At 32.8% G+C, this 60948-nt stretch overlaps 2 protein-coding genes across 2 annotated transcripts; both read left to right on the top strand.

Moving 5' to 3' along the window:
* The first annotated feature begins 7787 nt into the window (after positions 1-7787).
* On the top strand, positions 7788-8808 carry LOC131076433 (WRKY transcription factor WRKY24-like). The gene is made up of 3 exons (XM_058013608.2): positions 7788-8104; positions 8220-8363; positions 8455-8808. The coding sequence occupies exons 1-3, from the start codon at positions 7791-7793 to the stop codon at positions 8699-8701; spliced, it is 705 nt and encodes a 234-aa protein (XP_057869591.2). The 5' UTR covers positions 7788-7790; the 3' UTR covers positions 8702-8808.
* Positions 8809-29004: 20196 nt separating this feature from the next.
* On the top strand, positions 29005-30056 carry LOC131076450 (probable WRKY transcription factor 24). Its single transcript, XM_058013634.1, has 3 exons — positions 29005-29357; positions 29469-29612; positions 29708-30056. Exons 1-3 carry the CDS (start codon positions 29005-29007, stop codon positions 29907-29909), a joined length of 699 nt encoding a protein of 232 aa, XP_057869617.1. The 3' UTR covers positions 29910-30056.
* The last annotated feature ends 30892 nt before the right edge of the window (positions 30057-60948 follow it).

The following is a 60948-nucleotide window of genomic DNA, read 5'->3' as shown; positions in this document are numbered from 1 at the left end:
ACTTTTTGTAATTTGTGCATTGACCGTGATCAAAATTGTATTTTTTATTTGCTTTATTTCTACATTGTTTAGCCATATGCCGAAATTTATTACAAACAAAAAATCTAACATTGAATTTATAATAATTAGATTGCCTTACCGATTTCCTCTGTTCTGATGTGTTCTGCACGCCAGTTGTCTGATCTGCAGTACCAAAGCTTTCACCTTGTACAAATCCAAGTCCTCTAGAATAATCACAATGCCTTTGTCCTTTTGACAAGTCATCCAATTGTGCAACACTGATCCTAAAATTTTCTTTGTACTCACTTGCAGTAGTCAGATCATCCCTCAAAGTTATTACTTTTCTTTCAAGTTCTTGTTCATTATTCTGGGATTGCACCAAACTAGTTTTCAGCATATCATTCTCATGAGCCAATCTGTCACATTCCTCAGATTTGTTCTTCAGAGATGCAACAATATTTTCTTCCTTCTTTCTGCATTTAGTATCTTTAGACATCCTCATAGTCAAGTCTTGCATTTCATTTTACATGAGCATGTTTGCTTGACTCAATTTCTGGCATTGTTCCTTGAGAGCATTATCATCATCTTGTTTTTATAAAACTTCCTTCCTACTAGCTTGAGCTAGTGATAACCTTTCTTGTAGGACAAGAATGAATTCATTTGCAAAGTTCAATTCATCTTGCAGTTTCAAGTTCTTCATCCTTTCAGCATCATAATCCTCAAGAGCCATCTCAAGTTGCTTTTCCATAGGCATGTTCAAAGATTCCAGTTTCAGGATCATCCTCAAGCTGTTAAACTTATTTCGAGGTACCAAGCTCTGATACCAATTATTGGGATCCAAGAACACTAAGAGGGGGGGTGAATCAATGTTCTGCTTGTAAGATAAGATTTTATCCTTTTATACCATACACATATAAACCGGTAAACAAATAAACATATAACTTAAAAGAAAATAAACCATCGACATGAATGAACACCATAACACATAGAATTTATACGTGGAAAACCTCAAAGAGGAAAAACCATGACAGGATTTGTGACCCACAATATCAGTTCACTGGCCATATGAAAGATATTACATATAATGGGAGCTTGCACATGCGAGAAGACACATTGTCTAGAGAACACTGCTCATCACTAAAGAGTCTCACTGACTACAAGCTTCTACTGAAGTAAAACAATGAAAATGAACTCACAAAATAGATCTGCTATGCCAAATAGAGTTTTGATTCTAGCTCTGATCTGTACCAGTTCATAAACCTTGAACACTACTACTGGTATCACCTTCCCTCCAAGAATATCTTACAAAACATTTACAGATGATTGCATGATACAATATTTGCATACAAATGATCTTCGCATTCACAAAACACATCCACAAGCTCTATCCTCACATAAAATCACGATATATCATAATGACCTAACAAACTAACCTATATACCCATTACAAACAATATGCCTTATGTTAGCTTACAATACATTATGAAAGATATTCAATGTCAGCCTTGACAATAATTATAAAATGATTTTCTAAACAAATCTTTGTTGATGATTTATAGCTTTAGTCAGATAAAATTAAATGTTAAATTGGCCTTAAGGCCTTCAACATTTAATAATATATATCATTCTAATCACCAATACGCACATTGCTTTCATTAATTATTTATGTTTAGTTAGCACATATTATGTCTTGTTTGCCTATCAGTGATTACACATCGCACCCCCTCATTTGGTATGCCACCCCGATTGAGGTCACAACCCCTCACAAAAATTGAATGAGTATTTATCTTCTATTGGGGGCAACTGGTAGGGGTGTGGTTGTGAGAGACCAATACTAATCATACATATACATCATAGGAGAGGCTGATGTAAATTTAGTGTATACGATATAGAGGGTTATGCTATTCTCTTCTAACACATATATATTTATTTGTGGTCTACAGAAAATATACATGTGAAGTCAGGATATTACAATTGCTGTGTAATTTATAAAGATCATTTGCTATGCATCTTCACCCAACAATTTATATATAAGAAAATTGATTATACTAGAAGGATCGAGTGACTAAAGGAGGAATTAATAACCTCAACATGGTATCAGAGCCAGGTTTCCTTCTATAAAGCCTAACCGCCTAAAGGAAGATCCAATTAAGATCAGATTGATATCTCCTTGAAAGTTTGTATTTTAAAATGACGAATGGAATCAGATTCGAAGACAAACTTGAAGGTGCCTCAAACTATGATTCATGGAAACTACGAATGATGTTGGTACTAAGGAAGAATGAGTTAAAAACAATAGTAGAGAATCCTTCTAAACTTGATGGAAAAGACGAACAGAGTCAGTGGGAAAAGAACAATATTAAAGCAATGGAGTTATTAGTAGATGGAGTAAAGAGGCATCTACTACCTATCATTACAAGGTTAGATTTTGCATATGACATGTTCAAAGCCATGAAAGATATGTTTGAGATTAACAACACGAGTAGAATCCTCACACTTAAAAAATCAACTTTCTAATACTAAAATGAGTAAGGAAGAGACTATCACTTCATATTTTATGAGGATAACATAATTAAGGAACCAACTCTCATCAATTGGTCACATTTATGATAATAAGGAGCTAACTATGATAACTCTAAATGGGCTCCCTATCTCATGGGAAAACATTAGACAAGGAGTTAGTGCTCGATCCAAAGTTCTCAAATTTGATAGACTAAAAGTTGTCTGCATTCAAGAAGAGTGTAACCTAATATCAAGAGGAATCATGAAACCCATTGATGAAGATGTTCAAGTTCTAGTATCTAGTTTGAAAAGGAAAAAGGACAAAAAGATGTATGGTAATCGATCATTCAAGAAGCCTAGAAACTTCTCTAAGTTACGATGTTTCATATGTGACGAATATGGCCACATTGCAAGAGCTTGTCCTCTCAAACTTAAACTACAAGATTCCCTTGCTGAAGTCAGAAACTCAGATATATGTTCAAAAAAATATGTTCTCTAGAAGAAACTCAAGATACCTTGTGATTGAGAGGGAGCTTACTAATAAAGATTGAGCAATTCTGAGGTAAAATTATAAATATTGATTATTATTATTAATACTAATAATTATTTTATTGGCCCTGTGTAAATCATAAGGAAGTGACAACTTCCAAATGATTTCCACTTCTATTTTTTGAAGTTATTGGAAGGTGACGATCTTACAATAACTCAAGATTGTGGATAGAATCACTGACTAAGGAAATCCACACACAAGAGCTTATGGATATAATCACCGACTAAGGCAATCCACGTGAGAGCTCATGGATAAAATCGCCGACTGAGGCAATCCACACAAGAGCTCATGGATAGAATTGCCGACTGAGGCAATCCACGTAAGAGCTTATGAATCGAATCGCCGATTGAGGCAATCCACGTGAGAGCTCATGGATAGAATCGCTAACTGAGGAAATCTGCACAAGAGCTCATGGATATAGTCACCGACTGAGGCAATCCATGTAAGAGCTTGTGGATAGAATCGCCGACTGAGGCAATCCATGTGAGAGCTCATGGATAGAATCGCCGACTGAGGCAATCCATACAAGAGCTTGTGGATAGAATCACTGACAGAAGCAATCCACACAAGAGCTTATGGATAGAATCACCGACAGAGGCAATCCACTCAAGAGTTTGTGAATAAAATCGCCGACAGAGGCGATTCACATCTTGAAACTATGATCCCAAGATAAGCATCATATGATTTATGAATATTTCTCCCAATATATTTTATCCTCCCTAGCTAAGAGGGAGTGTTGATGATTTATAGCTTCAGTCGGATAAAATTAAATGTTAAATTGGCCTTAAGGCCTTCAACATTTAATAATATATATCATTCTAATCACCAATATGCACATTGCTTTCATTAATTATTTATGGTTAGTTAGCAAGTATTATGTCTTGTTTGCCTATCGGTGATTAAACATCGCACCCCCTCATTTGGATGCCACCCCGACTATGGTCACAACCCCTCACTGAAATTGAACGAGTATTTATCTTCTATCGGGGGCAATTGCTAGGGGTGTGGTTGTGAGAGAGCAATACTGATCAGACATATACGTCATAGGAGAGGCTAATGTAACTTTAGTGTATATGATATAGAGGGTTATGCTGTTCTCTTCTAACACATATATATCTGTTTGTGGTCTACAGAAAATATACGTGTGAAGTTAGGATATTACAATTGCTGTGTAATTTATAAAGATCATTTGTTGTGCATCTTCACCCATCAACTTATATATAAGAAAATTGATTATACTAGAAGGATTGAGTGACTAAAGGAGGAATTAATAACCTCAACAATCTTCCTTGATGTTGGCTTGCTTGAAGTATTTGATGTCGGTGTCGGTACCGGTGTCGATGCCTGTGTAACCCTGGATACCCCAATGCCGGTGTCTGCCGATAAATGCCTCCTAATACCGGTATATGACTTCCATCTGATCTTGTTGCCATCAATGACAACAAAATGAATCCGATGAGTGTCAATTGCCAACATGAATAATGTCAAAGAAACATAGAAACTAAAATTAAATATCAAAAGATCAAGTGTTCAAGAAATTATTATAGATAAAGAGTAGGATAACTATGACCCCACCTATTATCTCACTGAACTTCTACAAGACCAAAACATCTCTATGAAGGACGTGTTATCCAAAATTTAGATTTCAGAAAATGAAGAATGTGAACAACAAGGTGAATTATGATACATGAATGAAAATATAATAATAAATATAAAAAAATTATCTAGATGCGAACATTATTGCATAGAATATAGACTATACCAAAACCATGCTAGTATTCTTTTATAGTAGACATTAAATTTTGAATTTGAATTGCATCATCATTTTAGTTTCTTGTGCTTGAATAAATTGTTTTGAGGCTTAGAATAATGTTGATGACATGAGAAGTCTATATACAATAGATAGTAGATGGTTTTATTTAAAGCTTTTTTTTAGTTGTGAGAGAATATAAAAATATTATTGAATCTAGCTGTTGATTGTAAGAATGAGATGAATACGAGGGGCATAAATGAAGATTTGTTATATATGTTTTCTAAAGTTAATAAAGTTAGATAGCATAATTAATTTCACATCATAAAATATTATGGACTATAGCTGTTTATTATTAAAAAAGAGATTAGTAGAAATATACGTCATAAATGATGTCCTATTTGTTATACTTATCTTCTAAACTTAATTGACGTATATAACATCATTTTCACACCACAAAATATTGTGTACTTTAATCGTTGATGATAAAATAAAAAATATTAATAAAAGTAGATGGCATAAATGAAGTTTTACTTTTTATAATTATACAATTAATAAAGGTAGATAGCAACACCATTTTCACACCAAAAAACTACTTTTCCATCTAAATTAAAGCTTTTCAAGATAAAAATTTAAGCTTTATAACTTTTTTGCATGATTTAATTCCACTTTAAAAAAATATATTCTCTTTTCTTTAAGTCAACTTCATTTTCTTAAAAAAGTAATTCAATTTTCTTTGCCAATTCTTAAATTTTATGTTAAGAATTTTCATATTCGTATATTATTAAATTAAGACATTTCTATCTAAATAGACACAAATTTGAATAGAAAAACATAAAACTATTTCAATTTTGCATTAAAATTATATATTTACTTGCCATACTACATATATATTTATATCTTATAATATTTTTCAAAATTAAATAATAACATATTAAGAGATTCAAACCCTAATAAATAGTATAATATGGCACACTTATTATTTATTGATATCAAACTTTAATGAAACATATTATCTGCGACGAAGCTGAAGTTTCGGGAGACCTTCGTTAAGCATGCTACGTGGTGGAGTCATTTTTGAAGAACAGACATCATTATTATTTACAAGTCATTGATTGACGAGTACAGACATCATGTGTAAGTTGCATTTTCTAAGATGCTTCGTGAAGAGGAGGCGACCCACCATTTAATAAATAAATAAATAGCTCAGCATTTGCTACGAAGGATCCCCACTGTCGGAACTTTCCGTTTCCTTTAAAACGATGCCCGACATCGCGTGATCTGCAATACTCTCTTTTCTATGTTTGTTTATATTTATCTGAGTTATATTAATTTCTCTTTTAACTTCATTACAACTTGTTTGGAAGATTTTTATAATTATTCCTTAGTTTGTTTTGGAATTAATGTGGCGCTTAGAATATTTGTCAACATTTTGCTTTCTAATGAAATATTGTTGGTTATAAAAAGCAATGATAAAAAAGTAAAAATCTATTGATAATCTATTTATAATGTAATAGTAGGATTTATTTCATGATTAGCACATGATCATTTTTATGACTTAATGTTCTAGAATTCGTCTTTAAATAAAGATGTTTCAGTATTTAATCTAAATATTTTGCAATGTTTGTTCACCAGTAATGGTTGAATTGACAAAATTGGTATTATTCATCCAATAATAACATGTGAGAAAATTACAAGTGAGAAAATGTAACATGAACTGAAAGTTGTTTTAGACAAATTACATTCAAGATAGATGGATGAAAAAGTAGATTGATGCTCATGCCATATTGCATCTAAAATTATGTATTTTATGAATCACATTTTGATAATGGGTAATTGATACTACTTAATACTAGTTTAGATGCACATGTTTTATTAATAACTTATTATTAATATTAAATAATAATATCCACATATGTTTTGTAATTGATCTTTTTAATTTGATAAATAAATTTTTTGATTCATATGAATACGATAACAAAATCAATCTTCACAAGGAATAGTATATTTTTTAAAGACTTCTTAATGATTCAACACATTGTCATAAGCGCTTTCGCATCTTTTGAAGCTACCACTAGATCAAATCGTTGCTTTTATGTCCGTTTTCTTAGATGCAAGAAATATATATAAACTTTTGAAGTCATGATAATTTGGTTTTCTTAGCTTCTTAGATTTTAGAAATCGATATTTTTAGTAATCTTTTTTATTTATTTAGATTTATTTTTAATCATTTTTAATAGTAAACTTTATAAAAAAAAATTAATTTATGAATGTTAAATATTTTATAATTTGATATCTCTCTATGCATTTAAATAGATTTTTCAAAATATAAGTATGCTAGTACTAGTTTAGATATATACCTCTATTAATCGCTCATTATAATATAAATAGTAAATGACATACTTTAATTTATGATACATCTTTTTAATCACATATAGATTAATCTATATGAATGAAATAACAAAATCAATATTAGATAGTATGAGCTTTCCACAGACAAAAAGAAAATCTTATAGATTAAACCATGTATATTTATTTGATTACATTCGAAATTACACTCAATAATCAATCATCAAGAAAAAAAATTAATCTGAATTAATCAAATAAACAATACAAAGTTTAATCCATAAATTTTTTCTCTAAAATCAATTTCACACGAAATGGTATATCTGGAGTCTTACAAAACTGAAGATAATTGTGCAGGTGTGCGTGTATGTTAACCAGTGACAGGAAATGCAGATGAGAGCATAACGTATAGACGGCCGTTAACTTTGATACACCGTAATAGACCGCCACTACTAGAAGATCAAGACATCTGCAGTTGCAAAGAAATGTGAAACACTAACAAACAACGAAGGTTACGAGTAGTCAACTAATGGGCTTCACGATTCACCAAGTCTACTCTGGGTCCCCATCCTTCCCGCTTATTCCAAATAATTTCCAGGTATCGTTTCTCACCTCAGTTCTTCATGCTATATTATTTGCAATATGGAGAATTGTGCAGGGCAGAAGACAATGGACGGAGGGTTGTTTAGTGTCCCCTTTTCCCAGGGGTTTCAATCGCCACAGGCAGCTCTGCTCCACAAAGCCAGATATTTGGAGGACAATTCAGATGCCGTGAATCGATACTGTAATGAGTCCTTCAAACCCTTTTCCGACTTCGTCTTTCCACATGACAAATGGGCAGGCTCTTTTAATGAACTTCAAGGAAGAGCCTCTTCTTCAGTATCTTCGCCACAGGCTGCGCTGCCCAAAATGGACAACTTTACGGGAATCCCTTCTGAGCTGTCGAAAATAATTCCGTAAGCGATCAATGCATTCAAATTACCTTCTTACTTTAGTAGCTTCCAGAAACAGAATTTATTTTGTCGGCTTTTATTTGTCTTTAATTCTATTCAACGTATGTTTGTGAAACAGAAGCGGTTATAATATCCAGAAGAGGAAGGCAGGAAGATCTCAAAGGCATGCCTTTCAGACAAGATCTGAATCAGACATTTTGGAGGACGGTTACAAGTGGCGAAAGTATGGGAAGAAATTCTTAAAGGGAAATCCTAATCCCAGGTGCGTTATAAATTCTAAAATTTGTTATTTTAGGGTTTGAAATTTTTCAAAAGACTGCTATTTTCTTACGGCGTTCTTCGATTGTGTGCAGGAATTATTACAGATGCTCTTACAGCAACTGTGATGTTAAAAAGAGAGTGCAACGGGATGCACGGGATAAAGGAATAGTGGTCACTACATACGAGGGAAAACACAACCATGAGAGCTCCACAGCCGTGTATTACATAACAAATCCTCCAATATTTGTAGCGGAGCAGGCTTCCTGTTTGGACAATTGTCCTCCTCCACTCTCTTACTCTTCTCGCAGCCCCGATTTCATGTTTATCGATACCACTTAGAGAAAGTTCCATGTATCAAAAACATAAATGATTTGTGGGAGCCTGATTCCACTGTAGGTGCTTAAATTCATTGAGTATTTCCATCTTACAATAATTTGTCTTTAGAGTCTCACGTAAGTCGCTTCTCTTTCACATGTTTAGTACTTACTCTCATGTTTAAGTGTTTCTGAAACTGATTACTATTCCTCTATAATAAATATGGAGCTGAGCTTTAATGCAATTGCTTCAATTTTTTTGGGCTATAATATATGATTTTTTGGGGAGAATATCAATCTTAAAGCTATTGCAAATTGAGAGCTTTGAAGAGTTCCTACAAATTTCAGTTGATCTAAGCAAGATAATTGGCTTGTACAATACCAAGCCCATGAATTGTTAAACGGAGGTAAATTATGAACAATTGGTCTTTAAAAGACCAGAGGCGGTTGCAGCAAGAATTGGTCGATATTGGAGCTGAAGAGAATCAAGAACCGCCGGTGATACAAAAGTATTCTAGTTAGCCTTCCATTCTTTAAATACTGGTTTTTTTATACAGTAATAACTACTAACCAAATAAAATTTGAATGCAACAAAACAGGAGATTACAAAAATTGTATGGAATGGGGGTTTCAAAATCTGCACACTGTTTTCCCACAGAACGCTTGTGATGTATGATTTCGTTGATATGAATCAATTTATTTGTTTCTATTATCAGTTCAGATGTACTGACAGGAATTTTCTTGTTTAAAAGAATGAATTGTAAAGTGGCACCCATCGTTTCCATGAATCATTAGTTTTGGTATCAGGTACGATTTCTGGGAAATATGGCTTCCATTAAAAGGATTAGAAAATGACTCGTATAACGATAGGATGATGATATAGCTTGAGTTATTCACTAAATGTGGTTGTAATTCTTTATTTTATTATTATAAAATACTTTTTTCTGCAATTTAGTTTGAGATGATGTCATTTTGTTTCATTTGTGCATGATATTTGTTTTGGAGTTAGTATGACACAGAATGTTTATGAAGATCTATTATTATAGAATATATTGCTGTTATTTTTCCGTTCTAATGATTTTAGAAGATAGATGATAGATGAAGATGGAAATCATTTAGAATTTTAAACATCTATTGTTTATTATGATTGCTGATATATGTACTTGGTAATTTAATACTGGGATTCATTTTATGATTAATAGATGATGCTTTTATTCTATTTTAATGATTATTGATGTCTTGGGCATGTCTTTCAATACATAAGATTAGACACTCAACTCTAATAATTTAACATGCATAGTGACGAGTATTGGTTGTATATGATTAAAGGGTAATATTAGAATAAAAGGGAGATATGATTAAATTTATGAGATCTAATCATGGGTATACTTCTATATAAGGGAGAATTATACAAGTAAGATCAAATGCAACATGCAGAAATGAATGTAGTGAAAGTTGTTTTGGACCGTTTGAGCCAAGATGAGTAGATTAGGTTGACGTTCATGCCATATTGTGTGCAAGTAGTTCAAAATATGTATTTAATGAACTCCATTTTAATAGGTGTAATTATTATTAGCTAGTATTAATTTTGGTGCATATTGTTCTTAGTCACCTATATGTAATGTTAAACAATGATTTGCATGTATATACTTTGTAATGTATCCCATAGTTACATAGAATAAAGAATGTAATCTACATCAATGGAAAAAAAAATGTCACTAATAAGAGTTTATATCTTAAAAACTATCAAAGTAGAAAACATCTTGGATACTTGTAATTGGAGTGTATACTATATTGGGAGGATTCTCCTTCAAGGTGACAACTTGAAGATAATATAAAACCTTATATTGTTGTCCTTTGTTTGTGTGTGTGTGTGTGTGTGTGTGTCTGAATTTTCTTTATTTTTCTTATAAATTCATTACAAGTTGTATGAGAGCTAATTGTAGGTTCATATCCTATAAAAATTTCCCATTGTTTTATCTCAAATCATCTTCTCAACATTTAAATGATTAGAAAATTTAAATAAAATTAATAACACTAATTTTTTTTTCAATATCTATGTGTGTTTCTCTTACAACTAGTTTATTTATTTCAAGGTTACGAACCCTATTCTATTGGTTTTTAAGTAATCCTAGAAAATATATCATTCCTAGCTAAGCTATATCCCTCACAAAGGATCTAGTGAAGCAAAGAGTGCTTTGATTCAAACACCTAGAACTCAATAAGATTTTATTTATTGTTATGAGAATTCACATAACCTTAGTATTATAAAATAACTTGCACTATAGGATAAGATAATATAAAATATTTTAGAAATAAATGATAATAATATGCCATTTATGAGGATAAAACATCTTGATCCACTTCAAGAGGGATATCTGCAATAATAATTAATTAGAATACAATACTCAACTTGATAATTATAACTAATGTCTATGTCATATATATACCATATTTATACTAGATATAACATGTTAGATACAAAATAAATACTTTTTTTTGGAAGATACTTTTTTGAAGGAGCAAATCACAAATCTAGTGGAACTCCTTCAACCTACCTCATCATTCTCAAAAGGGTGTATCTCTTCTAGAATGAATTATTGAGTTCCCTTTTCTTCAAACTCTTCAATATTAAATTTTTGAATTATTGGACCACATTTTATAGAGCTCCATCGAGTTGTCCCATGACCTTCAAAAGGAAATAATTCTCAATCATACTCTCATGAACTTATTGGGAAAAAATCCATATTGAGTTCCACACCAAATTCCTTAACTTCTCAAAAAATTAAACATCAAAATATATGTATAATTAAGATTTACCAACATAGGAAAAAAGAAAGAAAACAGTGAAAGGCAAAAACACTTCTCATACAAAGCACCATCTCAAATTGAGAAATTGACTGGAGAAGGTGAAAATCTTCTAGCCTTAGTACCATCAACCTCTGAATATAAACTACTATAGTTTATCCATTGGATGTCATTGATGAAACTTTGGACGCCTCATTGGGTGTAACAAAGATAACCCAAGAAGTCCAAGAATAACTATTTGAAGATCCATTTGAACATTCAAAAGTTCTATCAAATGTAACATGAATAGATTCATAAGCACACACCATAGAAGAACATTCTCCTTTTAAGATTGTCTCTTCAATTTGTAGGAATATTCATGACTTTTAAACATCCCTTTATTTCCTTTCTAACCACATGTACAAATCTCTTTCATATACATGCCTTATTTCCTTTGCCTAAACATTAGACACTTTATTGCCCCAAAGCATACAATTTAATTTAAAAGATAACTTTGTAAATGATTCTAATACTAGATAAATCCTATAAGTATGACATTTAAAGTACTTCTCACATATTATTGACAAGAACATGAAAACAATGCCTTTGTTATTTTCACAAATTGTAAGGTTGCATAGTTCTAGATCTTTCACCCAATAATTCGGAAAAATAAAATAATAATATATCACATACCAATAAGTTTAAAAGCATTTGAATTACCACTTTTTCCTATTCTCACAATAATAGTCAAGATAAAAGACCTTATTCATCATTATTATATCTCCATGTAATCCTCTTGCTTAATTCTTTCATAAATAAATATGGTGCACCTTATTCACAAAATTCCATTGCAATGGCTTTCTACAAATTTGTTATTGTTTCTATCTTCAACACAATTTCAAACATCAATCACTAGTTGCATTAACCCAAAAATAATCTCCTTCAATTCATAGCAACAAGTAGAATGGTTTTAATTAAAAAAAATGAGTCACAACTATAGTAATTTACTTTGCTGTAAAAAACTGGAAAGACCAACATGATTTTTAAGGAACATTATGAAACAATTACTAGATGAAAGCAATGGAAATTTTCACAAAATCTATCCTTTTCCAATGCTAGTTAGGCCTTTCCTAACCATAAACCTCCATGGAAAAATTCAAAAAAACAATAATATTAAACCCACTGAGAAAAAAATGGTGATACTATATAATAAGTTATAAATATTTATTTTTCATAAGTCATACTTGAAAACTCATAAAATGCTAGTCATGGAGCATGGTCAGCCTTCCACCTCTCATAGGTATATTCTTCACACATGTTCTATGTTGCTACCAATAGGAACCATATCACTATCAAATACCCAAATTGAAGGTCGAATGATATTACTTCATGGATTAGATGTGAATATTCAAAAAAAATATCTTAATTTATTCAGTCTTTAAAATAATTTGGTTGGAAATACTAATTATACAATAGATCACTTATTTGTACTCTATCTTTTATAAATTTTATAATATAGATGTTAGAATGAAACTCTAAAACACCCTTTCAAAATTAGGAAATCATTTACCAAGATCTACAAAATTGTCTCAATCATTTTTTTTGTTTTTTAAACTTAATTTAGTAATAAATGTCTTAATATTGCTCATATTCCTCTTAAATATAGAATGTATATGCCTCAACATGGTATTCCAATAACCTCTAAAAATTAAACAAAAAATTGCAAAAATCTAAGAGATATGTGTTTGTCAAAATGAGCTCCAAAGTTGAAACAATTGCATTGCCTTCACAATGCCAAGAACTTCATACTCTCCTACCACTTGATATTATTTTTCTTGGATAATAAATGTTAAAATTAACAAAATAGAAAACCACTTTGAGGAGATGAACTCCAATAATTAAACAATAATATATGAATTCAATACTTGATGATATAATCCCAATAATCAAGAAGATTATTATAACAATCATCTACCACATGCATATAGCACACTTATGCCAAGGATATCTCCTATGAAAACTTAGATAACATAGGCTGTAAATGGATCTAAATAAGTAATTAACAAGATATTAGTAACAATGCGACTTAATTAAGAGTTATGGTATCCACGAACTAACCACACATAACCCAATACACAATATAGGGTTAGGGGCATAGTAGCTAGGTATGGGTATGTGCATGATCATGCTAGGCCAAACGTGCCCTTAAGTGGCAATGAAAATTAGAAAAATAGAGCTAGGCAACTTGATTTAGAAATTTGAATAAATTTCCAACATTATTTCAAAAATATGTAAGAATAGAATTTGTAGAAAATTGAATTTAGTTTTTTAAGCTACTAGTTGTTTTCCAAAAAAAAAATATAGTCTATTTGATGAAAATTTAAAATTTCAATGTAGTAGTACTAAAATTTCACGAAAAGAGATAAGAAGTTGGTGTGTGTCTAAGTTCCCTAACCACAATCAAATCATAATATTTTTTAATAATATTTTAAATATAATTAGAAGACTCATGTTTGGATGTGACACATTGTTTTGTATGTTTTTTGAAATAGATATAGATAATTAATTATGTTTTTAGAAATCTTCCTAGAGAAAGAAAGAGAAAAAAACATACCTCTTGAAAGCACTTAAATAGACATGCTACCCTTAATTGGTCATGCAGTAGCCACCCATTTACAAATCATAATGATATTTGGGCACCTACCTAGGAACTTGCCAACCAAAGATTTCTCCATTTTAGACAGAGAATGGTTCAAAGTTGGGTTATTAATATGTAAGCATGTGCCCTTATCAATATGCTTAATAGAAACACCATCCGTGGGAATGATCTGACCACTATTAAAAAGGTCCTTTCAACAAACTCAGGAATTATTTTCAGTTGAAGCCATCGAGGAGGAAGAGGACCCACAAATATTACTATTAGAATTAACATTATTTTCTCTAGACATAGGGTGAATCCCAGGGACAAACCCAACTTCACCTTGGAGCCCTCCCTTCACCTGGATTTCAAGGAACAAGAGACAATAGTCCACATTTTGAGTTGACAACAATAAATTTCCATTTGTAGAAAGCTTGATTGAATCCTCATCCCTCGCATCCCTTCCCTGCTTTTGCATTGCACTATTAGAAAATTCTCATCGACCAATTGCAAAGAACTTTTCAAAAATATTTTTTAGACACTCTAACCTACTGTTAATGTTAAATAATAGTTTTCATACATATTCTTTATAATTGATCCATTTAATTAGATAAAATAAATAGCTTAATCCATATGAATAGGATAATAAAATCAATCTTAATATGCAATGGTATATTTTGAGTTCTACAAAATTGAAGATAATTATGTAGTCCTCAAGTGTGGGTTAACCCGTGATGAGAAATGCAGATAAGAGTGTAACATGTAAATGAGAAAATTATATTATTCATTTAGTAAAATAATATGATTATTTTGTAATCAATAGATTCTATAAGGATTAAAATTCTTTACTCCTTTCAAATTTATCTTTAGAAAAAATTCAATTAACTCAAATCAATAATACCACCACTATCATTGATTACTTTGTAATATTTGCCTTCAGAATTATATATAGAACTAAAAACATTCCCTTTTCATTATCTAACCTAGATAATCTCTAGCAAGCTTAAAATAAACCATCAACCATAACTCACTGTTGACTAGTGCATTTACATTTTCATGTGGTGATCTTTCAAAACCAATATGCACTACTTTTGTTGTTCCCATAGATCTTCTATTAAATTGTCATTATGTTTAGATGAACTAATATATTATGTGGCCTCCAAACTGATGTTTGAAACAAGTTCCATTAAAGGAACCCACATAAAATCTTCCATGTCATTTTTTATTTTATTTCATATCATCTTACTATCAACCTTATTATATTTCCCTTCATCACTCTACTAACAATGAGATATATTTGTAATCTTATTTTTATTTTAGAGGAAAGGAGGATGAGTGGGAAAGGAGGATGTTGTCAAGCTAGGGTTTTGGCGCCTGATGATTCATGTGATGGAGATGAGGAAGGCGAGGCATATGGCGAAGGTGGGGGCCTCTTCCCTTTGGCCCAACTTTGTTTCTCTAGTTTCTGCGTAGTCTTCTGTGGGTCGCAGAGTGTGTGGGTTGAATCTCGAGAGGAGGGCGGTGTGATATCATCGCCCTTGTTCGTGTATTTGAGTGGAGAGGTCGTTGTGCTTTTGGTTGTTTATGGTTCTTTGCTCATAGGTGATGAAGCTTGTTGGGTGTCCAAGATCTCGCACGGTGGTGTTTTGGCTTTGGTGGCTCGTGTCATGCCAGGTTATAGGTTCCTCTCAGGGATGGGCGGAGTCTTTTTGCCTCCCCTCTTTGCTTGGTCCTATTTTTTTGGTGATGCGGGTTTGTCCTTGGTTCCTCATAGAGGGTTGTAGACTATTCTACGTGGCTTTTTCTTCCTTGAGCGCGTGTTGGGGGATCCCTTGTCCCTTGCTGTTTCTATGTGTCTCAGGAAGGAGGGCTCTACATGGTCATGGAAGAGTATGGCAATTTTGGAGGAGTTTTATTGTATTATGGGTGAGCAGACCCTCTGGTCTTCTCCTGTTTTATCTTGGGTTAGGGTTTCCTCTGCTCAATCCCCCTATTCTCTTAGTTCTACCTTGGTGAGAGTTTTCTCTCTATTGAAGATGGAGATGATATATTTGGTTGTGAATGGATTGTTTGGGCTCTCTTTCATTTCTTGTGAGGGTGTCTCTATGTTTCTAAGGGGTTTTATTCATGTGCTTTTCTTGTGATATTTTTGTCTTGAGATTGCCTAGTTTATTCTCTGATCTGGGATGTCCTCTTATTGAGGTGGAGAGGCTTGTTATTTTCTAGTCTATGACTGCAATGTTTGGGCTTCTAGGCTGCTCTCCTCCTAGGTTGTTTGAGGTGGCCATTTCTCCTATTGAGGCGGAGATCTAGTTGTTGGGAGCAGTCGGGTTTCTTCTTGCTTTGAGAGAGTATCTGGGGTTGAAGTTTCATCTTCTTTCTTATCCTATTGAGGTGTACCTCTCCCCTATTGAGGTGGGGAAAAGGTGTGAGAAGGCCTTTCGGGTGAGGATGCTGCTCAAGCTGCTGGTTGAGGCTTTCTGCCATTACTTTCTTTTAGGTCTTCATGGAAAGGTTTGGGTTTATTTGTCCCTGCATTCCATAGTTTTTTGGGGTTTGAAGGAGCCTTCCAAATCCCTCCTTGTGTATTTCTTGAAGGTTAGGGGAGCCTTTCAAAACCCCTATGTTTGTGTTCAATTTTTTGTCTTTTTTGTGTGTGTTGGTTGTGGGAGCCCGTTTCTTCCCACAAGCAAGATGGATGCTAGCAATTTTAAAGAGTCCAGTCTGGCCAGTTGTGTTGTTTGTGGGCTGAATATCTTACTACAGGTTAAGGGAGCCTAGGAAAACCCTTGTGTGTTGGTTTTGGGAGCCATTTTAAAACCCCTGATGAAGGTTAGGGGAGCCTTTCAAAACCCCATTAGTCCATATTGTGAGTATATATTGATCTGTGGTAATCTGGTGTTGTTAATGGTGATGGGTGCCTCGATAAACCCATGGAAACATCTGTAGGTTAAGGGAGCCTTGTAAAACCCTTGTTTATGTGTTAGGGATGTTTCTATGTCTAGTTTGTGGTTTGGCTCCTAGTATGTTGATGTTCTTTTCTTTTAGCAGCATTATTATGTGGGTTCTAGATCCTGGTAAAATCTGAGGGTTTTGGGTCCCTTCAAAACTTGTGGGGTATCGGGTCCCCTCAAAACCTGTTTACGCTTAATAAAAAACAATGAGATATATCTATATGGTAACTTTTAACACATTTTTTAGTTTTTATTTCATTATTATAAGCTTCTCTACTGGTGTATTGATCTTGGAATTCTATTGTCTCGTGGACTCACTTTCTCTACTAAATAAAAGGTAGCAATTACATAAAAGCTTAAATATGTTTACAACATATTACGAAAGTACCATTTGATTAAAATAATATTAAATAAGATCTTAAATAGTAAAATACATTTCTAATGTCATATTATTATTTGTTTTGACCTTGTTTAGACATTTTCCCTAATTTTGTTTTCTCACTTCTTAGGCTAAGACTATCGTATTCCCTTATAATGTGCTTTTGTGTGATTTTCACAAATGACATTGGACTCTTCTTTATCTTGGTGAATGTAAAATGGTATGCATCACATGAAAACATAATACACTAACAATAACGATCAATGGTCCCAATACCAAATCATTTTATCATTATTTGGTCTTGGAATCAAATAGATGTCACTCTATAATAGTTATGTTTAATGATATTGTGTTAATTCATGTTCAATGATAAAGCCTTGAGTGAGGAGCCATCAAATTTAAAGCACTTCATACATGAGCCTTTGGTGTAAGATTCAAAAGGTTTTTGTAAATTAAAAGCAAGGTTCTATTAGCATAGTCAAACCCGGTTCCTCAAGATAATAAACGTAAAGGCTATGATAAAATTTTTGTTAAATATAGAAGGAATTTATAGAATGTGTTATATAGCTAATGTTCTACAAACCACCAAAATATTTATAATTGAAAATGATGCAACATGAAATACAAATGACTATGCCCATGGTGATAGATATGAAGGTTTATTAAATATATATGCAAGTATTATGAAATATAAGGTTGTATCAGTTAGTCTAACTCAAATCCTCAAGATAATAGACTTAAATGTTATGCTAAAATCTTTGCTAAATGTAGAAGGAATTTATAGAATGTGTTTTATAGCTTATGTTCTAGAACACATTATTAGATTCATAATTGAGAATGAATAAAACATAAAATTCAAACGACTATGTCTATGGTGAAAGATATGAAGCTTGATTAAACAAATGCAAATATTTGAAAATATGATGTCAAAAACCTACCTCATTTTATTGAAAAACAATAAAATAATATTCAAAATAATTAGAAAACAAAAAAAAATTGACAAATCCGAAATTATTTTAGATCAACGATGCTCTTACATTTGAATCTCCTTATTATACCTTCTTCCTTTCAAGATGTTAAATTACAACTTGTTGAATAAACTTAATACTAAATTGACTTACATATTATTATTAAAGACCTACACGGAAAATCATTCTAAAAAATTTCAAATATAAACGAATCAAACCTCTAAGAATTCAAATTTAATAGATGGCATAACCTTAACCCAATTATTAAAGACGAGTAGATAATATCAGCCGCGTCTTTTAAGAAAGCTGCAATTTCGCAATACTTTCCCAGTGCATATTATTATTAGTCGAGTCAATTATCGTACTGAGCTCTTGCCTTTTCGTAAGTGGCATCGAGTGCGTCGTTTAGTTAATTATAAAAGTGGCATCGAGTGCGTCGTTTAGTTAATTAAAGCTATAATATAATTCAATTCACCGAGCAGTGCAAACATTATACCTCATCTCCCTACCCATGGTTAAGATGCGTCGTGAAGAGGAGGCCACCACTTTCCAAATAACTTGGCATTTGCTGCGAAGGATCATTTTCTATCCAACGATGTCCTACATCGACGTGATGTGCACTGCGCACAGTCAGAGGGCTTCATCAATCTGCACAGAAAATGTTAGATTTATAATTTCACAAAATTCAAGATAATTGTGCAAACGCGTATCTATCTTTTAAACAGGAAGGGGAAACCAGAGAAGCGTGTATGATGGTAACGGCTTAGAACAAAAGTACAGTGATTTTCTATTTTTTTTCTAACAATTTTTTTTTAAAGAAAGTATATCAGCAGTACATTATAGATCTTAAATGGTACATTGAATTTTGAGATTTTTTTGGTTGTCTTCACATGCACCTTAGCTTATAGCTATTGTTTTGGCTTTTCCGTAATAATGATGCATGTTGTGGGAGTCATTATGCACACAAGAGTTAAAAAAAAATACACATTTCAAAGTGATACCTACTTAAAGATGCTCCATAAACTGTGCACTTAAAATTGTCAATACTTATGCATAAATGTCCCATTGGTCGTGCACAAATGAGTCAATTATGGACCAAAAAAGGTAAAAAGTGAGAGGCGATTGCTACATATGAAATTTATTAATGGACTTTTAGTTATCATTTTTTTAATTTCTTTACAATAACTGGGTGAGCAAGGAGAAAACGATAATTGGAAAATGGGTGGTAACTCGTGCTCTTCCCCTAGATGGTCTTTTGTTCTTGTTGGCTTTAAACTTAATTAATTCAGTCAAGGAAGAAAATTTCTGTATGAGATGTAAAATTACTTTTGGTTTTCAATGGGCCCTTGATCTATTGGTGAAGTTGAATGGCTCCAAATGAGCCCACTAGGGATCAAGTCTATTTTCAACATAATTCAGTTCCAAAGCCAAAGTTTAATATGACGAATAAAAATAGGACAATTTTTTTTGTAGGGTCTAGGTTTAAAGTTATTTTGACCGACTTTTCCAAAATAAAATTCAATTCAACAATCAAAGTTAATTTTGACCAATAAAAATAAGATGAATATTTATTATTGACTATTTGACTATTGAAGTCTGTAATGGTTAGGTAGAATAGTTAACTCTAGACAATTTGAATTCTTGAATTTCTATCAAGAAATCTGATTCAAAAATTAAAAAGTATTTTAATCAATAAAAATAAGATAAATATAATATATAAATTTCCCTTATATTAGAAAACAAATTTCTCCAAAAAGCTTTACTGTGTTTGAAATAGAAAAGGAATGAATACTAAAGACGAGGAATATGAGGATCAGTCAACTTGTGTGTTTTACAATTCAGTCTAGTCCAGTCGCAGTTTCCTTAATCTAGATTCCTTTCTCACTTGAATTCTTCATGTTCTATTATGTGTCGTTTGAAGGAGTCCTCGGGGCTCGAGAAAATGGGTGAACGATGGTTTAGTTTCCCTCCTTCGCAGGGATTTCACTTGTCAGAAGCGGCTATGCTACTGAAAGTGAAATGTATGTAGGACAATTTAGCTCCTCAGTCATCCCGGACGTAACAGCACGTTTTAAGTATTTCTCTAAATCTTTTGAACAATATCAACCAAATAGATGTGGAAAGGTCTGTCAGCAGAGACCATCTACGGACCCCTCACATGGTCTTCAACCGCCTAAGCAGTCTGCAGCCGTCCAATGCCATTCACCTTGCATCTACCAAATATTAATGTTCCATCTAACCTTATATTACAGTCTTCATAGTATTTATCATCTATTTGGATATAAATAGAATGCAACGAGCCTGAATTCCTCATAGCTCATTTCTGAGTTTCTCCTCTGCAACCATGTGTTTTTACAGATTTTATGCCACAGTTTCATTTTCTTGGATTTCTCATTTTTATAACAATACTTAATCCAGATATTTCTACGAGATTACGTTTCACCAAAAAACTCTTACTTTTAGTAAACACCCCTATTTTTTCACTGCTATATTATAGGTATACATGGTCAGGTTATAAATTTTGTATAAGGTAAATGCTGTCCTTCGAAATTCGGTTGCAGAAATTTTCCTTGTTTTTGGTCATTATATGAAGGGATCCAGGATGCCCATGGTCATTGTCTTTTAAAGAAGTTGTTCAAGTGTATGGAGTTATGACTTTTAATCATGAAAATATACTTAATTTCCTCATACAAGCTAGATTCAATCAAAGAGTTGATAATTATCATCAATCTAATGAATGTCTACGGAAGTGAGACATCCTATTTTGACCATTAATGTAGAGGTTGTAGTAGATGATGTGTACTTTTTTTCAAAACATACTTTGATATCCAAGTTATGGATTTACTGTTCATTTTATTTTTTAAATAAATTTTTACTTTGATTTCAACTATGACAATTTTTTTTGAATAAAACAATAGTGGGTTTGTATTGACTATTTTAATTCTTTGACTATTTTAATTCTCCTTAGATACTTGTGACCCATTGATGAAGATAAATACGACATGTATTTCTTTGTCTATGAAGAGGTAAGTGTAAATTAGCTAGGCCAACAGTTGAGTTGAATGGATCATTTCATACATTCAATTACCATTAAGTATCAACTAGAACCTGCACCCTAACAAGGTGCAATGGTTATGCTGATAGTAAAATACACATAAAATAATTACATCTTGTTGATACCGTGAAATTTTTTGTAATAAACACTTTATCATGTTTGTACAACAAATGACTATAAATCAATTCCAGTTTTAAGTATAATTGGATATGGTACTTTATAGTGTTTAAAGAGACATCCGTTTTAACCAATCTTCCTCTTTTTTCCTTATAATTGTGTATGGATTGTATTGCATTTTAGAGTATTGCTCCAAGGAGAACACTGGTTCAATACGAAGCTGAATTAATGACTTGACCTTGGATGGAGCTGTAAATGTTAGTCTCTATCTCTTTTTTCTTCCAATATCAATTGTTTCTTTTTGTAGTATGAGCCCTTAGGATTTTTGTATGGCAATAGCCCATGTCATGGTGAGTGGAATATGCCTTTGGCTACCTAATGTTACAAGTATTATTGGTATACGTTTTGGGTCCTCTTGGTTTCATGGTGGCCCATTATAATTATAAGTTCTTACAACAACATATAATGGAACATTTGGTGGATTACAGATTGCGCTATAAACGATGTCAATAACTTCCCTTAGAGCTCCATTTACAGGTCTTTCTTCTATCCATATGTTGGTTGTAAGAATAATGTGTTGGCCTTTGCAAAGTCGTACTTGTTTTTCAAGTTGCTCATCATTAGCTAACTTATCCATTCCACTCTTAGTGCTTGTCATCGTACTTATTCTGATTGGATGGTTCAATAATTTTAACATTCTCCTATTGTGTAGTCTAACTAAATTATTAGTATGGAATAGGTACATGGAGATGTCAAATTGTTCCTTCTCACTTGCTATAAGGTGTTTGTCTATGTGCATCATTAAGAGATACCATTATTCTTGTGTCAATTTTTCCACCTGTATCTTTTGCAATAATTAATGAAATTGTTCTTGCGTTGCGCTTTCACCCTATTTTCAAGACATTGTATGTAAGGTAAAAATTGTTGTAAATTGGTCCCACAATATCGTGGCATTTGAATATGATGTGTAGATTGGTTTGTCCATCATAGGTGGTAGTTGTGGAAGGTCACTGACTAATAATATATATACTCCACCAAAGTGCACATTTTGTCAATGGGTGAAGGCCTCACATAGTCTACTATCTATTTCAAGTAGTAGATTTGGCCCTATGAAGATCATTTCATCATTGTGGATGTATCTTATGTGTTTCAACTCTTCTTGAAATGTTGTTAATGGTTGACCCTATAACAGTTGCATTTCTTTGATAGGTATCCTAAGTATTGAATGTATAGTTGATCCATGTACATTAAATGTAGTGACTTCTGTGGGAGCTAGTATGAGTAATTGGCCTTTTTGTTGAGGTGGCTTAATTTTGAGTGCATCTCTTATGCAAGCAATTAGGTACGATTTCCTGTACCTATTGTTCCTTGAATGATCATATGTAGAATTTTGGTTGAGAGGCATTTAATGTGGTCCGTAATTATTTTGAGCACTAGTTTTTGCTTTGGCAATGATATGAAGCTAGGATGCTCAAAATTAGTTGGCATGCGTTTTATTTGGCTGCACTTTTTCTTATGTTTATAAAGTGTATGACAATTTCATGTAATTCTTGTGGTACTATTATTTGATTTGATATATTGTTATTATCAAATTCCTGCCTTCCAAGCATTTTGAGCTCATTTAGGCCCATTTGCAAAAAATAAATCCCATTCATTCATGTTTGTTGTGTTCCTTTTGTTTATTTCCATATTACTATCTTCTTCTTCAAAGGCTGCTTCTGTTTTGATAGTGCGATTGAGATGCCATGCATTATATTTTTGTACGTTCATTTGCTTCCAATTTGTGACTATCAAATCTTTAGTAAGTCCTATGTTAGTTTCTGTGTGGCAAAAATGTTTGTATAAGAGCAATTTTCTCCAATAGAATATTTCAAAGTGTTATGAATCCTCCTTTGGGATGTTGTAAAACTTTGGGTAAACATTGACAATGGCTTTTACCTTTGTCTCTTTCCATTTGCATCCTTTTTTATTTGCAGCATATTAGAAAGATCTTGTAAATTCAGGTAGTCTTATTATTTCTAGCTCTAGAGGTCGATCGATATAAAAGTGCAAGTAGCTAGGTTGGATTTGGATTTTATCTAATCTTCTTATTATGTAATGGAGTGCCTTTCATCCAAAATTTAAGGATGTGAAAGGTCAATCGCAAACAACAAGGGGAAAATTTTGATAGATATTCTTTTTAGCATATCAACAAATGTCTTAGATCTTCTCTTCACTTTTGATGCATACTTGGCAAATTATTTTAGAACAAGAACCCAAGAGATTACACACTGAAAATCTATGTTGGCTCTCCAAATCAAGATCATCTTTGGGTTGTGTATATTTATCCTATTGTCATTCCTTGTAGGCTCATACTATTTCTTCCCATTATTATCTCATGACAAGACATATATGGTTTCTTCTTTCCATGGAGCTTTGTATCGATATTCTAGTTTTTTCCCCTTCTTGCATAAGCACATTCCCTCACTACATCTTGTGTCCCTCTAGATGTGATTGATTAGATCTTTATAATTATGAGAGGAGGCTACATAGAATACCTCAACCTTATTCAGCAAGCATAGACCATCTAGTGGAGATCGATATACTGTGTTCTTTTTGTGAGATATGCAGTGATTCCAAGCACTGACATACTTGTCAAAGAGATATTTTTCACATGTTTAACTTCTGCATTGTTATGCCAATCAAGATATCCATGTTTGGTGCCTCTTGGAGCCAAAGGAATTGATGTACATGTGTAGTTCCCCAATGTTTCCATTCATATCTAAACCAATAATCATTTGCATTGAGGAGATTCTCAATCATTTCTTCACTAAATATTGTGAATTATTGATGTAGATATAATGATGTAGTGTGGGGCTTATTGATTATGAAATCCAAGTGTTGTTTATTTGTTTGCATTTCCATTTTCATGTCATTTGTAAGTAATCATTGTAGATCTGACCACTTTGTAAGAATATCTCAAGCATAAAAACATAATTAAAATATACTAATAAATTGCATGACAAGTTAACATAAAAGACAAAGAATGGTTTACTCTTTAAAATGGCTTACTTCTTAAGGACTTAAGGTATTAAAATTATTTCTTCCAAGAGGGCACAACCTTTTAATAATAAGGGAGATGTACGCCTCCAAAGTGATGGGTCACTTCAGTAATGAAAATTAATGGCTCAGTGATAAATGCATATATGTTTTCCTAAAATGGAGTAAAAACTATTAATATTTATTATAATTTCTAAAATTTATAACACTTAATTTAAATATAAAATGAGGAAAGAAGGATTTTCTATACTTTTATGCTCACAACACCGTCAAACAGTATTTAGAAAGATTTATAATACATTTTCCTATGAATAAACACATGGTTGATTTCTTATGTGTGGTAGTTTAATTATGCTATAAGATGCGTATTTCAATTTCTTGTAGAAATACTATCATAAGAAAATAACTAACTAATATTTGTTCTAATAATTTAGAGGTGGGACTTTGGGCTTTTCAAATCCAATATTATAGATAGAGACACAAGGCTTGTTGATAAGTTTTTTTGTATGTATTAAATCCTGATATAAATATATTAAATAAAAATACAATCTTTCATCCATCACTAGATCGGGTGAAGAAGAATTTCTCAGTAGGTCTTTGGTGAAGTTCATTATGTGGTAGAGTAGTAATTTTCATAGGAAATGGGATTGATCAATGTATTTAAATATTAGAAATTATTTACAAAAAGTCACGATTTCTTTTATATTTAGTATATTTTATTTCTAATCCTCTAGAAGTAGCTTTTGATAACTATGATGAAAAAATGGAGAATAATATTAATTGAATAAAGCATCAATTTTTTTTAATAAATTAATAGATAATTCAACTTAATATTAAAGAATAATTTTAAATAATATGAAAATTATATAAACATGTACATATAGGAAGGAGCATAACCTTAAATTAGGAGGAAAAAATTAGTTTTCCCTATACAAGGGGAGGCTAGAAGGACGAGTAATGAAAATTAAGATATAATAGCTATAAGACCATCATAATTTTAAAGGTCATATGTGATATTTTTTTTAAAGAATGAAATCCTTCTTTCATAAAGATGAAGTCACTTGTTAATTTTAATCCCTTATATGTTGACGAGTCCTAGATTCTAGATGCATAAGAAGAATAACTACTTCCATGTTTACAATATTTGTGTGGTTTAGAAAGATATATGAGTGATATGGTGTAAAAAAGATAGAGGAAACGAGGAATAATGTCAAAGAAAGATAGAAAGTTAAATTAAGTATCAAAATATCAAGTGAGCAAAGTAAACCAAAACATTTCTATGAAGGGAGTGTTATCCAAACTTTAGATTTGTGAAAATAAAAAATGTGAACAAGAAGGTGAATTATGATACATGCATAAAAATCTAGTAATAAATATGAACAAGATTGCATAGAAGGTAGACTATACCAAAACCATGTTCCGATTAATTAAAGATGGATGGCCCAGACTTTTACATATTCGCTAAACAACAACACCTAGAATGCACAGGAATGTGCACCAAACCAAAAAACATAGGACACCAAAAAACGCAAGAAACCACCATATTACATGACGAAGACCAAAGATAGAACCCCCCCAAAAAAAAAGCCCAACCAACCACTCACCAAAGACATGAAGCAATGGTCTACTAGACAGGAACATATACCAAAACCATGTTAGTATTCTTTGATAGTAGACATAAAATTTTGAATTTTAATTGTATCATCATTTTAGTTTCTTATGCTTAAATAAATTATTTTGAGGCCTAGAATAAAGTTGATGTCATGAGAATTCTATATACAATGGATAGTAGACAATTGCATTAGAGTAGTTTCTAGTTGTGAGAGAATAGGAAAATATTATTGAGTCGGTTTGTTGATTGTATGAATGAGATTAATAGGAGGGGCATAAATGAAGACTTCCTAGTTATATCTATTTTCTAAAGTTAATAAAGGTAGATAGCAACATTAATTTCACACCTTAAAATATTTTGGACTCTAATTGTTGATTGTAAAATATGAGATTTATAGTAAGTCCTATTTGTAATGATCATCTTCTAAACCTAATAGAGGTATATAACAACATCATTTTCACACCACAAAATATTGTATGCTTAATTTGTTGATGATAAAAAAAAAATATTAATGGAAGTAAATGGCATAAATGAAGTTTTACAAGTGTTCCAATTATATTATAAAGTTAATAAAGGTAGATAGCAACTCAATTTTCACAACACAACTAAATTTCTCTCTAAATTAAAGCTTTTCAAGATACAAATTTCAGTTTTGTAATTTTTTGTGCATGATTTAATTCTAGTTTAAATGATAATATTCTCTTTCCTTAAGGCCAACTTCATTTTCTTAATAATGTAGTTTAATTTTCTTTGTTAATACTTAATTTTTATGTTAGGAATTTTTAGATTAATGTATTAGAAAATTAAGACATATCTTTCTAAATAGGCACAAATTTGAATAGCAAATGATAAGACTATTTAAAGTTTGCATTACAATTATATATTCATTTGCCATATTAAATATATATTTATATCTTATAAAAATTAAATAATAACATTATGTATAAAAATTGTTTTTTCTTTTAAATTTGTAAAAGGAAATATAGATTATCCTCACGACATATTCAAATCACTTTAATAATAATATATATAAAAAAATATTGATTTAAAAATGAATTATATATATATGAAAAGAAATTTTAAAATTGAACTGTCAGAAACAAATAAAAAATTGAACAAACTATATTTCAAAGATATAAACCCTAATAAATAGTATAATAGGGCACACTTGTTATAGATGTTAAACCTTAATGAAATATAATATCTGTCATGACTTTCATGAAAGCTGAAGTTTCGGGAGACTTTCGTTAAGCATAATACGCGGTGGAGTCATTGATTGAGGAGTACAGACATGATGGTTAACAGCGACACAAGATGCGTCGTGAAGAGGAGGCGACCAATTTCTAAATAGCGTGTCATTTGCTGTGAAGGATCCCTCACTGTCCACTGTCAGAGCTTTTCCTTTCCTTGAAACGATGCAGACAAGGGAAAAAATCACATGCGAGAAAATTAACATGCATGAATCGATGAAAAATTTGATTGTTGTTCATTGGCATATTGCATTAAAATAGATCAAATTATGTATTTTTATGAATTTCATATTGATAATGTGTAATTGATATTAGTTAATACTAGTTTAGTTGTACATGCTTTATTATTAATCTATTATTAATATTAAATCATAATACTCAAACATATGTTTTTTAATTAATCTTTTTAATTAGATAACATAAATTATTTGATTCATATGAAAATGATAACAAAATCAATATTCACACGAAATAGTGTATTTTTGAAAGTCTTTTTGTTGATGATTCAACACATTCTTGTCAGTTTGTTCACATGTTTTGAAGCTACCACTAGATCAAATAGGGGGTTTGAAGATTTGAGTGTTTTTTTAATATGTCCGATAGAGAATGCACAATTTAATTGTCCATGATCTCTTTTTGTTTTCTTCACACACAAGAAATATATAAAAACTTGTGAAGTCATGATAATTTGGTGTTCTTAGCTTCTTAGATTGTAACACTATATATTTTTAGTAATCTTATTTTCTATTTATTCAGATATATTGTTAATCGATTTTAATAGTAAACCATTTAATTTTTTGAATTTAGGAATGTTAAATATTTTATAATTGATATCTTGGATGTATTTTTACATTGATTATTCAAAATATAGGTATGCTAGTACTAGTTTAGGTACATACATTTTATTAATTGCCCAATGTTAATGTTGAATAGTAATTGGCATACATATAATTTATAATTCATCTTTTTAATTAGATAAAATAAATTATTTAATCTATATTATTGAGATAACAGAATCAATCTTAGATCATATGAGCTTTCCACCGTCGATAGATTATAGAACATAAATGTTTAGATTGAACTATATTTATTTATTTGATCACATTCTGAATCACACTTAGTGATCCATAATCAAGAAACAAAAATTAATCCGAAACACCCATCAAATACAATTTAATCCATAAGTTATTCTCTAAAATCAATTTCACACGAAATGGTTTACAAAATTGAAGATAATTGTGCAGGTGTGCGTGTATGTTAACCAGTGACAGGAAACGCAGACGGGAGTATAACGTGTAGACGGCCGTTAACTTTGGTACAACGTAATAGACCGCCACCACTAGAAGATCAAGACATCTGCAGTTGCAAAGAAATGCGAAACACTAACAAACAACGAAGATTACGTGTAGTCAACTAATGGGCTTCACGATTCAGCAAGTCTACTCTGGGTCTCTATCCTTCGTGCTTATCCCAAATAATTTCCAGGTATCGTTTCTCACCTGAATTCTTGATGCTATATTATTTGCGATATGGAGGATAGTGCAGGGCAGAAGACAATGGACACGGCGTTGTTTAGGGTCCCCTTTTCCCAGGGATTTCAGTCGCCACAGGCAGCTCTGCTTCACAAAGCCAGATATTTGGAAGAGAATTCAGATGCCGTGAATCCGCACTGTAATGACTCCTTCAAACCCTCCTACGACTTTGTCTATCCAAATGATAAATCTGCAGGATATTTTGATGAACTTCCGCCATTTATTGCGAAATCCAAAGCGTGTTTTGAAGTTGAAGGAAGAGCCTCTTCTTCAGCGTTTTCGTCACAGGCACCGCTGCTCAAATTGGACTACTCAACCGGAATCCCTTCTGAACTGTCGAAAATAATCCCGTAAGTGATCAACGCATCCCTTCTTAGTTTAGTAGCTCTCAGAAATAGATTTGATTTTGTTGTCGGCTTTTGTTTGTCTTTCATTCTTGTCAATCTATGTCTGTAAAATAGAAGCGGTTATAATATCCAGAAGAGGAAGCCAGAAAGACCTCAAAGGCATGTCTTTGAGACCAGATCTGAATCAGACATTATGGAGGACGGTTTCAAGTGGCGAAAGTATGGAAAGAAATTCATAAAGGGAAACCCTAATCCCAGGTGCGTTATATACTCTTAAAACTGTTGTTTTGGGGTTTACAATTTTTCAAAAGACTACCATTTATTTTTTTACGGGGTTCTTTGATTGTGTACAGGAATTATTACAGATGCTCTTACAGCAACTGCGATGTTAAGAAGAGAGTGCAACGGGATGCCCAGGATAAAGGAATAGTTATCACTACATATGAGGGAAAACACAACCACGAGAGCTCCACAGCTGTGTATTACATAACAAATCCTCCAATATTTGTAGCAGAGCAAGCTTCCTATTTGGAGAATTGTCCTCCACTCTCTTAATACCACTTAGAGAAAGTTCCATTTATCAAAAACATAAATGATCTGTGGGAGCCTGATTCCACTGTAGGTGCTTTTATTAATTGAGTATTTCTATCTTAGAATAATTTGTCTTTAGACTCATGTAAATCACTTATGTTTCACATGTTTAGCACTAGCTCCCACGTTTAAGTGTTTATGAAACCGATTACTATTCCTCTATTATAAATATGGAACAGAGTTTTAATGCAATTGCTTCAATATTTTTGGGTTTTAATATGTTTTTTTGGAGAATATCAATCTTAAAGCTATGGCAAATTGAAAGCTTTGAAGAGTTCCTACAAATTTCAGTTGATCTATGGAAGACAATTGGCTTGTACGATACCAAGCCAATGGATTATTAAAAGACCAGTGGAGGGTGCAGCAAGAATTGGTCGTTAATGGACCTGAAGAGGATCAAGAACCGCCGGTAATACAAAGGTATTCTAGTTAGCCTTCCATTTTTGAAAAACTAGATTTTTTATGTAGTAAGAACTACTAACCAAATAAAATTTGAATGCAACAGAACAGGAGATTGCAAAATTTGTATAGAGGAGGGTTACAAACTCCGCACACTCTTCTCCCACAGCATGCTTTTGATGTATGATTTCTTTGATATGAATAATTTTATTCGTTCCTATTCTGAGTTCAGATGCACTGACAGGCATCTGATATTTTTCCTTTTTAAAAGAAATATTTCTTGACTCAACAAAATAGGTGATAGAAGAAACATATTAATGAAAATCATTTAGATTTTTGAAAATCTATTTTTTATTATGAATGCTGATATATGTATTTGCTAATTTAATATTAAGATTCATGTCATGATTAATAGATGATGGATTCTTTTATGATCTTTTGATGATTATTGATGTTCTAGGACTTGTCTTTCAATATACAAGATTAGAAACTAAACTCGAAAAGTTTAACATGCATAGTGACAAGTAGTGGTTGTATATGATAAAAGGGTAATATTAAAATAAAAGGGAGATATGATTGAATTTATGAGATCCAATCATGGGTGTACTTTTATAGAAAGGAGAAATCTACAATTGAGATCAAATGTAGCATGCATGAAAGAATGTACTGAAAGTATTCTTGGACCATTTGAGCCAAGATGAGTATATTTGGTTGATGTTCATGTCATGTTGTGTGCAAATTAGTTTAAACTATATATTTAATGGACTCCACTTTGATAGGTGTAATTTTTATTAGCTAGTATTAGGTTTGGTAATGCTCTTTTTTGTCACCTATTTGCAATGTTAAACAATGATTTGCATGCATATGCTTTGTAATATCCCATAGTTACATAGAATAATGAATTTAATATACATAAATGAAAAGAAAGAGTCATTAATAAGAGTTAATAATTTAATAACTATCAAAGTAGAAGACATCTTGGATACTTTTGATTGGAGTGTATACTCTATTGGGAGGATGCCCCTTCAAAAGTGACAACATGAAGATAATATAAAACCTTATATTGTTATCTTTTATATGTGTATTTGTGTCAACTGTCTTCATGTCTCTCATAAGTTCATTACAAGTTGTATGAAAGCTCATTCTACGTATATTTTCTACAACATTAAAAATGTAGGGCTTTCTAAAATTTTCCCTTGATTTCTCTTAAATCATCCTCTCAAGATTTGAATGACTAGAAAGTGGAAACAAACTGAGTGACACTAAATTTTTTTTCCAATATCTATGTGTATTTATCTTACAACTAGTGTATTTATTTTCAAGGTTAGAAAGCATATTCTAGTGGTTTTGAATTAATCCTAAAAGAGCTATCATTCCTAGCTAAGTTATATCCCTCATAAAGGATCTAGTGAATCGAAGTGTGATTTGACTCAAATAGCTAACACGTAGTAAGATTCTATTTATTGTTATGAGCATTCACATACCCTTAGCATAATTAAATAGCTTGCACAAAAGGGGAAGGCAATATGAAATATTTTACAAATAAATGATAATATTTAATATGCAACTTTTGAGGATAAAACCTCTTAAACTATTTTGAGAGGGATACCTCCAATAGCCTTTAACAAGAATAGAATACTCAACCTGATGATAATAACTAATGTATATGTCCTATATATATACCATATTTATACTAGATATATCCCCAAAGAATACTTACATAATAGCACACAGGCCCTAGGCTAATCAAATAAATACATAAGAATTTTAATAATGATAAGGTAGCCACAAGTTTACTATGGAATCCAATACAAACTATAGAGATAAGGACATACCATTTCCCATATTTACAAAGGATTTTTACTCAATACTAACAATTTTCTTTTTCTTCTTGCTAACATCCTTTTTTTACTCCACTCTCTGTTCTTCTATAGATTCTTGTTCTTGTTCTTGTTCTTTTTCATATTATTGGTCTTTTTCTTGCTCTTTTTCTACTTTTTATTCTTGTTTTTTTTGTTTATCTTTTTCTTGTTCTTGGGGGTTAAATACTTTGATATTATTAATTCATTGTTTAATAACAGAAGATAAATTTAAAAATATGAGCATTATAATAATGTAGAGCATATAGTTGTGCATTACCATTGTGTTAACAATTTAACAAGTAAACAATGTGATGAGAAATAAACTTATATTAATATCCACACCCTTGTTATATTTTTCCTCAAACTTCACCTTTCCGAGGGACCTCTCTTGTTGCTTACATATGTAGCATAACTTGCTAGATAGAAAATAAATATATATTTTTTGGAAGGTATTTCTTTGAAGAAGCAAATCCTGAACTTGTTGGAACTCCATAAATCTACCTCACGATTCTTAAAATGGTGTAGCTCTAGGATGAATTGTTGAGTTCCCTTTTCTTCAAACTCTTGAATATCAAATTCTTGAAATATTGGACTACATTTATAGAGATCTATCAAGTTGTGAAATGACCCTTGCAAGGGTATAATTCTCAATCATACTCTCATGAACCTACTAGACAAAAATCCATATTGAGTTCAATACCAAATCCCTTACCTTATCCAATTATTAACCATCACAATACATGTATTCTTAATATTTACCAATAGGAAAGAAAAAGAAAGAAATAAAACAAACAAAGATAGAAACACTTTTCATGCAAAGGACCATCTCAAAGTGAGAAATTGACTAGAGATGATGAAATTTCTCTACCATTTAGTACCACAAATATCTATACATGATCTATTATAGCTTATCCATTTGATGTCACTGATGAGTCCTTTGAGCCTCATCAGATGTAACAATGATAACCCAAAAAATCTAAGAATAACTACTTCAAGATATGTTTTAACCTTCAAAGGTTCTACTTAGCATAGCATGGATGGATCCACAAGCACAAAAAATTTGAAAAATAATTTTTGATGAACTCCTTATAAGCCTTTAGCCTACTGAAATGTGGAGAAATTTTAATAAAAATGAATGCACTAAGGAGGAACATGCTCCTTTTATGGTTGTCTTTTCAATTTGTAGGAAGATTCATGTCTTATTACCTTTCTAACCATATGAAAAAATATCTCTCATATACATGCCTTATTTCATTTGGTTGAACTGTAGACAATTTATTGCTCTAAACACTACAATTTGATTTAAAAGATAACTTTGTAAATGATTTGATTACTAACCAAAATTTATTTCCTTTCCTTGAACATTAGGCACTTTTTTTTTTATAGTTAAACTACTGATTAGGGCCAATCCCCTGACATTGGGTTGAAGCCGAATCACTTTTGACAAGAGCTATGAACCAGTAAGACCACATTTCTGAGGGGCCTCATCCTCAAAGTTGTTCAACATTAATATTAGACACTTAATTTCTCTAAATAATATAATTTCATTCAAATGATAACTTTTTAAATGATTCGAGTACTAATAAAATCTTGTGAGTATTACATTTAAAGTACTTCTCACATAGCCTTGACAAAAACAAGAAAAAAATGCCTTTCTCTTTTTTCACAAACTACAATGTTGTGTAGTTCTAGATATTTAACCCAATATTCACAAAATAAAATAAAAATATATCACATACCAATAAGTTTGAAAGCATTCGAATCACCACTTTTTCCTATTCTCACAATAATAGTCAAGATCAAACACCTTATTCATCCTTACTGAATCTCCATGCCATCTTCATACCCACATTAGCTTCACTTAGTGAACCTGGGTTATATCACATGCATTCATGGCATACTAAAGAATCCCCCTATTTTCAAAAAATATTACCCTCAAATTGATTTTTGTCACCCTTCCCAATACACAACCCAGATTAAAAACCCCCTATTTTCACCAGATATTGTATTTTTTCATTGCCTGAATTAAACCCCTCCTATTTTCACTAGATAGGCAATATATTGTCTTCAATTTTTGGGATATTAATCTCTCCAATATGAACACACATGATATAATATTTCCTAGTGAGTGAATCCCCCATGTTCATGCCTTATGCTAATTGTTTATTTCTTCCACAAATAATTATGGCATGCCTTATTAAGAAAAGTCCATTGCAATGGCTTTCTATATGTATTTGTTATTGTTCTATCTTCAACATAATTTCGAACATCAATCATTAGTTGAATCAACTAACAAATAATCTACTTCAATTTATAGCAACATGTAGAATTTTGTCGATTCAAAAAAACTAGTCACAACCACAATAATATATTTTGTCACAAAAAAATTGAAAGACCAAAATAATTTTTAACGGAAATTATGACACGACTACTAGATGAAATAGAAATTTTGTCACAAATTCTATGCTTTTCCAATGCTAGTCACGCCTATCCTAACCATAGAACTCCATGATAAATGTCAATAAAACAATAATATTAAAGCCACTGAGAAAAAGAAAGTCGACATTGTCTAACGTGTCATAACTATTTCTTTTCCATAATTTATATATGAAAACTCCTAAAATGCTAGTCATGGAGTATGGTCAACCTTCAACCTCTCATAGGTATATGCTTCACATGAGTTTTATGTTGCTACCAATACAAACCATGTCAATACGAAACACCTTTCTTTGATACTTGATTGAGGGCCAAATTCTATGATATTAATTCATCATTGAAGAACGGATAACAAATTTAAAAAGAGGAGCATTTTAACTATGCAGAGCAATACAGTTATGCATAACCATTGTAGTAACAACATAACTACTAAACAACGTAATAACAATCAAATATATGTTAACATTTATTCTAGTAATATGGTTCTTGTTCTTTTTCATTTTTTCATTTTGTAGCTATCTTTTACTATGAATAATTTCTAAAAAAGATCGGCAATAAGTTACATGATTAATGTTCAAATATTTCAAAGTTTCTACTATAACTTACCAAGGCTTATATGTGAATATCCAAGAAAAATATCCAATAAATAAATTTATTTTCAGTCTTTAAAATATTTTTGTGAGGAGGTAACAAGAAAGGGGGAATAACGCATGTGAAGGAAACCCTAACCACAAGTTTGTATGTATCATGTGTGAGGAGGTTCTTGGCCTCCACCTAGGTAAGCTTCCTATTCTTGTTGTCTTTACTCCAATCTGCTACAATTACAGTTGTTGTTGCACCAAAAGATTGACCTATTAATACCCGATACAACCACTAGACTTATGGAATCCATCGGAGGAGGTTAAGCCATGTCACAAATACGAGTATTACACTACACAACACAAGGAGACCAGGGGCGCACACCTTGCAACAATCCCCCCTAGTGAGAGTGAGAAGTTTGAACCTGTGATCAAGCTCTAATACCACTTTTTACAAGTCTGGTTGTTGTTGCACCAAAAGATCAACCTTTTAATTCTCGATACAACCAATAGACTTATAGAATCCACATGAGGTAGTTATACCATGTCACAAACATGAGCACTACCATGCACAACACAAGGAGACCAAGGGCGCACACCTTGCAACACTTTCAACATTTAATTTTTTTAATTGTTATTGTGTCCATTGTTTCATTATCCCATACGTTTGAAGTGTTGGGACATTAATGATTCTCAATCTTTCTCAGTACCATTTCCAACATGGATGATAATGTGCCAGTTGATACTAATATTCAAGAAAATCATAGTGTGATTGGCATTAAGTCTTTCAAGAATGCTCTAGTAGAAACTCCTATTGCAGTCTTAGATTCAACAAAATTTGAAGCAAATCTTGTTGCCTTAATAGAAGGGAATGGACAACTAGATGGAGGAGAGGTAAGTAGCTTGCCGCAACTATCTCCTAGCTTTCTATCACTCCAAACTCTAAAATGATTAATGTGATTGTTGAAGATAAAATTTTCTTAAAAAGAATTACAACTTTTCTTGCAACCATGGATGTTAATAAAATCATGGCTCATAGATTTTTAGATGAATGGCTTAAAAATATGTGGATTAAGAAGTTAGGTTTCACTTATTCTTCTATAGAATGATCTAGAAGGGTCTTTTTTTAATTTTCTTTACAGATGCTAAATCACAGAATGTTATTGTTGAGAGACAATACATACCCATAGGAAGTTGTATCTTTAGGGCTTGATAATGGTTTCTAAAAGTTGTGAATGATAAAATATTAGTTCTATCAATCCCTTGCTAGATTATTCAAAACCTCTACCCTTTTCTCTGGAGATTGATTCTGCAAATGCATGAGTTGATTGGTAAAGTTTAAAGGGTAGATAATACCGTGTCAACCCTTCCCCATATGGATGCAAGATTTGTTGTTTCTATTAACTTAGGAATTGATCTTCCCATATTGTTGAGGTTGTATTGATAATGAAGTAGTTTCTTGCATTGTCAAAGTTTTTGGAGGTCTCAATGCATGTTTTATATGCCACCGTGAATGCCATATCAGCAAAAATTTCCCTATCATCAAGTTCCACAAGAACCTCACTAAACCTAGTGCAAGAGCACCTGAATGCTCAAATCCTAGCAGGTATAACATTTTATTGCAAATTAAGCATGTGTGTTTATTTTATGCTTCTAGTAGGTTTAATAGGTTTTTTTTGTGGTGTAATAAGGCTTGGAACTCATTTGTGTTTAAGAGTTTCCAAGATTTTTGTTTTTTTCTCAGTGGGCCAGAAACTGTCAATTTTGGGTCCAAATGAGCATTTTTGAATTTTTGATGTTGTAAAGCCTTGAAAGGCATTGGAGCATGTTTATTTAGTTTTTCTTATGATTTTGAGTCATTTTTCTGAGTGCCAAGTCACCGGGAGTCAAAATGCAACTTTTTGAGCAACAAAAGTTGTCAAAAGCTGTCAAAACGCTGTCAAAAAGTGCAAAAAAGTGACTTTTGGTGGTTTTGGTTAGTTCCAGCCTGTACCTATCCGTAAAAAGGCTTCAAAAAGTTGGTACATGTATAAAAACCATGTTCCAATCATTGTATGGGTTGTTCATATTGGAAAATTAAGAAAAATACTTGTTTTGCTTTTGTTTTCTGTGAGTTTTAACTAGTTTTCTGCACTTTTGAGAGTACAGTCCGTACCATGGCTCCATGAGTCCATACTACTCCTATTTTTAATTTGTTTAATCTCCTTTGATGTTTTAGTAGTGATTGGAATAAGTTTTATTTGAAGTGCTCTTGAGAAAGGCATTGTTTTGTGGTTCCAATGGAAGATTATTCATGGTCCAACTAATTTCCTCAAAGTCTCTTCATCCATGGCTTTGAGGAAATTTGTTGGATCCTCTGTACATACTGTACCATATATCTATTTTCCTTTTCTAGCAATGCACAAGTGTTTGTAAGCCCATGGCAAGTGTGTGAAGTGAGCAACTTGGCTTGGGTATTCTTAATGTTGTGTGAATGGTACTTTGTTGTTCATAGAACTGTACTTTGAAATTTTGAAGTAGACTTAAGTTGGCAAGGGTTATTATTGCACTTTACCATCCTTGTCTCTCTCATGACTTGGTTGGATGCAAGAAGAAAAGGTGTAAACAGGCTGATAGACAGTGTGTCACTGTTTCACTATTAAAACCTCATTGCCAACCTTCCTAAAGGACAGTATGGAATGATGGATTCTTTCTTTTATGTATCAAGGAATGTATTTACAAATGCTTTTAATGCTAAGAAAACAAGAAGCACAATCTGGTTGTAAAGGACCTAAATAAGGATCCTAGGACAGTTGTATTTTTTGTCACAGTCTTGTAATGTTGTCTTACTTTGTGGCATCTTTTAAGTGCTCAATCTTACAAGATCTTTGAAGACACCATATACATTGTATTACCTTGCCATTAACACCTCTTGCAGGCCAGGGATAGAGTGAAGAAGTAATAAAAACCAAGAAAGATAGTTGTATCAGTACAATGCAGTCAAAGTGCAGTGTAGGCGGATGAATGAACAACAGTCATAATAAAAATCTTTTCCTATTTGTTTTGCAGGTTGTTCCAACTCATGAAAAGACATAGTTGCATCTATATTTGTTAAATTTTCATTGTATTTGCTTTGCCAATTTTGGAAATGTATGCAAAACCTTGGAAAGTTGCTGTCTCAGTCATCTAGACTGTTATTTCTGTGTAAATGCAGTAGTATGGTATTTGTTTGACAAAATAACAGTGTGCTCAGATAAGTTTTGAATATTTGGAAGTGTTTGGCATATGTTAAAGCAAGGTTTGAACATTTAACTTTGGTCTAGCATCATGGAGGAGACCTTTAATTTGCAAACCCTCACCAAAACTCTTAAAAACCCTTGAAAAGTGCCTATTTTGTGGGACAGTCCTCAAACAGTCCGTACAATACTTGCCATAGAAAAAATCTTTGAGTTTACATCATCAATTGACCACATCTCCAAGGGTTTGTCATGAAGTTTAGCAGGTTGAGCAGGGTGAACAATTTTCATTAAAAACTAGGGCTAATTCTAGTAGCCTTTTTGGAGCAAATTTGACCATTTCATGAAATCGGTAAGGAAGGAGAAGCAATTGATTGTTTCAAATAATCAAAATTGATGAGTAAAGACATAAGACACCCTACTACAAGATCCATAGCATTGCATTAAGTCATTTGATCAAAATGACTATTTGAACCTAGAAAGTTGCCTTGAGTATTTCAACGCTCCATGCATCCAACTTGGAAATTTTCATTCTTGAAAGGTGAAGGACAGTCATCACACTTTGCAGGTTTGTCTAGATGCTCAGTCAACACATTAATATGATTGAAATCCTTAAAGGTGCAAACAAGGTTAGGTAAACCATGGTTCTCCAACAGTTGCCCATTCTTGGAAGAGAGGAGATTCAGCCAGTTGGAAAACCAAACTTGTTCATTTTTGGTGACACTCAAGAGGACCTCATTTCAGACTTGAATGCCTTATCATGGAAGGTAAGGAGGAGTGATGTCCAATACAATAGGGTGCAAACGGTGTTGAATAGAGAGGAGGAGATAGGAGAAAGGTTTAGAAGAATCCCATTTGTGCCTAGGGATTGATTTGGGAAGCACATTGAGAACAAAAGCCCACCAGCCTCAAAAGAAGACTTACTTCTATTCTACCTCCTCATCATAGTGGTATCAGAGCCAATTCAGATTTGGGCTGAGAGATTAGCATATGTCAGGTAGTGAGTCAGTGGGAGACAACACCAACAACATGGTGACCAATGCAGAGTTAGCAAAGAGGATGGAGGATCAGGTTGAAGAAAATAGACTCCTTAGGGAAAGATTACAACAACTTGAAAAAAAGTTGAACCAAGTAGAAGTCAAGACTGAAGAAGTCAGTGAGAGAGTAGAAAATTCTAAAGATAAGAAGGAAACCTTAGAGGAAGAAGTCCCAGAACCAGATCCAATCTTGGATAGAGAACAAGAAACCTTTTTACAAGCTTTGAAAGCTTTGACTGGAAAGGCCCTAGATGGAGTGTCCCTTTTTAGTGGCAAGATGGAACCAGAAGCACTAATGGAGTGGATAGAGGGTCTAGAGAATCACTTTGAATGTGATGGCATTACTGAAGCACAGAAAGTGAAGGTAGCCAAATCCAGAATGAGAGGGGTAGCCTTAACTTGGTGGAAATTCATCCAAGAGGAAAGGGTGAAAGAGGGAAAGAAAACCATAACCACCTGGAAGACAATGGTAACTAAAATCAAAGACACCTACATGCCTAAAGATTATGAAATCCAGTTACATAGGAAGAGACAAAACTTGAGACAGAAAGACCTAGATGTCAGTAGTTACACTGAAGAATTCCAAAAACTAAGCCTTAGATCTAAGGTACAAGAAGATGAAAATGTCAGAGTAGCTAGATATCTCAATGGGTTAAGATGGAATATTCAGGAAGAGTTAAGCCTATGGTGTCCCAACACATTACAGAAGTGTTTTCAATTAGCACTAAAGGTAGAAGAGAGAAACAAGAAGAAACAAGAACAGAATGGCAGAGGCAGAGGCAGAAGAAACAGAGGCAGTCATAGAGGCAATTTTGGGGGAAGAAACATAGATCATAGGTCCCAAGGAGAGTCTAAGCTTATTGAGCAAAGCAGGGATTCTCAGAGCAGACCCAACTATAGGGGTAGGGGATCAGGCAACCCAGGAAGGGGTAGATCTAATGGACCTGGAAGAGGTTCATACTTCTCCACCATGAAATGTTATAACTATCAGAAACTAGGCCATCGAGCATATAGATGCCCAGAAAAGCCAAGCTCATCTCAAGGAGGTGATAAGAGAGTCCATTTTGTGCAAGAGGAAACCACACCAAATCAAAGGTGTCTACCATCAAAAGAAGGGGAAAACCTCATGATCAGGAGGATCCTCATGAAAGAGCCATCTCAGAAAGATATGTCTCAAAGGAAAGCTCTTTTCAGGATCAAATGTAAGATCCAAGGAAAGGTGTGCAAAGTTATCATTGACTCAGGATCAACTGATAACATCATATCAGAAGAAGCTGCTACAAAACTTCATCTACCTAGAATACAGCACAATGAGCCCTACAAGGTCACATGGTTGGAAAAAGGGCAGCATGTATTGGTGAGTGAACAAACATGGGTAGAGTTTAACATAGGTGAGTACCAAGATAAGATTTTGTGTGATATACTACCTATGGATGCTTGTCATTTGCTTTTAGGAAGACCTTGGCAATTTGACAGGAAAGCACAATATGATGGTGAAAAGAACTCATACTCATTTTTCAAGAATGGTATCAACTATAAAATTCAGTCCATTAATGAAGGAAGTGAGGGCAGCAAACCACAAGTTCCCAACACTTTGTTAGTTGGTGAAAAGGAGTTCATTCATACGGGTGAATTCACAAAACTGGTTCCCACTTTTGCCAACGAAAGAATTTGGCGAAAGTGGGAATTTCGGATTTGACAATGTTCGAGCGAAACACAAATGTTCGCTCGGACTGCCCCTGGGAGTCCGAGCGAACCAAACGGTTCAGTTGGGTTCGAGCGAACACGATGGTTCGAGCGAACCCATTAAATATCGATATTTTAATGGGTTCGCTCGAACCCCCCATTCGCTCGAACCCTTGGCAGTTAGGGTTTTTTTTAAAATTTTATAAATATCGAAAATGACAGTTAAAAGGTCATTGTTACATTTGACTTTTTCTGTCTGGTGGGGGTTGGATCGAACCAGTCATCAGCATCACGTCATCGAGCCTTGTCTGCAGCAGTTAGCATCTTTCTTATTTCATTTTTCGACCCTTGTTATATCAGGTGCACAAAATAACCCTTTGTTTGGTTTAATAATGTCTTTTTTTATTAAATTTGTAAATAATTTATTTGTTAATTTAATTTTTTAATTAAATAATTATATATAGTTATTGGTTTTGAACATTTAAGAAAAATGTTTGATAATTTATGGGTATGTGCAAGCTAATGAGTCACAAATTCGCGGAAGTCTGCGCATTGGAAAATGTGCTCCGCAAAACGGGCCCCCGTTTTTAAAAAACGGGGCCCGTTAATGGTTCGGGCTCCCGAGCCGAAAGGTCACGGGGTGCCGAAGCCAAATAAAATGGGCCCCCGTTTTTCAATAAACGGGCCCCCGTTTTTAAAAAACGGGGGCCCGTTTTGAAAAGCTATTTTTACCCTTTTTTTTGGATAATTTTTCATTTTACTGTTGCACAAGAAGATATCGAAAACGGGCCCCCGTGCTGTGGTTTCCACTTCAAACCTCCACCACTATCCCAGGTGCACATTCTGTCACCTATTTTCACAGTTCATAATTTTCTTGTATATTTTTCTCTTTTTTTGGTGTATTATTTAGTTTTTTTTTTTTTATTTTAGTTTTTTTTAATAGTAGCATATAAATAAATTATTTTTTATATTTGTAAATTCTTGATTTTGATGTAAAATATTTTTGAACAGTTAACCCTAAACCGTAATCAACAAATTTAGAAACCAAAACCAAACCTAGATAATTAACAAAATGAAATCGACACAAACAAAAAACCAAAAATGAAATGGGAACAAAAACAAAAACGTTCGAAAATGAAATCAACACAAACAAAAAACCGAAAATGAAATGGAAACAAAAACAAAAACGTTCGAAAATTTTCATGTTGATACATTGAATGCTTCTTTCTCCAGGATTCAGGTCATGAGGGACCCTCTACATCACATCGAGAAGAGGGTTTGACTATTGTGACACCATCTATGGTATGTATCTTATAATTCTTAACTTAAATATGAACTCTTACAATATTGTAACTTTACTTGAAATTATTTAGTACACATATATATGTTCACTAAATATGATTTCATTAAATGCATCTATGCAGGTGGACACTACCATTAGGATAGGTTATCCTCATAATTTTGATCAGAGCCAATTTGAACGCACATCGACATCCTTTGAGGTATTAATATGTAATACTTAATTTGATCTTATTTTGACTCTTAATTTAAGATTTAATTGGACACTTTGAATTTGACCTTGTACAGGAGTTAGCTAGCACTGCATTTGGTGTTGATACTGCACAAGATACTGCTAGAGGAGATACTGCTACAGGATCTGATGAGCATATGGTAAGTTTGTAACTTAATTTATGAATTCTACTATATTTGATAAATGATTCTTTTAATAGTTAATTTCAAGTAATATTTTAATATTATTTTTTTATTGTACAGCATGAGACAGGTGGATCTGGACCACGTCCCGGGGACAAGAGAGATACTGCTATAGGATCTGATGAGCATATGGTAAGTTTGTAACTTAATTTACGAATTCTACTATATTTGATAAATGATTCTTTTAATAGTTAATTTCAAGTAATATTTTAATATTATTTTTTTATTGTACAGCATGAGACAGGTGGATCTGGACCACGTCCTGGGGACAAGAGAGATACTGCTATAGGATCTGATGAGCATATGGTAAGTTTGTAACTTAATTTATGAATTCTACTATATTTGATAAATGATTCTTTTAATAGTTAATTTCAGGTAATATTTTAATATTATTTTTTTATTGTACAGCATGAGACAGGTGGATCTGGACCACGTCCTAGGGACAAGAGACCACGAGATGTTATTGATGATAGCACTTAGATTTTACTATTTATTTGGCTTTGATATGTACTTTTTTATGGACTTTACACATTTGTTTACACGTGCACATACTTTATATATATGGATAGTTGCATAATAGGATTAGATCATATATATTTTGTGCATACTTTATATATTTTGTGCACATTAGATATTATGTGGAGTGAACATCATGTTACCATCTAGACATATATATGGATTAGATATTATATGGATTATGTGGACTTGAAATTTTACTATTTATTTGGCTCTGATATGTACTATTTTACGGGCTTTACATATTTGTTTACACGTGCACACACATACTTTATATATATGGATAGTTTCATAATAGGATTAGATCGTATATATTATGTGCATACTTTATGTGTATTGTGCGCATTAGATATTATGTGGACGTGAAATTATGTGCACATTAGATCATATATATTGACTTGAAATTATGTGGACTTGAAATTTTATTTATGGAAGTTGTGCTTAAACAACTTTATAGGCATTATGTGGACTTGTAATTTTATTTTTGGAATTTTATTTAAATAGTTCTTGTGATTAGATAAACTACATGTGCATACATCATGAACTAAGTATCGAAACATATCTTATAATTATAACATATTCTAAATCAAAAAGTATCATTTAACAAATATAATGAATAGAACTTGATTAAAACATAATTATCTCATTCATAAATTTGACCAGTAGTCTCTCATTTATGTATATTGTACACAAAATGTAATCAAGAAGACATATCTAAAACAAAATAAACAGTCTATTTAAATTATAATAATAAGGATTTATATCTCTCAAAATACAACATAAAGTATGCACAAACAATAGTAGTCATTGAGGGCAAGTCTACTCTGAGAGACCTAGAAAAAAAAATACATATGATTAGTTTTTATAATCAGGATGCATTGAATTTAAAATACAACATAAAGTATGCACAAACAATATAGTAGTCATTGAGGCCAAGTCTACTCTAAGAGACCTAGAAAAAGTAAATACATATGATTAGTTTTTATAATCAGAATACATTGAATTTAAAATACAAATGGATTTGCCTTAAGGGTACAAAAATTTAACTTACTTGTAATTATTCAAAATGAAACATAAAGTATGCACAAATAACTTTGTTTTCATTGATGCCTTCTACTTGTGGTAGACCTGAAACAAAATTTTAGTAGATTAGATTTTGTAATTATGATTCATGATTTAAAATACTATATATAATATGCATCGCGACTTTTAAAAGGGAGGTGGATTAAGGGTTCAAATTATAACTTACTTGATATTCATTCTATTATACCATCTGCATCCTCTCTCTTTTGCAAAGCATCTATAATTGTCTCGTGCTCTTCCATAGAGAGAGTCCATAATTGTTTATTAGCAGGCCTGCCACGATATCTATCCAATTTTATATTAGTTGCCACTACCAAATGTGAGTAATGTATAATCTTTTTCTCTAATTCATAATCTTCAAATGCGGGCAATCCATTCTTTCTTGTTAGATATTTGCGTAGCCAAGTGCCAACAACAACCACAGATCCTGTTGGATAGTCATAACCATCATCATCTACTCGAGGAGTAGTTAGCTTATGTTTTGGCTCTACACATCGAGCCAACCAATACTCTGTCCCCTCTTCATTGTCCTCTGGTGCAACAACAGCATAGACATGTCTTGTGCACAAAACAATTTTATTTTAATATTTAATGAGAAATAAAAACAAAAATATACACTGTAAGATTTCATAAATTTATGTACTATTTAATAAATCAAAACAAATTTCAAAAATAATTTTACCTTGTTGTATAAGATCTGAAATGCGATCATAGTCATTTGATGCAAACATTTGATCCATATCTTCATCAGTTCTTTCATGCGGATCATTTGCATCTATGGGTGTCAATGATCTTTGTTGCCATTCTTCAACCCATTCTTTATTCTCACAAAATTCCCAATCTCCGGAAACACAAAACTGACAAAAGCAAGCAAGTTGCCTTGTGAATATAGTCCATGTGTTTGAATTAGAACTCTTAAACGAATGCCATTTAGCTGATCCAATGATGGTATTACAATCATGCCGAATAGGAATACTATCTTCCTCTATCAACCAGAAGAAACGTCGAATTGCAGAGTTTTCAGTTGATCCTTTTGACAACTTTGAATTGCACCAATCTACAACTGCACGAGCATCTCTGAATTTCACTGCATCCTCGAATTTCAATTGTTCTCTAGCAAGAGCTCTTTTTATACAGGCACCGGCTCCATCGTGTTCCCCCTTACCATGTCCCGCTTCAAAAAAACTCCATAAATGTTGGACATTGGTTATCTTGTGAACTTTGCATAGCCAATAAAACATTCTTGCATTTTTGAATTGTCCAGTGCAGTTATCTGACCATATCATATGTTGTTTCATGTCAATTTCTCTTTCCTTAAGATTATCATAAAATACCTCGAAACAATGTTGGACAAACTCTGAAGAGTGTAATCGATTATCACTAACATAGAAATGATACTCCCTCAAAATTTTTCTGTTATCTTCTGTACTGTCATGGTCATGTCTATATATAATGTGCACAAATATGGCCACTTGCACTGAGTTGTAGTATTGTGATTGAGTTTCCTCTTGTGGTTTTAGAGTATAATTTTCTGCAAAATCCACAACTGATACTATTGTTCCAATTGGAAATGTGTTCTTGCATATGCGAAACTGTCCATCAAGCCATCGGGCATGTTGGGAATGTTTCACATATTTTGGAACAATATGAGTTTTAAACTCACTAATAAATGCATTCACACTATTCTGTTCTGTAATCAATTCTAAACGTTTCCCCATCTTTCCATCCTTTAGAGGGTATTCTATATTTTTAAATCTCCTAACATCAACCATTTTTTGTCCAAACTCAGATAAAACATGTTCATGCAAACATTCACCTATCGAAGAATAGTTCCCACATAAATTGCAAAGACCATAAATGCATGAACTGGAAAGAAATAATTGTTCATTAGGTGGTTTACAAAATAAACTTCCAATAAAATCTTTTATAGTTTCAGGTGGAACATAAACACCACAATCCTAAACAAGATCATTACCATGCAACATACAACGAATATATCGAAAAACATCATAATAGTAACGAAACTGGACATGAGTTTTACAACAACAAGATATTCTTTGTTTATTGATTTTAACATACCAAGGTTTGCATTTTTCAAATGATCTTTGACTAATTCGTAAATTCATTAACACAGATTCATCACTAAATTTTTTAAAGAATTCAGTTTGAGTCATGTCAAGAAGATGTTTTGGATGAGGATCACGAATTTTTGATCCCACCCTTAACTTTAAAACATCTCTAACATTTGATGAAACTCTAGTGTTATCATGCCAAAATTTTGTAATTAATTGTTTAGTTTCATCATTTAATTTCATGTCTGACCTTTGAAGTCTACCACTAAAACTCCAACAATGGTTTAGTGGATCAATTTCAATTGTGTCTCTTCTTTTGGCCGCTCTTGACAAGGTTCTACGATGTAAGTTCAAATAGCCACTTATATCACTTAACATTCTTTTATTAACAATCATTTTGTCAACTATAGCAGTCGTTATAACTCTACGTGCTGCATTCTTATCTTTAGATCGACTTGTTTTTCCTATAGAATCGATGGCACTGGCAACAGTAGATACAACTTGCTTATATGATTCATCTTTTCTTTTTGGTTTTGCATAAATACCTATTTTTTTCATGACTTTACGCATTTTTAACATTTTTATTAATTGTAGCATTAATTGACATTGGAATCCTAACTTTTTATTATAGAAAAATTGTTTATATAATCTGTTTGCATGTGTTCTGATTTGTCTCCAAGAAACTAACCCATTAAGATTATCTAGCACATTGCTATCAATAGTAAACAAATTACATTCATTTTCTTTTAGAGATGGTGGTGTAATATTTTCAATTTTTATTTCTTTTCGTATTGGTGTATGAAATTTATATCCAGCTTCATTTAAATCAGCAATTTGATTGGCATCATAGTCATCAGGATTTAAAAACATACCAGGATTCGCATCCACATCAACATTTGCATCAACAGTCATACCCGTGTGTGGTTCTATATTTTTTGCATCCATCATGATGTCTTCAATGGTCTCATCTACAACGGGCACTGAACTAGATGCTTCAAAAGTGTTATTCAATTGTCGTTGTTGTGATCTTCGATCTCTTTGGCGTTTTGCCTCCTTCTCTCTTTGTGCTTGAATTTCGTCCACTGTCATTGTCTTCTTTTTTTTCTTTTGACGTTGCTTAGAACCCATTTTTACAAACTTGTCTTCAAAAAATCGCGTAAAAAATATTAAAAAGTACTGCCAAATGATGTAAAAAATCTTTGTCAGTACGGATTTCAATGATATTGTAGTAAATCGATGCAATCTTTTTTTTTTTTACAGCAACGGTTATTTTAATAATGGGCCCCCGTTATTTTAACAACGAGCCCCCGTTTATAAAACGGGGGCCCGTTATTAAAACGGGGGCCCGTTGTTAAATCCAACGGGCAGAAAATGAAACGGGCCCCCGTTTTATAAACGGGCCCCCGTTTTATAAACGGGCCCCCGTTTATAAAACGGGGGCCCGTTATGTAAAATTTGAATTCACAACCCGCCACTTGCCTCGGGATTAGGCTCGGGATAGGCCTGGGATGGCCACACCTGAGACATGAACCTGCAAATTCAAAGCTCCATGAATGAAAGCACAAATATGATGAAATGAAATAGTTTACGTGCCTTTAATCAAAGAATTTTTATACGAAATTGAAACCCATTTCAGATTATACTGTCTAGATTCTAAATATGTAAATTAATTTAAAAATTGATTATTTTAAATATTTTTCATTTAATTTATACTAAATCAGGGTCATAAATTTGAAATATTAACTAATTTTCTTAATTTAATAACTTATTTATTTTAATGAATTTTGAAAAAAAAATTATATGTCATCAATCTACACAAAATTCTTTTCAATTTAAAAAAAAAAAATTTCAAAAAATACTAAGTTTACGTCAAATTATGTGGGTTGTACACGTCAAATTTTTAAAAAGATAATTACGGTCATTAAAAAATTAATTAAAAAAAAAATATTTGAAAAAAAAATACAGAAAAATATGCTCATCAATCTTCAGTGTGTTACAAACCATTTCCCAAAACGGTTTGAGAAAATAATTTTAATTGTGTCAAAAAGTGTGGGTCGTACACATGCATGGTATGGTCCTGAAACAGGCATTTTTAAAACATAGTTTTTAGAACTTCATTCAAAAAGTTATTTTTTATTATGTGGGTATTAAAATAAATTACATATTTGAAAAGTACACTCAGAGAGCTATCTTTTATATTACTGACTTTTTCCAAGATTCAATCTCTAAGTGTTTCAAAATTTAAGCTCAAGTGAGACAAAATCTGAAAAACAGGGAAAACACTTCCACTTTTTGGCCAAAAAGTGGACTCATCTTCTTGCACTGACCCTTATTGTTTTTCATTATTTTAGAAAAATGTTTGATAGTTTAATATTTTGATTGAAATGTGTAAATTTGTTTTTAAAATTACGTAATTGTATAGATGTATATTTTTTTCAACATTTTAAAAAATTGTTATGAAAAACATAGAAAACTACCCTGTAGTAAATCAGATCTTAGAAAAACATTAGCAAAAAAAGAAAAACGTTAAAAAAATTAATTTAAATAAACATTAGAAAATTTAGATACCAAATTTAAACAAATTAGACAAAATAAATTTCCTCTACAATGTGACCTATTTTCACATCCTATTACACGCACAACATGACCCCTTAAGACCACATATGACACTATACGTTCTCTTAGGAGGTCATAGAGGATCACATATAATATAATAGTGTACATGTATGACATTCCCTTTAGGATCACATCTAGTGTCCTAAGGGGTCATACGTGGTTCTAAGGGGTCACACGTGTTATAACACATGTGGGACCCCTTAGAATCGCATATGACCCCTTATAAAATTGTAGGGTGAATGACATACCCCTTAGTCCATCAAATAGTGTCTTAACACATACGTGACCCATTAAAATCGCATATGACCCTTTATAAAATCAATCTTAGTGTGAACGACATATCCCAAAACCCATCACATAGTGTCTTAAGGGGTCGTATGTGGTCCTAAGGGGTCACGCATGCTTTAACACATGCGTGACACCTTAGTAGGTCACATAGGACCCCTTATAACATCCTACTATACATATGACATTCCCCTTAGGATCACATAGTGTCATAAGGGGTCATATGTGGTTCTGAGGGGTCATGCATTTGTTATAACATATGCATGACCCCTTAGAATTGCATATGACCCCTTATAAAATCCTAGTGTGAACGACATACCCCTTAGTCCATCACATAGTGTCTTAAGGGGTCCTATGTTGTCCTAAGGGGTCACGCATGCATTAACACATGTGTGACCCCTTAGTAGGTCACATATGACCCCTTATAACATCCTACTGTACATATGACATTCCCCTTAGGATCATATAGTGTCCTAAGGGGTCATATGTGGTTAGACCCACATATGACCCCTTATAAAATCCTATAACCACATATGACCCCTTATAAAATCCTAGTGTGAACGACATACCCTTTAGTTCATCACATAGCGTCTTAAGGGTCGTATGTGGTCCTAGGGGCCACGCATGCATTGACACATACGTGACCCCTTAGTAGGTCACATGTATGACCCCTAATAACATCCTACTGTACATATGACATTTCCTATGTGTCCTAAGGGGTTGAATATGTGGTCCTAAGGGCTCACGCATGCATTAACACATGCGTGACCCCTTATAGAATCCTAGTGTGAACGACATACCCCTTAGTCCATCACATACTATCTTAAGGGGTCGTATGTGGTCCTAAGGGGTCAACATGCATTAACACATGCGTGACCCCCTTATAACATCCTACTGTACATATGACATTCCCCTTAGGATCATATAGTGTCCTAAGGGGTCATATGTGGTTAGACCCACATATGACCCCTTATAAAATCCTATAACCACATATGACCCCTTATAAAATCCTAGTGTGAACAACATACCCCTTAGCCCATCACATAGCGTCTTAAGGGGTCATATGTGGTCCTAAGGGGCCACGCATGCATTGACACATGCGTGACACCTTAGTAGGTCACATAGGACCCCTTATAACATCCTACTATACATATGACATTCCCCTTAGGATCACATAGTGTCATAAGGGGTCATATGTGGTTCTGAGGGGTCATGCATTTTTTATAACATATGCATGACCCCTTAGAACTGCATATGACCCCTTATAAAATCCTAGTGTGAACGACATACCCCTTAGTCCATCACATAGTGTCTTAAGGGGTCCTATGTTGTCCTAAGGGGTCACGCATGCATTAACACATGTGTGACCCCTTAGTAGGTCACATATGACCCCTTATAACATCCTACTGTACATATGACATTCCCCTTAGGATCATATAGTGTCCTAAGGGGTCATATGTTGTCCTAAGGGGTCACGCATGCATTAACACATGTGTGACCCCTTAGTAGGTCACATATGACCCCTTATAACATCCTACTGTACATATGACATTCCCCTTAGGATCATATAGTGTCCTAAGGGGTCATATGTGGTTAGACCCACATATGACCCCTTATAAAATCCTATAACCACATATGACCCCTTATAAAATCCTAGTGTGAACGACATACCCCTTAGTTCATCACATAGCGTCTTAAGGGGTCATATATGGTCCTAGGGGGCCACGCATGCATTGACACATACGTGACCCCTTAGTAGGTCACACATGACCCCTAATAACATCCTACTGTACATATGAAATTTCCTATGTGTCCTAAGGGGTTGAATATGTGGTCCTAAGGGCTCACGCATGCATTAACACATGCGTGACCCTTTATAGAATCCTAGTGTGAACGACATACCCCTTAGTCCATCACATACTATCTTAAGGGGTTGTATGTGGTCCTAAGGGGTCAACATGCATTAACACATGCGTGACCCCTTATAACATCCTACTGTACATATGACATTCCCCTTAGGATCATATAGTGTCCTAAGGGGTCATATGTGGTTAGACCCACATATGACCCCTTATAACATCCTACTGTACATATGACATTCCCCTTAGGATCATATAGTGTCCTAAGGGGTCATATGTGGTTAGACCCACATATGACCCCTTATAACATCCTACTATACATATGACATTCCCCTTAGGATCATATAGTGTCCTAACATACATATGACGTGTTAGATCTCTCTATTCTTGAATTTTTTATGTATGTCAAAGATTTAAATATGTACATGTACATTAGATCTCTCTATCTCTCTGAAATATATGTTATCTCTAGATCTGAAATATATGAACTCTCTCTCTCTCTCACTGAAATATTTGAAATTTTTACATGTATTTTTTGAAAATGAAAATGATCTCTATCTCTCTGTCATGAAGATTTATATGTATATAATCTCTCTCTCTCTCTCTCTCATGAAAATGATCTCTCTCTCTCTCTCTCATGAAAATGATCTCTCTCTCTCTGCTTACGTATTTATTTTAACTTTATGACATGTACCTAGATAGATGGCATCCCAGGATATACCTTCGCAGGCTCCTGATCAGGATCCACCTTTGCAGGCTCCTGATCAGGATCCACCTTCACATGTTCCTGATCAGGATCCACTGCACAGGCTCCACATCAGGAGCCACCACAGCAGGATCCTCCACAGCAGGATCCCCCCTTGCCCAATATTGCCACTATTTTTCATTACAGTGATCGAGAGCTGCATAGGTTGAGGGCCATACTAGATGACCCTCGTACTGATGGCGTGTACAAGAGTACATGCACGTCCATTTTTGACAGTTTGCAGACATTGAGGGACCGCTTAGTATCTCATACCTCATTCTCACCTGAGGTTATAGAGGATATATATAGACAGTTGAGGAGTGAGGTGAGGGGTCCTCATTCTTTTGCTGATGTGGTGGGGGTGGTCTCGAAGGAGACCATCAAGGAGAGATGCTTCCCACAATATCAGGAGAAGAGTAAGGTGAGGGGATATCAGGTTACCAAATGTATTGACCCACAGGTTGCGTCACTGATTTACCCACGATTCTTAGCAGCCCATGGTCGTTATCCTAATAATGACCAGATTCCATTATACTTTGCACAGCAGGTATTTGCTGAGGTTCATTGTCAGATGAAACCAAACTACCTTGATATTCTGGGATATTATGGATAGGGGAGGGGCAGGATTGCTGATAGAGATGCATACCGTAGGCGTGATAGAGCTCCGCCTAGACACAGGGACCTTGTTGGCCAGAGATTTCCTGCAGTAGTCCCAGCCATGGCACCCATAGCAGATCACATTGTGATTGCTTCTCAGAGAGAAGCAATTGATAGGATTGGACATATTACATCAGCAGCAGCCACCATATCTTCTGACAGGGTGGGCAGATATATGATGACTCGACCACGTTCGCGATCATCCATAGATCATGCATCTTCTAGTCATGGGGGGGCTTCAGATTCAGATGATCGGTATATTTCTGCTGGCATCCCCTCCCCAGATGAGGTAGCAGCTATAGTCGGAGGTAGTAGACATGTACAGATGTCGCAGTATTTAGTCGAGGACCTACTACATGCTTATAGTTTTATTTCATCTCGACTTGGGATACCATTGGGTGATGTTAGAGAGGAGATTCTTAGAGATGTTCAGGCTACAGTGGCATCGACGCATACCCTGAGGCAGTCACAGCATTCTCATCACTCTACGCATGCTCCAGGCACTGACCCACCTACAGATCACTCTGTTGCTGCAGAGGAGGAGCTACGAGCTGATGAGCTCCATATCACAGATGAGGGCCGGTTGGATTCATGTGAGGAGATACGAGCTGATCAGGTACATATCACAGATGAGGGTTTGGACTCATTTGAGGATCAGCTGAGAGATTTGAGCCATACTGGATTTATGGACATGCTACTACAGTCAGACACTTCATCCACGATGCCCACTCATCTAGTTAGCCCCTTGCACTCCTCAGTGATACGTACAGCTAGAGAGAGATATGTTGGCACGAGTGATGTTGTTGATATGATTACGGGACAGGATCAGTCTACTATACAGCCTACTCCAGGTGATACACAGGTATGTACATGTACATGTGCGTTTAAAATTTTAGAAGATATGTATACGTACATTGCAAATTTGTACCTAATAAATCTATATATATATATAGATCTCATGTTTAATTTAAATAATCTAGAACTTTCTAAGTTTTAATTTGTAGATCATTTAAATTGATTGTGGACTAATCCTTAAATTGACAGTTAGCTCATGTCACTCCTTCCTTGAGCTCTGAGCATGTGCGTAGGAGAGATTCTTTAGATGCTGACATTAGTGTACAGGTTAGTTATGGTTTTTGGTATATATATATTTGATGTACATGCACGTCTAGAGAGATCTATATATATTATATTTAATATTTAAATAAATTCTAGTTTTGCAGGACTCCCCCTCAGATGGTCGCTCAGTTCGTAGCCGACATGATGATCCCCAGTGTTGATTTGCTCTAGACTTTATAGCTCATTTACATTTATCTTTTTATATACTTTCATATTATATATATATTCATGCACGTACATGGAGTTTAGACTCTAGATTATACTTTATACCTGGTTTATGTTTGACTCTGGATTATACTTTATACTTTATACATGGAGTTTAGACTCTAGATTATACTTTATACCTGGTTTGTGTTTGACTAGAGCTAGATTATACTTTATACATGGAGTTTAGACTATAGATTATACATGTTATAAGTTTTATACATGTTTGATTATATTATATTTATACACATGTTTGATTATATTCTAGATTTATGTACATGATGTTTGATTAAATTAGATTTAAATACATGATTGATTAGATTGTATATTTCATGCATGTGTACAACGACTTGTTTAGACTCTAGATTATACTTTATACCTGGTTTGTGTTTGATCAAGATCTATTATACATGTTTGATTATATTAGATTTATACACATGTTTGATTAAAGATTAGATTTAAATTCATGTTCAAGATTAGATTGTATATTTCATGCATGTACAACGACTTGTTTAGACTCTAGATTATACTTTATACCTGGTTTGTGTTTGATTGATCTATTATACATGTTTGATTATATTAGATTTATACACATGTTTGATTAAAGATTAGATTTAAATTCATGTTTGATTAGATTGTATATTTCATGCATGTACAACGACTTGTTTAGACTCTAGATTATTCTGTATACCTGGTTTGTGTTTGATCATCTATTATACATGTTTGATTATATTAGATTTATACATGTTTGATTAGATTAGATTTAAATACATGTTTGATTTTCAAACAAACTTGATTTAAATGTATTCAATTATACATGTTTGATTTTCAAACAAAAGAGTATGTATGAAATGAACAAACTAAACTAAGATAGGTCATGTATTGAATAGTTCACATCCAGTACATGTATATTACATAGGTATGTATATTTGTAGGTATGTGAGCTTCTAGGTATGTATATTGTAGTTAAATAGTTCACAACATGTACATGTCCTAATTCCATATTAAATATATCAATTTTACAAATGTACATATTACATTCTAATTTAAATATGCATTTTTTAATTAAATACAAATACAATTACATACAATTAAACACGTGCACATTTAAATACATCCTAATTTGATATAATGTATAAATAAACTTAAAAAAATATTTATCCTAAATAGTTTCAAAACAAGTTACTTGAGATCTAGAATTTATCTTGAACTTTTACATTAAAATTCAATTCAAGTGGATTACTAAATTATGTATATATAGTTCATACCACATCAAGTGGTTCACAACGCTCTTCAATAACACTTAATATTTTGTCATGATCTTCACTATCTAGTCTCCACTTTTGAGTCCACCCTCGACGTGGAACTGTTTGAAGAATTAGGCCAACAACAATGACCAAGTGACTATACTGATATACCTTGTTATCAATTTGGTATTCAGTGAAATGAATCCCATGTTGAACAATTTTAACTTGTTTGAAATATGTCCCTTGCACTACAACTGATCCTGCATGTACATGTATATAAGAAACATGAGAAATTAAAAAAATTCACACAAGCGATTTGTATGTATGTACATATTCAAATCAGAACTCAAACCTGTGGGAAATGACATTCCATCACTCATCTCAGATTTTGATAACTTCTTTCTCTCTTCTGTGCAACACAATAAATAATAACTAACACCTTCTATATTTCCATCTTCTGCTATGACTGCAAAAATATCTCCTGCAATTTGACACAAGTTAAATAAATTCTAAGTTATATGTCATTTTTAAGGAAATGTTTACATGTGTACGTCATGTACATACATACCTTTTTTAATCAATCCTGAAATATGATCGTAATCACCAGAAATCAAAGGAATGTCTTCAAAGTTTTCATCCTCATTTGAATCCTCGTATGTGTCAGAAACATCTAGTGGCACCATTTTCCATTCACTAACATATCCAAGCTCTTGGTTCTTGCAATCAACATAGTTTTCGAAAATGCATTCAGAACAAAAACATGAATAATCTCTAGTGTATAATGTCCATGGGCGATTATCTGTACTCATGACACAATGCAAAGATCTTGTCCTCTCCACACTCTTGCATCCATGCATTGATTTTCTATCCACATCTGTAAAATGTACATGTGTACAAGAATACATACATGTAGATCAAGTTGTTAAATTAAAAAAAAATAGAATAAAATACTAAAAGAGAACACATACCGGTTATCTCCCAAAACACTCTATATGGAATGGGCTTATATGTTCTTGATGATGATTCCCCAGGATAATTAGGTTGTTCAAAGTGTTTCTTACACCATTCAACAACATCATGTGCATTTTCTATACGTTCTCCTGTGTACTTTATTTGATGCTTTCTTATAGCACGTTTGATACAAGCTCCTGCACCATCATGTTCACCCTTTCCATGACCACTCTCAAAAAAACTCCAAACATGTGGTATTTTGTCATTTCGATGATATCTACATAGTGCATAAAATGGCCTCGAAGATTTGAATTGTGCCGCACATCCATCAGACCAAACAAAATGTTTAACTATTGTTATGCCTCTATCTTTCAAATATTCAAAAAACTTCTTAAAGCAATGTTGTACAAAAAGTGTGTCATGCTCCTTATCATCACTGATATAGAAGTGGTACTCTTTCTTAATGACACGATTTTCAAATGTACTATCAACACCATCTAAATTCATCTGTGCATGTCGATAACACACATGCACGAAAATAGTGATTTGCTTTGAAAAATAATACTCTGATTGAATCTCTTTTTGATGCACAAAAGAGTAATTCTCTGCGAAGTCAACTACAGATAAAATAGTTCCAAGTGGGAAAGTGTCTCTTAATCTTTTAAATTGTTCTGCTTGCCACTTGGCAAAAAAACCATGGCATATGTATGGTTTTATCAACTTACAAAAATTTTCCATAAATGTTCCAATAGGTATTTCTTCTTCTACATAATCTAGTCTTGTAGATTCCTTTCCAAATTTTGTTTCAATTTTTGTGTACTTATAACTCTTGCAATTTACCATCTTCCTCATGTCAGTATCTTCATCTCTCAAAGGCAATTTAGCCAAGTCCCCGCATGTTCCACAAATTCCTCTTATGCAATTTATTTGACCGGTTGCATTATCATCTGATTTATCACATAAGATGGATGCTATGAATTGACTTGTTCGTTTAGGAGGAGCATTTTCATAACCATCATTATCTTCTCTAATCTTTCGAAACACCTGATAGTACAAGTCAAATTCGATGTGATAATGACAACAACAAGTTTCAAAAACTTTGTTTAACTTCACATAATATGGCCTTAACCGTTCAAACATGGTTTGTCCAATCTTTATATGAGGGTTTGTTTTAGTAAACAATACATACAATTCATGTTTTGTTGTGTCTAGCCAATGTTTTACATGGAGATCATAACGATCAGGACCAATCCTTTGCTTGATAACATCTCTACTATTTGATGAAGGGCGAGTATTATCATTCCAAAAACTTGTCACAAAGTTCCTAACAACATCTTCAATTCTATCAGAACGAGGAGCTCTACACATAATTGCCCAATTCCCTTCTGAGGTAGTATCATCCAAAATCTTTCTCCTTTTAACATATTTAGATATTGTCCTTCTACTAAAACCAAACTCAGATGACAGTGAAGAGATTTGTCTTTTTTGAGGCAATCTTTCATTTACTAAAGATGTCAACATCACTCTTCTTGAAATGGTCTTATCTAGTTTTCGAGATTTTTTACCAATGTTCACCAAACCTTTCTTAACATTATCAACAATAGATTTTTGTAGCTGAGAATATTTCCTCTTTTGATTTGTTGTATCTATACCCAACAATTTCATTGGATCTATTAAGTCTTTATGAGTAAGTACAATTGATAACAATTGAGCTTTTTCTAGTGTAGTATCAAGATTGTTGAAATGCGACATTATTTCTTTTGCACTTTTATTCATTGACCTCCTTTTAGTATGTCTAGGTTCTTCACTGAGACGTTTCAACTCATCCACATCCATTTCAAGTAAATGATCTAAATTTTTATAAGAAATATTTCTCTTCACCTGTTTAGCTAGATCCACAATATGCTCATCCATATCAGTGGTAGGAGGTAAGGAGCCTGACCCCTCTCCTTCAAAGGTCTCCATTGGTTCAACTTGGACAATCTCCTCCCTATGTTCATCAACTATATTGTGTTCTTCAACAGGTTCATTTGCCCGTTCTGCACATAATTTAAGAGTTTGTGTAAGGTTCTTGAATTAATCAGAGATTATTCAATTAGGATTAAGAATAGGGGTGAATTTGGCTTAAAGCTTTACATGTTAAAATTAAAGCCCATTCAATTTGGTTTATTAAATTTAAATACTTTTTTAAGACCTTATTGTTATAACTCTAATTAAATTACTTGTTTAGGTTTAAAGTTCAATTTGTTCTCAGGTTAGGATTAAAGTTCAATCTCTAATTTTGAGCACTAATTTAACACATAAAATAAAATTTTGATAAATTAGAAATTCCAATTTTGAAAATTAAAAGTACAAATATTTTGATGCATGCATATGATAACTTAGGTGACCTCATATTAATTTGTTATGGACCATAATGTAAGTGGACTATAATTTGTCACATGTGAGTATATTTAAGACCTATTATTGCATAATAGACCTCCTAATCTGAAATGTTTTTGCATGTACGTGAAGTTGAATATAAATAGTTCACCTAAATTATTCAACATGTTTAATAGGAGAAAAATGCAATTACACAACAAGCAAGTTGATGGAAATTGAAATTTGCAAATACACATGTATTATCTCAAATTAATTATGTTTTCCAATTAAAACAAAATTATTTTTAATCCTATTAAAAATATTAGATAAAAAATATTGAATTCTAATTAATTGATACGTAATACATATTAAATTAAATATCTTCTTTGTTATAAATTTATGTCACATTTAAGAACTATAATCAATGTAATAGTCCTAATAGGCCTTATTATTAAAATCAATATGACCACATTTGAAAAAACATTTCACAAAATTAATATACTTAACTACCCTTAAGACAAATATATTATGTGATATTAAAGGACCTATCACATGAAATTACTTGTACATGTAGATTAAATATTCAATATATATAATTTAGAACCTAAAAATTATGACATAATAGGTCTTATCTATTATAAATGAACTTAATTATATAGGAGAAAAATGCAATTACACAACAAGCAAGTTGATGGAAATTGAAATTTGCAAATACACATGTATTATCTCAAATTAATTATGTTTTCCAATTAAAACAAAATTATTTTTAATCCTATTAAAAATATTAGATAAAAAATATTGAATTCTAATTAATTGATACGTAATACATATTAAATTAAATATCTTCTTTGTTATAAATTTATGTCACATTTAAGAACTATAATCAATGTAATAGTCCTAATAGGCCTTATTATTAAAATCAATATGACCACATTTGAAAAAACATTTCACAAAATTAATATGCTTAACTACCCTTAAAACAAATATATTATGTGATATTAAAGGACCTATCACATGAAATTACTTGTACATGTAGATTAAATATTCAATATATATAATTTAGAACCTAAAAATTATGACATAATAGGTCTTATCTATTATAAATGAACTTAATTATATAGGAGAAAAATGCAATTACACAACAAGCAAGTTGATGGAAATTGAAATTTGCAAATACACATGTATTATCTCAAATTAATTATGTTTTCCAATTAAAACAAAATTATTTTTAATCCTATTAAAAATATTAGATAAAAAATATTGAATTCTAATTAATTGATACGTAATACATATTAAATTAAATAGAAATAAAATTAAAAATACATGCTTGCATCATGATATCTTTGTCTTCTTTCTTCTCGATATCTTTCTTCCGTTTCGGGAGAATAATTCCTTGCAGTCTTATTTTGCCTTCTCTTCTTGTTCCCCATGCTTTTACAAAAAACCTTCAAATTATTCGCTTTCAAAATAATTTTCAAATATCTTCTCTCATTCAAAAGTGCGAATTATTTTAATCATTTGAGTGATAAAAAGCGAAAAAAAATTATAGATATTTATACGATTCCACAAATGAAAAAAAAAACAAAAAATGCGTCGGCCCGTGTTCGAACGAAAGCCGACAGTTAAAAATTGTTGGGTTCGCTCGAACATGGCAGTTACCAAAAAATGCGTGCCAAAATTTAGCTCGTGGGTTCGAGCGAATGGAGGTTCGCTCGAACCCACTTTGGTTCGAGCGAACCCAATCCGATCGAACATGTGTTCGATCGAAACCCCAAAATTGGAAGTTTCTCCCAAAAAATTTCAGAGTTCTGAAGAATTAATGACTTCGGAGCTCTGGTTCAGTACACGAATGAAATAATCTTCATAACCCAAAAATATTAGATGGTAGTACTCGAAACAAGCTTTCCAACGGATATAATTTTGTTATATTTTGAATTTATTATGTTCTTGATTTTTTAATTTTATTAAAAGTTGGTTTTTAACCGAACATGAACTTCTCTATTCAACGCATTGGGAAAAATAAGAAACTAATTCAAAAAAAATTTGAAAAATATCTATGCCCTTGGTATTGATGTCTTCTTTCTAACAAAAAAAAAAAAAATGAATTTCGATTTATATAGAACAAGTTATGTGTTCAAACGTAAACCTATGTTTGAATTATGACTAGTCGGACTTCAAAACTTTATAAAATAAAAAATATTGAACATATCACTATAAAACCAAATGCATGCCCTGGATATTGATGTTACAAACCAAAATTCGAAAGAACTGAGTTTTTATCATTTATAGAAAAAAAGTTATGCGTTACGAAAGGCACATCACTCTTAAAAAATGTAGTTTGTTGTAAAAAACTACTTTTCGA

This window comes from Cryptomeria japonica, chromosome 3 (genome assembly GCF_030272615.1).
Source record: "Cryptomeria japonica chromosome 3, Sugi_1.0, whole genome shotgun sequence".
Classification (NCBI taxonomy): domain Eukaryota; kingdom Viridiplantae; phylum Streptophyta; class Pinopsida; order Cupressales; family Cupressaceae; genus Cryptomeria; species Cryptomeria japonica.
Note: the sequence above shows the minus strand (reverse complement) of the source record. Positions and strands in the feature narration are given on the sequence as shown.

Bases quoted from the DNA above. Each gene is read 5' to 3' on its own strand.
- LOC131076450 (XM_058013634.1), top strand. From the start codon at position 29,005: ATGGAGGATAGTGCAGGGCAGAAGACAATGGACACGGCGTTGTTTAGG. The intron at 29,358-29,468 runs GTAAGTGATCAA...TCTGTAAAATAG, and splicing joins GAACTGTCGAAAATAATCCC to AAGCGGTTATAATATCCAGA. The intron at 29,613-29,707 runs GTGCGTTATATA...GATTGTGTACAG, and splicing joins AAGGGAAACCCTAATCCCAG to GAATTATTACAGATGCTCTT.
- LOC131076433 (XM_058013608.2), top strand. From the start codon at position 7,791: ATGGAGAATTGTGCAGGGCAGAAGACAATGGACGGAGGGTTGTTTAGT. The intron at 8,105-8,219 runs GTAAGCGATCAA...TTTGTGAAACAG, and splicing joins GAGCTGTCGAAAATAATTCC to AAGCGGTTATAATATCCAGA. The intron at 8,364-8,454 runs GTGCGTTATAAA...GATTGTGTGCAG, and splicing joins AAGGGAAATCCTAATCCCAG to GAATTATTACAGATGCTCTT.